The following is a 72,089-nucleotide window of genomic DNA, read 5'->3' as shown; positions in this document are numbered from 1 at the left end:
ATGACAAACGATTGAAACAATCAATGTCAAACGAACTATGGAAAGGTGATCACACTAAAACACTTTTGGTAGAGCTATCAATCCAAGTATCCTTGAAAACAATTTATAATTATGCAAGAAGTCATTAACTTGTTCATACTTTTTGACCCAGTGATCCAAGGAGATAAGAGATACAAGTACTGTTTGCTTTAAAATCTTGGCTCTCAAAAAGATTAGTAGCACTATAGCCTTGACCAGCCTTGGGGGTAGAGTGGGAGGAACTCTCTAAAGACAATTAATTTATCATAGAATGTGAAAGGTACGAGGGACCTTAGAGATCACCCTAGTTCAAATCCTTCATTTTACAGAGGTAGAAATTGAGGCCCAAAGAAATACATTTGATTTTCCCAAGGTGATGAGAGTAGTAAGTAGCAAATCTGGAATTCAAACACAGGTCCAAAACTTTTACTCTACACTATGCTGATTCTCCCATTCCACAGACATTTATTAAGTATCCTCTAGACACAGAACACCCCAGAACCTGGGGTGGCATTTAAAATTAGATATGGCTGTTTTCCTCATAGAGCTCAATTCTAATAGTGGGAGAAGACACATAAATGGGTGAGCATAACCAAAATGTATTGTTTGTCTGAGCCAGCCTTCTGGTGATGAGCCTTTCCAAATGTAGTTAAGCTACTCCTCAGATTATAGACAGAGTAACTGGTCCCAACCTCAAAACCTTTCTAGCTCAGTGGGACTTGCCAGATTGTCCTCCTCAATCTCGTCCATGTTAATTATGCTTTAATGTACACAAAGCACCCTGCTTACAACTCTGAGGCAGGGTTTGCAAGTATTAATATTATTCGTTTATAGGTGAAGACACTGATGCTTAGAGAAGGGAAAAAAAATTTCTTAGGGTCATACAGCTATTAAGTGTTGGAGCCAGGGCCTTCAAGACCCCAGTGTCTCCAGCACACCTTAATGAAAAATCAAAAGGGTGTCAGTGAAAGGAGATGGGTAGATTGATAGCTAGATAATACCATAAGCCATGGTAAGTGCTGCAACTTACGTAGCCAATTGCACATAGTAAGTGTCTAATAAATGTTTATTGAATTAACAAATTACCCTCCCCCTCTTTACTCCAAAGTCCCTTCATACTGAGCCCCAAGCAGCCAACATGGAGGAGCTAGTCTCCGTTGACTGGTACTTTGACAGTCTAGCATCTTGCTCCCAAGAGCCAGGCCTCTAAATGACAAATGCCTTGTTTAAAATGATGATCAAAACATCAAGAAGAATTAGATTAAATGCTTAGAAAAATCCCAGTGGAGGACACACTCCTTAGAAGAATTCCCCATAGAAACCTTGAAACTCTAATTACCGAGTCCTATCTAGCCCCCTCCCTTCCACCCCACTCATTAGGGGCCTGGGGACCCTTCCTTATACAGGGCCCAGGGGGGCATCTACTGCAGGTGCCTCCCCCCAACCCAAACAGCTAGTCTGGTCCCAGGGGCCTGAGAAAGAAGTTTGTATAAACCCCCTCCCCAGCCCCTGCCATCTGGCAAATCCAGCCTAGGGAAGGTACTCCAGGGGAGGGCAGAAGAGAAGCTAGACAATGAGGCACCTCAGCTTGCCAATGGCCTCTAATCACAACTCAGCAGTAACAACAATTCCCATTTCTGTGGAGTATTGTTTTACAGAGTGTCTCCCTTGTGCCAACTCTGACTAGTGAAGAGGGCAAGTATTAATATCTCCATTTGACAGATAAGGGCTACATTGGATAGAGCTCCAGGCCTGGCATCAGGAAGATCTGAGTTCAAATCTGGCTTGAATCATTTGCTAGCTGTGTGACCTTGGACAAATGACTTAACCCCTATTTGCCTCAGCTCCTCATCTGTGTAAAGGGTACACACTGGAGATGGAAATGGCAAACCACTCCAGTATCTTTGCAAAGAAAATCCCATGGAGAGTCAGACAGGACTAAATGACTTGAATAATAACGATGGAGCTAATGATGGAGTTAACGATGATGAAGCTAATGAGTTGACTGAGCCAGGATTTGGACCCAAGTTTCCTGACTTTGTTCTACTGTTCTAAGGTATAGTTGTCTCTCCAACACATTTTTATTCAAAAAAGTAGTGAGGCGACAGTTCCCAAGCCAGCAGTTGGAATGCCAGTATGCATAAGAACTGGTCTTTGTTCTTGTGGACCTCATAGTCAAGGATTGACATAGGATAAATACACAAATAACTGTAGTACCAAATAAGCATGAAATAGCAGATCTATCACAATTTAAGATTTTCAAAGTACTCAGCATCTCCTTTGATCGTCACCACAGTGATGTGAAGCATACACTGTTACCATTATTATGTCTTATCTCTATTGGTGAGAAAACTGTATTAGAGAGATAAAATGATCTGTCCATGGTCATAATACTAGTATTGGAGTGCTACTAGTGGCAGAGGCAATATCTGAACCAAGGTCTTGATGACTCCATGTTCCACTGCGCTACTCTGACCTTAAACCTTATTGAGAGTTTCTGTTTTGTTTTTGGATCAGGTCTGTGATTTCATCTGTGTAGGGAATGCTCAGGGAGAAAAGTCCTTTTACCAATGAAACCAGGCACCTTTCCAGCAATTTGTAGTCTTAAAGAATTCCCTGGGGCACTAAGATGTTAATTGGTCTGTCCAGTGTCACATGGCTGGTATGGGTCAGAGGTGGGACTTGAATCTGGGTCTTCCTGACTCCAAGTCCAGTGCCGTATCACTACACCACGATGCATCTCATGACCCTACATTTCGTCACCCACAAAAAAGGGAAGACAGCAATGCCTGTAATGCTTAGCTCACATGGTTGTTGTGATAGTATGAAATATATGAAAAGTAATTTGTGGGGAAGAGCTAACAACTGGAAGAATAAACAGATAGCAGTGGCTGAGAAAGATATGATTCTTCTTTAATCAAATGAGGTCTGAGACTTAATAAAGGATGCAGGGATTGAAGCCAACATTCACTTCTCACTATATCTACCATGGGGCCTATACCGATATGGGCATGGATACCTATGTTGGGTCACTACAATGATAGAACTCACAAAGAGGTCTTTTCCAGTAGGGACATCCTTGACAATAGTTTGAGATTTTCCCTCCCAAAACCACATCGATAAGACCACAGTCTTTCTTCTTTAAATCTCTCTGGCATTTTTTGTATGTCTGTCATCACTATAGTAAAATTAGGTACTTGGCTAAGGGAATTTCTTCAAGAGCTGTATTTCATTACCCCGCCTTATAGGTTGCTGGCTTTGCAATACATACTAGCTCAAAATATATATGTATATTGTCAAAACAAATACTTCTGCTTTAGCTATATATTTTGGAAAAGGAGTTTTTGCCATGAATTAACGTGCATGCGTGTGTGAAAAGCTCAGTTTGCTTTTTCCAATGAGGCACTTTGTGAATTATCTGCCAAATTAGAGTTATTGAGGGGGAGGTTTCTGGAGGAATAATAGAAAAATAAAATCAATTGAATTCTCCTGTTCATGCTATTTCCCACATTTAGTAGCAATTGCTCTCTAAATGAGTCATTTTGTAATAAGCTAGCTCCCACTTCTGAGAAGAAAAAGTGGCCCTACACGGCACTTTGGTATACCAATGTGGTTTGTTGAAGGATATTTTTTTACAAATAAGAGGGGTCTTGGGTGGGCTGAAGATGGATGTACTTTGGTTCTTCAGGCCTTTGTCTTGAGTTGGATCTTCAAAAGCTATGTGGCTTGCAGGCTCAGATGAGCTCATGGGGAAGGTGTAGTGGTAGCTGCTTAAATGGCTTCTAAGGAGTTATAATAGCATCATGATGGATTGTGGGGCTCACAGCACCCTACATAGAATGTTGACTTACCAGCTTTTAATTTTTACACAGAAAAGGACCCTCCTCTGTTACATGGCAGTGACATTTCAGTTTTCCAGTTCTTAGGGACTCTAGGGCAGTGATTAGCTAGATAGGATGGTAAGTGTAGAATGCTTATCCTTCTTGTCTCTGTTTAGAATGCTGAAATTTGTTTTTGATAGCTCTAGAATGCTAGCAAAAATTACTCTAATTAGGCAAAGAAGAATATTATTGATGAAAATATAATTTTTGTAAATAGGGAGAAATCTCAGAAGTTTATCATTTTAAAGCACAATAGCAAAAAGCAACAGATTATTTAGGTCAAAATAAAGAACTAGTAGGAACGCAAGTATCCCAGGAGTTTGTCTCCAAATAACTTGACCACTGCCAAAGGAAATGGCCTTAAGGAAAATTCTTTGATGAAAAGATAACAGGGTGTTTGCTTCAGGACCCTTCTTTTTTTCTGAACATATTTTCTAGAAGCAATGTCAATTCACTCAGAAAGGAAGGATAATATTGGTGGCATATAAACACTAAAAAAGCAAACTTATTTTCATATACATTGTTAAAAGAAGTTATTGTTCAGTCGTGTCTGACTCTTTGTTATTCCGTGGACCCTAGCACACTAATACTGCCCATGAGGTTTTCTTGGCAAAGGATATTATGGTTTGTCATTTCCTTTTCCAGCTCATTTTGCAGATGAGGAAACTGAGGCAAACAGAAGTTAAGTGACTTGCTCAAGGTCACACAGCTAGTAAGTGTCTGAAACTGGATTTAAATTCAGGTCTTCCTGACTTCAGGCCCAGGGGTCTATCCGTTGAGCCACCTAGCTGCCTCTTAAAAGAAATATAGCAACTACAAATTATATGTATACGTGTGTATATAAATGTAGATATATATAGACATATATATAGATATATGCATCAAGACAGCCCCAATTTAGCTAACTCTAACACATATGCTCTGTATATTTTCTATTACCATTCTGTGAGTTGTTTACTCATGTATCAACCATTAATCTTTATTATCCTTACCATATATTCTCTGCATCAAGGATTTTTCTAGTTTATTGCTCTGAGGATTATCTGCTCAATGAATTATCTACTTTGCATTATCAACGAGAAAGTACATCTTAGAAAGATGTAGGTCCAGTTGAGACCATGTGTAGAGGTCCTTGTCAGCACAGTTTTGTGCTTTTCCCCAGTTCTGTTCTTCAGTATTTGAATAGGAACAGAGCAAAGGAGGTGGTTGGTGGGAGTAATCCAAAGCTAGGGTTTGATGGAGAGTGATCAATGATGTGTGCTTGTCCTTCGTTTTTGAAGAGGACCGTGGCATCAGAGATATGATGACATGACTTGCAGTTGACTTTGATTTGGGTGAGGAAGGGCTGTATTCAATGATATGACAAGGAGGCAAACCACTTGAGGGTAAAGGATGGTGTAGAGTTGTACTCACTCACCAAGGGGTCATGATAGGGAAGTGAGGAAAGTATAGATAGTATAAGGGTGATGATGACCTGGGAAAGAAATAATGATGAAGCCCTTAAAGTGGTCGATCGCGATGAAGATAAAGAACAGAGTTGAGTGTTGTAAGATAGACAGCAAAGATGAAATGATAAAACATTATTATCAGATAAAGGGCTTTTGGAGATCGTGAACATGGAAATTCACTTAACCGCTCTATGCCTCAGTATCCTTATCTGTAAAGTAAGAGGTTTGGGACTCAATAGCCTCTAAGTCTCCTTTCATCACTAAAAATGTGAGATTTTGTGAACTACAATCCAAGAGTCAACAAAGGATGTTAGAGAGAGGAAAGTCCTTAAAAATCATCATTCTTGTCCAGCTTACTCATTTTATAGAGGAAGAAACTGAGGCCCAAAGAAAGAAAATGATTTGTCAAGGGTTATGTAGAAGTCAATGAGTCTTGAATCCATGTTTCCTCACTCCCAGCTCTAGTAAAGTAGTTTTGTTACACTCAAGAAGAGCGACCTTTTGGGGACAGCTAGGTGGCGCAGTGAGTAGAGCACTGGCCCTGGAATCAGGAGGACTTGAATTCAAATCCAGCCTCAGACACTTGACACACTTACTAGCTGTGTGACCTTGGGCAAGCCACTTAACCCCAATTACCCTGCCTTCCCCCCTCAAAAAAAAACTTTAAAAAGAAGAGTGACCTTCAGTCAGTGGTGATTGAAAGCATTCTCTGAGAGCAGAGAGACAAGAAAAAAGGGAAAGGCTAGGTTTCCAAGGCCCTCAAAGTGATATCCAAGTCCTAATGTGGTGGCAATGAAGGCCAAGGATGAGACACTGCATGAGGTTGGGTTTGCGCCTTTAGTACGCTCTCTGTGGAGGGAAACGGTGTAATAGCCAGGTAAATAATCACAGAGCTACCAGGATTGGCAAGAGAAAAGGTAAAGGGAGGAAGGGCAGGAGACAGAAAAACCATTGATTTGGAGTGGTCTATAAGAGCCTGAAGCATTAACAGGACAGAAGAAAGAGTTTTGTTGTTCATCCTTCATTTTCAAAGAGGACCAATGATATCAGAAGGATTGGTTTAGGTGAAGCAGACCTGCTCAAAGTCATCAGCTCACTCTTGAAAAAGCACTCTAGACAGTCAGAAAACCTGGGAACTAGAGCCTTGCCACTGATATGCCATGTGACTGGCCGATTCACTTTCCCTCTCTGGGCCTCAGTTTTCACATCTGAAAAGTGAGAAGGTCCATTCTAGCTCTAAAGTTCTCTAGAATAACTTCACCTTCTAAGGACTCTCCCATCTATAGCATCCTATGTTTTAAGACTTTCTTCAGTTTCATTGTTCTGTATTCTAATCTCCCAAGCTCTGATATTCAAAGAGAAGCTTGAGTCTTTTTCCTCTGCCCCATCTCCAGTACATCCCAGGAGGCCCTGCCACTTCCCCATTAATCTGCATTCTAAATTGCACATTTTTGCCAAGAAGTGAAAATGAACCTAATGTACTTATGTTGAAATAAACCAAGGCCAAAAAAGTTACATTAAGTTCAGGTTTTGTTTGTTTGTCCAGAGTCTTGATTTCATTGCTACGAGGAGCTCCCTGTTCAACAAACTCTATCTACCAGTGCCCCAGGGCAACTATTCTGCACTTCATGGTATTAAAAAGTTGCTTGGGGCCATTAAGAAGCTAAGTGGCTTGCCCCTTGTGGCACAGTGAATGTGAGTTAAGGTGGGATCTGAACTGAAGTCACCCTGAGACCACCTCTATCCACTAGTGACCACTATCTCATTTCACCCCTCACTAAAGACTACTTTTTTAACCTTTCAAACTTTTATTAGTAGTTGTTCCTGAAGAATCCAAATAGTTAGCAAATTACTGCTTTTTTAAGGGCAGAGCATGTTTTACCTATTATCCAGGGAAGCAGCCAGTAACACCAGACATTAAAAGAAAGAACGTGACTCTTCAAAGTACTTAAAAGAAATCTGACACAAAAACGGACAAGTGACCTGAAAATCCCCATGCCTGCCAGAGTTGAGGCAGGCAGCTAAAGGGGTGGGGGGAAGGGATCAAAGTAGCATAAGTACCTGGCATGTCAGTCAAGATGTGATGGTTTTATTTTTTTTTAAGCGAGAGCTCTTTTGTTTTAAGATGAGTGGCCTTGTAATTTGGTGCAGCCGCCTCTCTAAGGGAGGGAAGCATTTTAATATTCCCAGACAAAAAGGATTTGGCTGTTGATAGAGAAGTGGAGAGTTTGCATAATGAGATCTAACTCTGCTGAGCTTCCCTGTTCCCCAATAGGAGTGGGAAAGTGCCCGTCTGACTGATTGATAGAAATATGGTCTGGGCATGCCGAGACAGGTATGTACAATATCTCCTTTGTTGGTAATCAAAGTCGGCTGAATTAGACGATCTTTTCTTTCTTATTCCTATGTAGCAATTTGGAGGGCTCGGATGAAATGTGTTGCACTACAGCAGCACCAATAAGTCACACTATCTATGTTGTGACACACTGAATATTACTAATTGTCAATCACAATACACCAGCCTTGTCAAGATGTTCACTTCTCAACGGGCTGGCTCAGACCTGAAGTGATTTTTAATCAAATGTTAATAACACAGCATCTGTCAGTGGACCGTGGGTATCATACAATAAGAAAAAGTTAACATATGACATGGCAAATTGTAATGTTTTCATTTTTAGTTCTTTCCAATTATCTGTGGAATTTCTGGCAGACTGAGAAGTGAACTGATGTTATTGCAGGCAAACTCTACTGTGGAAAATGAACATGTCTATTAAAGGCATCTTTCTGGCTTGCTCCACCCCCCAAACTCCCTCCTCCCACCCCCACCCCCTCCCCCCGCATGTACTTTTGTAATTCCACCCTCTCCTTGCTGTCCAAAAAGGTCCCCTTCAGTAAGGCGTGATCCTGCTCCCTAATGGTTATTAAAGAAAACCTCCCTATCTGTCCCTGTGGAAATCTTACCCAACCTTTAAAGATCAAAACAAATGCTACCTCTTCCAAGAAGTCTTCTATGGTCTGGCCCCACCTCTCTCCTTGACAATGACCTTCCATCTTTGGCCTCAAATTACATCATTTTGTAACCTTTTTAATTCATTTTCCCATTTGATATTGTATATTGTCACTCTCTCTGTTTGGTGTCTTATGTTCCTAGTGGATCGCTGGACCCATTAGAGTCCAGACTATGTCCTATCTAAACATCATATCTCTTTCAGCACTGAGTATAGTGGTTTATATACAGTAGAGCCTTAATTAGTGCAATGTATTACATCACATCAAAGATAGCTTTTTCTACCCTGTTTTATAATTGTATATGACCTTCCTACCCATAAAGACCTGACAGTGCAATGCAATCCAAAATTATCTATTATGTCTTTATTAAGTGCTTCCTATGTGCTGCAATAGGCACTGGAAATATAAAGACAAAATGCAAAGGTCTCTTTGCCCTGAAGAAGCTTACATTAACCCAAAAAGAAGAGTCCCAGACACTCAGCTCCCTCTTTTCCTTGCTTAGTTCTTGAAGAGCTGTGGTACCCTGTTGGATCTGTGTGGGGGAACTCTGAAGAATATGGAAGATGGGTTTTGAGTATCTCCACCATAACATAGGTATAATGGGAAGAACACTGAATTTGGAGATAGGAAATCTGGGTTAATGTTCCTGTTCTGCTGCTTATTAATTGTGTGATCATAGGCAAATCATTTCACATCTTTCTGATCCTCAGTTTTCTCATTTATTAAAAAAGTAGAATTATGTGTGGTGTGCTTTGAAAGAACCCTAGAACTGGAATTAAAAGACTTGGCTTTGAGTTCTGATTCTGTTATTAGCTAGCTGTGTAGCCTTAGGCAGGTCATATCACCTCTAACTCTTAGTTTCCACCTGTGAAGTGAGGATAATAAGCCATATCATGTCCTGCCTCCATCACAAGACTGTTATGAGGATAAAACAAAATAATATATCTAGAACCCAGTTAGTACTTAAAGGGGAAGTGGGGCATAGTGCTAAGAACACTGGACTAGGAGTTAGGAAATGTGGGTTAAAATCTCAGCTCTGATACTTATTGTGTGACCTTGGGTGTATCATTCTAAAACTTGGGAAATGGACAAGGCAAGCTCAAAAATCACTAATAGATTGAATAGTCTGTGAATAAAATGGCCCTGCCCTCTCTCTGGAATTCACATTCAGAACTGGTGACAGCAACCAGGATCTGCCCATGGTGCTGAACCTTCATATGCCTGGGAGTACCATGTGTCTGTCCTAAGTAGTTTTAAATTTTAGAAAGGTTTTCCTTCCATCTAGCCAAAATTTTCTTCCCAACAACTTTCTCCCATTGCTCCTAATTTTGCATTATGGGTCCTAGCAGGCCAAGCCTCTTCTACATGATGGTCCTTCAAATATATTATTGCAGCTTTTAGGTCTCTCTTAAGTCTTCTCCACTTAATCCAACCAGTCTTCATATGCCATGGTCTCAATTCCCCTCATCATCCTTATTGTCTAGCTCTGGATAAAACCTAGCATATTAATTTCTTTCTTAAAATATGGTACCCAGAACTAAGCACAACACTCCAAATGTAGCTTGAAGAGTATAGAGGAACAACCATACCTTCCTCATTCTATATGGTATCCTCAATCACTCATCACTTCACATTTTTATGGTACTTCACAAAGTGCTTTCCTCACAAAATATCCCCTGAGATACTGTAATTTTATGGACAAGAACATCAAGCCCCAACAATTGACTTGCCCATAATAGGCAGCAGAGAGGATTTGAACCCAATCCACCATTCTTCCCAACATGACACACAATGCAGCCTAGAAGTAATATCTCACAGCTGTGCTGATAATCCATGGGTCCTTGCTGCATATGTCAGTCTTAACCTCACCTTATTGAAGGGCTTTCATTATAGCAGAGTCCCTGGGCCCATAAATGAAAAACTCTACTTCCACCTTTGATTTTTCCCTACAGAGGAGAATTAAAGTGAGGCTTCAGAAATGAAAGCCTCAATTTGACATCTAGGAACAAGTTAGCTTGTGGCTAATTCACTGTATAAGAAGCAGCATGGTATAATTGAAGGAGCACTGTCAGAAGACCTGACTTCAAGTTCCAGTCCTGACACTGCCTACCTGTGTCATCCAGACCAATCACATCCCCACTCTGCAGTTCAGTTCTAGCATCTTTACAGTGGAGAAAATGATACTTCCCCATCAAAATGGAGGTCTCCTCAGAAAAGAAAGGTCTCAACCTGTCATGTCTATCAAAGGTTGTTTCCTGGTTTAATTACCCTTTCCAACAGTGCTGTTAGTGTATAACCTATATAAGGTTTTTAAAAGTAAGCATTCAGCCCATTCAAGGACTAATATGAGGAAAGTACTTTGTAAACTTTAATGTCATATTTTTGTTGTTCAGTCATTTTTCAGTCATGTCTGACTCTTTGGGATCCTATTAGGAGTTTTCTTGGCAAAGACACCGAAGTGGTTTGCCATTTCCTTCTCTAGCTCATTTTACAGATGAGGAAATTGAGGCAAACAGTTGTAAGTGACTTGCCCAAGGTCACACAGCTAGTAAGGATCTAAGGCAAGATTTGAACTCATGAAGGTGTCTTCAGGATTCCAAGCCCAGTGCTCTAACCACTGCACCATCTAGCTACCCTTTAATGTAATATAGAAATGATTTATCATTATTATTATCACTTTTATTACTTTGGTCTCCTTCCCCTGGCAATGAGACCAGAGATGCTTCCTGATAATAGAATCTTATGTCTGAAAGATCCCACAAGAGCTCCCTACTCCACACACCTAAAGTAGGAATTTCTCTTCAATGTCCTTAACAAGTGATTGTGCAACCTCTGCTTGAAAAACTCCAATGATGAGAGATTCGTTCTATGTCCTGGTTGCTCATTTCAGGGTTGGACATTTCTCCCTCATATCAAGGCAAAATCTGCCTCTCTGCAACTCTACCCTTTGTTACTAATTCTGCCTTCTGGGTCCAACCAGAGCGAATCTGATTCTTCTTCCATGTGACAGCCATTCAAATGCCTGAAGACAGATATCATGCCCTGCTAATTCTTCTCTTCTCTAAGCTAAACATCTCTCCTATACATCCTCTTCTCTCCACTCATACAGCTACCACTCTCTACCACTCTAGCTGGGGTGTTTATCTCTTGCTTGGATTATTCCAGTAGCCTTGTAGTGAACTCCCTTGCTTTATGTATCTCCCCCACTTTAATCTATTCTCCACTCAGCTGCCAAGATGAATTTCCTGAAGCACAAGTCTGGCCATTCTCTCTCCCTCTCTCTCTCCCTCTCTCTCCTCACTCTTCTTCTGTTTCTCTCCTCTCGCTTTCTCTTTCTTTCTCTCCTCTCCCCTCTCTTTCTCTCCTTCTTTGTCTGATATCTCTTTCTCATCTCTCTCCTCTCTCTCTCTCCTCTCTCTGTCTCTCTTTCTCCTCCTCTCTCTCTTGTCTTTATCCTCTCTATCTCTCTCCTCACTCTTCTTTTGTTTCTCTCCTTCTCTTTCTCTCCTTCTTTGTCTGTATATCTGATATCTCTCTCTCCTCTCTCTGTCTCTCCTCTCTCTTTCTCTTGTCTTTCTCCTCTCTATCTCTGTCCTCGCTCTTCTGTTTTTCTCCTTCTCTTTCTTTCTTTCTCTTCTCTCTCCTTCTGTCTCTTTCTCTCCTTCTTTGTCTGTCTGTCTGCCTGATATCTCTCTCTCATATCTCTCCTCCTGTCTGTGTCTCTCTACTTCTCTCTCTTCTTCTGTTTCTCTCCTCTCTTTCTTTCTCTCCTCTCTCCTTTTCTCTCTCTCTCCTCTCTCTCCTGTGTCTTTCTCTCTCCTTCTTTGTCTGTCTGTCTGTCTCTCTTACTCTCTCTCTCTCTCTCTCTCTCTCTCTCTCTCTCTCTCTCACACACACACACACACACACACACACACACACACACACACACATACACACACCACACATACACCACTCAACTCCAGTGGCTCCCTATTACCTCCAGGATCAGATACAAAGTCTTTTGTTTAACATTTGAATCTCTTCACAGCCTTGTCCCTTTCCACCTTTCCAATCTTCTTATATTTTTATCTCCTCCATGAACTCTATAATCCAACTATACTGGCCTGCTTGTTGCTTCCCAAACACAACACATAATCTTCCACTTCCAAGATTACTCACTGGGACATCCTTCCTCCTCAACTCTTCTCAGAATCTTTGGCTTCCTTAAAGATTCAGCTCAAACTTCATCTTTGGTAGGGGGACTTTCCCCCAGCTGTGGAGACCTTTCCTACCCTTCTAAGATGATCTTCCATCTACCTTGTATATATTTTGTATTTTGTTGCTATTGTTGTTCAGTTGTTTGTCGGATCTGACTCTTTGTGGGCCCATTTGGGGTTTTCTCGGCAAAGATCCTGAAGTGGTCTGCCATTTCTTTCTCCAGCTCATTTCACAGATGAGGAGACTGTGATAAAAAGGATTAAGTGACTTGCCCAGGGTCTTACAGCTAATAAATATCTGAGGGCAGATTTGAACTCAGAAAGATGAATCTTCCTGATTCTAAGCCCAGTGCTTTATCCACCGTGCCACTTGACTGCCCCCTACATTTTGAAAATACCTAGCTATTTATATGTCGTTTTACTCCTTAGAAGGGCAGTTCCTTGAGGGCAAGAAATCCCCCCCCCCCCGTTTTCTTTGCATTCTTGGTGCTTAGAGCTACATCTGGAACATCATAAGTGCTCGATGAATGCTTGTTACTTGGTGGATTAGTTAATTATCCCTCATATTTTCAATGGTTCCTCATATAGTATCATGCCCAGTTGTTTCAGGACCCTAAGCTTCCTCTGCTGGTCATACTCGAGTCTCAAATGTCCTTTCTAAAATATGGCATCCAGTCCATACAAACAAAAGATATGAGGACCCCTGCATGGAAGGAGAATATGTATTCACAACACCAAGAGAAAGGAGGCTGCTTCCTAAATGAGGTAGAGGTAATTTTGCCTAGGACCATAGTTGTAAAAAATTTTAATTCACAAAATGGATACTCAGTACCCTGAGAAACTTTAGCCGTGCTAAAAGAGGAGCCAGGGTAGATAACTAAATAATAATAATCATTCTGCCTCACATTGGTGATTAGTGATTTGGGGTTCAAGAATGTGCTTCTCTCACAGCAAACCCATGCGGTAGTTAGTGAAGCTGTTATCATCTTTATTTTATAGAAAGGGGAAATGAGGCTCCATGATGCTAGGTGGCTTGCCCAAGCTCTCACAGCCAGTAAGGCCCAGAGCTGAGACTTGAATTCAGGTGTCCTTACTGATAAGTCTTTGAGCTCCTCACCAGGTCTTCGGAGGAGCAGCTGCTTGAGTTGGTCATTAAATTATCAGACTTTTGCTCTATTAACTTGGCCATAGCTATTGAACTGAGGGACATGTGTTTATTCTGCCCAAAGACATGTAACTTTCACATTTTGGACAGTGGTTCTCTGCCTCCACTGATTCTGGAGGGCAGTCAGTGTGTGATAGGCAACAATCTATCCAATGTATTGTCCCAAGGACCCTAACCCCAAACTTGGGACTTTTTTTTTGCTAAAATCTCTAGTTCATTTTGATTCAACAAATATTTCTTCAATGTCTATTACCTGTAAGACATCGGGCTGGGTATGACTGATACAAAGGAAAATATGTGACAGTCTCTGCCCTCAAATATCTTTTCATTCTACTTATTGCGATACAAAATATATGCAAAAATGAAAATGTGGGAGTAATTTAAGAAGGGAGAGAGTGCTAACAACTTGGGAGACATGGGAAGGTTTGAACAGACAGCAATATATAAACCGAGCCATAAATGAATATAACAACAGGGTTTAGGCCATGCAAAGAAATGGGAAACAAGGGGATAATTTGAATTAGGGCAACAGCAAGTAGTCCAGTTTATCTGGAACATAAAATTCAGGCAGCAGAGTACTATCAAGCGATTTGGGACAAGCATATTGGAGCCAGAGTGTGTAAGGGTGGGGGTGGGAGAGGAACTTTAAATTCCAGGTTGAAGATTTGGGTGCTAGAAGCCATAGGGAAGAATTGATGATTTTTGAGTGGGAAAATAGCTTGGCCTCAGAAACACTGTTTTGGCAATAGCATGGAGAATGGATCAGAGAAGGATGGGACTGGAAGAATGGAGACCAATTAAGAAGCTATTGCAATGGTCCACATGAAAGCTGATGAGGGCACAAACTTGTGCGGTGGCCGTGTGAGTGGAGAAAAGGACCAACGCATTAAGGTGTGGATATAGAATTGACAAGAATTGGAAATGGATTGAATATGTGGATTGGGGAGGGGCAGAGAATCAAGGATGGTTGCAAGGTTGCAAAACTAGATGACTAGAAGAACAGTAGTACTTGTAACAGAGAGAAATTAACAGGAGGTGTCAGGTTTGAGGGAAAGATACAAAGTTCTAAATATGTTAAGTTTGAAATATCAACAAATATCTAGGTGGAAATGCCCGGCAGGCAGTTGTGATATGGGACTGGAGTTCAGAACATAAGGTCTGGAAACATAGATCTGGGAATCATTTACATAGAGATAATACTAGAATCCATGAGATCACCAAGGGGGTGAATGTAAAGAGAAGTAAAAAGACCCAAGGCCGAACCTTAGGGGATCCACGTGTTAATGACTGGATCACAAGAGTAGTCACTAATGGGCCAGTATCAATTTGCAAGGAGAAATCTAATGGAGTGCCCCACAAATCTGCCCTTCTGCTTGTATTCAGCATCTTTTCAATGATTTAGATCAAGCCATAGGCATGCTAGTATAATCGAAACATGACACCAAGCTGGGAGGGATAGATAGTAGAGGTGGGATCCAAAAGTATCTTAACCATCTAAAACTATGCTAACCATGACCACATGAAATTTAATGGAGATAAATGTAAATTTTACACTTGAATTTAAAGATTCTACCTTATTCCTTAAAAAAATCAGGGTCATTTTCCCCTCTCCAGTCCAACACACCTTTCCTGTTCTCACTGGTTTTTCAAAGATTTCTGACAGTGGCTCAGCAATCACATTTGCTAGCTCTTGGCATATCTTGGCATATAGTTCACTTGAGCCTGGTGACTTGAACTCATGGGGGGCATTTAGATGCTCTCCTCATTTGTTTTCTATTTCATGTCCCTGTTTACCTTTTTTTGTTTTCTCCTTCCCTGTACAATGGTTATTCTCCTCATAAGACAAAACAGAAACGAAGTAAGAGGTGAGTAGTTCAGTCTTTTCATCATTATCTTTTATCACTAACCCATCTAGCCTGAGAAGTAATCCCATTCCATATGTTGATCCTTCTTGTCTCTGACATGATATAAAAAGATACTTTTGTTGTCTTTAGCATTCATTAATTAAAGTCCCTAATATTATTGTACTGTATTATGCCTCCATGCCAGTTTTGTGATTTCACCTTCTTCTGACCTTAGCTCCTCAACCAATTCCTCCTTTGGTCCAGGTGGTCCATAGTATTCTCCCAAAGCAAAATTGTCTTCATTTCTTCCTCTAATCATTCTCATCTGACAATCTCCATCATATTTCCTCACTTGGATACCTGAATTCCTCCACATGAAAGTATAGGATAAGAGCTTGAGAATGGGAAGGGACCTCAAAGGTCATCTAGTCCAATCCCCTCATAATGAGGAAATCTAGCCTTAAGTAGGTTATGTGACTCGCCCAAAATCATATAGACAGTAAGTGTCAGAACCTGAAACCAGGTCTTCTGACTCTAGTGTTAATACCTCAACTATATCTTCCTAACACACAAAGCCGCTCACCAACCCTATTATCTATTCTCTTTCTTCAGACCTTTTCCAGAACTGTTTCACCAACTCATTGTGTTACCTATGAGGTCAAATTTGCCTTCCTTGTGTTAGGAGACCTAGCTCACCCCTTTTATTACCCATACTTTGTGCATTTCTATATAGACATCTGTTGTGTTTGTCTCTTTTTAATACTACCTGCCATGACTTATTCATCCTCTCTTCTGCTACCTTTCCTCTTATGTTGTGCCTGCTTCTTTCTATGGTGTCAGACATGACAAATCTCTACAGGCAGCTTTGTCCCTCTCTAGCACCACATTCTTTATACTTTAAAGTCCTCCAAATCAGATTTGTGAGACTACAGGCAAATGTGTTTTAACCCCCCTTACCAGGTATATACTATCTCTGACCAAGATCTCATTACTGATATATTTTAAGGTGTGATCCAAAAATCCAAATCTCATTCTCAGAGATCACCTGCTTGGCTAGTCCATAACTCCCTAAAATCAGTCTTGCTTGTCTGAGTCCTCTGCTCCCAAACAGCAAGGGTGATGAAAATATCATGGTTACTTTCGGGTCTTCCAGGAATTTTTTGCCCATGACTTAATAATTCTTAGCAATGCTTTATAGGCTTCTTTAGGGAGTATTATTTGTTCCCACATGAATCAACAGGAGTGAGCAGTGGTCATCAGGATTGACAAGTTTCAGCAAGCTATATTTCAGATCCTGACTACTTGCTATAAGACATCAAGCCTCTCTCTGGTTAATATCAAGTTGATAAACTGGTTCCAAAGTATCCCATAGCAGGAAGTCACCAACCACTACTGCTCACTGCTTCTTACTCTAACCATTACTAGATGGCCTCTCATCTGGTAATACTTGTAGATCATGATTGCTTGGAAAATAAGAAGCCACCTCCTCCTGAGGAGTTAAAGAGTCTTAAATAGTTACTTAAAGAGCCTTGTATTGATCACTTAGTTTCAAATATTCAGTGGTCCTTCTTCCTATCCTCCACATTCCTCTACTCTTTAACTTCCAATAAGATTCCCCTCTGCATCTTTTTTCTTCTTTGTTTCCTCTTTGGAATACCTCTACTCCTTCATGGAACACTAGATTCTCTCTAATAATCTAAAAGAGAAATTAATTCCTCAGAACTTTTGCTTTTTCCTCTAGGACAAAAACAAAGTCATTTTTGTGTATAGATAGGCAGGTAGGTAGCTGTTATTGGTCTCAGCACAGCACTTGAGCAAGGACCAATTTGGCCCTGTCCTACCTTCCTCCCTTTTGGATATCTCTCTCCAAATTTGAATAATCTGACCCAGCTGCCCTGGAAGAAGGTGAAGGAAAGAGAGAAAATCAGTAAGAGAATGAAGCCACTCACTTGAACTCCAAAACCTAGTTGGTAGATGGTGGTGGTGATGGGGGTGCTAACATGAGTAGGAAATGAGCCACTCACATGCTGGGGTAGAGAGGAGAGAAATGGTCCTAAATCACCATAGTTCTATATGGTGTTAAACATAAAGAACTATTTGAACTGTGCAAGAGGAGAGCATTCCCATAGTACCCTGAGAGTCCTTTGGGGTTAGAGGTGAGGGGCTATAGGATCTGAGTGTAAAACTTTGGAATGAATGGACATTCTCTGGCCATGAGGTATATTTTGGAGCTTAAAGCACAGCTGTGTGAGGTAGAGAGTCCAAAGCATTTGCTCCATACTTGGTACCGTGGAGACAAGCACCATGTATGCAAGAGAAACCAAACTTGAGTTGTGTCAGCAAAGGGACTTAGCTAGCAGAGGCAGAGTGAGAGTTCAGTAGTGCTGGAAGCTAAACTCTAGAAGGCAGACCTGCAGTGGTACTGAGAGAAGAGCTGTGGCTCTCCTCTATGGCTAGAGAGCTGGTCCTCTGGGGAAGGCCATGCACATTGTGTCTTAAGTGTGACAGAGTTTGTATCTACATGTCTTAGAATCCATCGCTTCCTTCGAGGATGCACCAGCTTAGGTACAACCTCCTTCAAAAAGCCTTTTCTGATCCCCCCCAGTCATTAGTCCTTCCTATTTCCTAAAATTGCTTTGTCAGACAAACATTTTAAATGTTTATTGACTGACTGACTATGTATTTGCTTTTTATATAATAGCTTGTATTTACTTAACTAGATATGGTCCTATTCCCTCTCCCAATAGAATATACATTACTCAAGGGCAAGGGCTGTTTTGTTTTTACCTTTGTATCCTCACTAGCTAGCACCGTGCTTTTGACATAATAGGAACTTAATAAATGATTGTTAAATTGCCTTAACACCAGCAAAGGCTCTGGCTGAGCTCCAGGAGGTGGAGGACATAGAGTAATGGGGAACAACGAACTCCAGCCTCCCTGCTTGCTGGGATCTCACACAGGGCTATACTGGAAAATGTTCAGGTCTTTATAGAAAGCATTTCCCATTGTGGAGAGTGTGTGGTCTCTTAACTCTCCATGGACTCAGATATGACCTTTTCTCTCTCTCTTAATTAGAAAATAAAATTGCTTTAAATTTGAGCCTTGTAAAACTGAACATTTGTAAAGGAAGCTGTTTCTTACCCTCAGAAGTGCAAGATATGGGCAGTCCCAGGTTCCGTCTCAGTGGAAGCAATAGGCCATAGAAGTGAGAGGACCCCAAAGTGTACCCAGGCCCTTTATTTTACAGGAGAACCTATGATACAAGGCTTATGCTAAGTACTGATAGAAATACAAATATGAGAGACTTTCAAGTCACCTCAAAATTTTCTCAGCCCTTAATATTTCCTTGAAGCCAAATCCCAAGTCTTTTACCTCTTTTTAATAACTCTTTTGACTAACACTTGTGGCAAACTTTGTTTCACCTTTGTTCAATAGGCAAAAAGTTCAATCATAGTTGGGAAGGCAGGGCATAAGGTAGGGGGAGGGGGAAGAAACCCACAGTGAAGTCTATTTTATTCAAGGGAGTGAAGCGTCCTGCCTTTTCTCAACCCTTACCTGAGCAGGAACCCCATTGACACAAGTGGTGATCAAGTTCTTCTTGAATACCTCTAGTGATGAGGAACTCACTATTTGTGAGGCCAACTATTTCAATTTCGAAAAACTCTAATTGCTGAGAAGTTTTTCCTTATATCAATCTAAAATCTACTTCTCTGCAACTTCTAGCATTCCATCATGGCTCCTGTTACTCAATACTTGCTGCTCACCATTCCACAATGTTATAACCCAAACTGTAGTGGAAGCCCTAAGATCCTTCAAAGACTTTCAGCTCATATAGACTGGGATCTAACCCTAGGGCTTGATCCCAAAGGGACAGTTTTCCTTCCTTTTGGACAATGCCCTCACCTGGATGTAGGAGACATTTTACAATCACATAACAACCTGAAAGGTATAGAGAACACAAGACCCCACTGTGCCTTCCTCTTTTAGGACTATACAAAAAAAAATTGATTCCGTAGAGCAAATGGCCACCTTAAAAACTCTCCTCCAACAAAGTGTTGCCTACACATATGTCAAATCATCCAAGATTCCTTGAAAGGGGTAACATGAGAAATACCTTTATTCAATGACCCTTTGATTATTGGTATCATATAAGGCATAAACTAGGGAGATATATGCTCATCAAAGGTGTTTGCCACCATCTTGAAAGACATCCACCAGAAAGTTCAAGTGGAATTCTCCATAGATGCTCAGGTCTTGCATTCATTCTTGTGTGTGAATGGAATTGTGTTGATTACATCAATCCCTGGAACATTGTAGAGCTTCCTAAATAATACACACTTCCTAAATAATACACATACCTTGGATAGACACTATGCATGGACTATAAGCCTGAAATTTAACAAGAGGAATGGAACAGGTTGGATTTTATATAGGAATTTGTTTAGTAATTTTAATGACCCTGAGTATCTCCCTGAAACAGACACTCATCATTTTAACAATATTCTTCCAGTGACTTTCCAGATCAGGGATTCTTAATCTGGGGGTTTGTGAATCTGTTTTTTAAAAAAAATTAATAACTACAATATATTTAAATATAATTAGTTTCCTTTGTAATCATATTCTTTTATGCACTTAAAGCATCATTTGAGAAATCCATAAGTTTTACCAGACTGCCAAAGGGTATAAAAAATAAAGCTATAAAATATATAAAATATGAGGATATAAAAAAGGTGAGGGACTTTTGCTCTCGCCTGAAAGTCATGTAATACTATATAGTCTCTAATGACTTCAAGTTGAGAATTAAACAAAGGACAGTGGAGAGATGTATGGATGTGAGTAGGCTCAAACACTTTATTAACCAGCATTGTACAGAGAAATGGCCTAAAGATGTCACCAGAGAGATGTATGATGGGAAAAGGTAGGTTAGTCACGTGTCAAGAACCAGATATAACTGGTTGACACTTCCTATGTGCCATTTGAAAACCCATGACCTGGCTCATTGCTCTGCTCCTACTTCAAGAGATCACCTGTGGATATATAGAACTGCCTAAAGCATACCTGGCAGGCCACCCTATGTTATACCCTCAAGCACTTCATCATGTGCCTCCAAGAGCAATTAGGGGATCCCTTGCTCACTTTTGACTCAGACCCTGTGGATCTTTGAGGGTGAGAATGGATTCATTACATCTCAAGGCAGTTCTGACATCCTAACCTTAGAGTTGGCCCATCATTACTTATTTACCATATTACTTAAAATATTAAACTCAGTTATTAATTCTGAAATTGGTTTTTATAGACTTTATAGCACTTATGTAAGTTCATGTTACCCCTGAGTTATTATTGGTTTCTGTTCCATAGCCCACCCAATCTGGCCATTCATAGTACAACACCATTGTGTTTCAGAAATGTGTTCTATAGGCTGATAAGACCTAGACTAAAGGGAACCTTTGGATATAAGATATCTGAGTTAAAAGTTTTCTGTGGAACAGAAAAGATGCTACCTTTGGGGAAAATTCAAGAATTCCAAAATGTATTACTAAAAGAATGGTATGTTAGCAACCAGAACTGGGGTGGGGGGTGGGGTGGAAAATAGACACAATGACTATAACAATGGAAATGGAAAGGATAATAACAAACTGCTCCAAATTGAAGGCTGTCATTATAATGACCCAATTAGGACTGAAACAAAAGAGATGAGTATGCACCTTCCTCCTTTTACAGAGATGGGAGGCTGTAGCTATGGAACAGATTTGGTTAGTTTTGCCAAATTACTTTTTCCCTCATTTTTATTTTTTTGTTCCAAGTCAAATTAACAAATCAACATACAATTTATTGAGTGCTTACCATGTTCATTCACTAAATGCTTATGAAGTGCCTACTATGTGACAGCCACAATACTAAGTGCTAAATCGCATATAAAAACTCAAACCTTAGATAGAATTTACACTCAGACAGGGTAGCTAGGTGGCATAGCAGATAGAGTGTCTGGCTGCTGTCAGGTAGACCTGGGTTCAAATCCAACCTTAGACACACTTACTATCTATGTGACCCTGGTCAAGTTTGCCTCAGTTTCCTCATCTGTAGAATGGGGATATAATAGCATCTATCTTCAGGTTTGTTGTGAGGATCAAATGAGATAACTGTAAAGTACTTAGCACACTGCCTGGCACATATTGAGTGCTATATAAATTTTAGCTATTATTGTTAGGTCTTCCTGATTCCAGTCTTAAGGCTCTATCCATTATCTTGTGCTTCTTAAAGTGTGAGTCATGATCCGAAACGGGATCTCCAAAAATTTGGCAACAGAAAAAGGTTCCTGAATGAGCAACAACCAAAAATTAATTAAAAATCAGAGGAGTAATGAATCTGAGGTGTTTCTGGAAGTACTTGCCTGTATCGCTTTGCATTGCACGACTTTGCCATAGCCTTGGTTCCAAACACAAAGTTGCACGCTTTGCACCACGCAAGTCCTCAGGCCATGTAACACCAACCAACACTGATGAAACATGGAAAGGGGTCACAAGAGGAAAAAGTTTAAGAAGCCCTGCACTATACCACATAGCTACCTAGGTCTTAGTGATAGATTAGATATGTGGAGTGAGTAGGAGTGAGGGATGCCACCTAGGTTGGAAGCCTGGGTGACTGGAAGGATGGTTTTGCCTCCATCAGTAAAAGAAAAGGTGAGAAGACGGAAGGTTTTTTGGGGGAAAATATAATAAATTCTATTCTGGGCATGTTGAGTTTAAGATGTCTAAGAGACATCCAGTTTAAGATGTCCAATAGGCAGTTGGTGATGTGAAACTGGAACTCAAGAGAGAGGTTAGGGCTGGATAAAAAGATCTAAGAATCACAGAGATATGATGATTGCATCAATGGGAGTTGAAGGCTCAGGACTAACCCCTGAGGGATGTCCATAGGGGGAAGGATATATTTGGAAATGAAAAAGATATAAAAACAAAATATAAGAGCTAGAGACTGGACCTAGAATTTCACTGATATGGGGAACTCCACAATGAAGAATTTACCTCCACCACTACAGGTCTGCATTTTCCCTACAACTTATAGCAGGGCTGTCCCGCGGCCCATGGGTGGCATGCAGCCTCCTACAAGCATAGAAATTTACATAAATGCTTTGGTAAAAGAAGCCAAGCTATCACAGAGGTCTCACTAAAATGACAAATCAAAATATATTGTCTACTATTTCAACAAAAACCCAAGGTTGGACAGCCCTGACTTATAGTATTGAAGAATTGCCTAGCAAGGGTGGGGAACTTGACTGAATCCAAACTTCACAGAACAAATCTGTTTAAGAAAAGGATTTGTTCTGTAAAACTTGGATTTGGTCTAAAGGCCTCACTCAAGGACCTAGAAGGCCACATGTGGCCTCAAGGCCACAGGTTCCCTTCCCCTGGACCCCAGACCATAAGGAGGTTGAGTGACTTACCCAGGGTCACATAGCCAGTATATGTCAGAGGCGGGACTTTAACTCATGTCCTCCTGGCTCTAAGGCCAGCTTTCTATCCAGTATGTCACACTGCTTCTCAAAAACAGAATAGATCAGGAGCTGAAGCCAAGATGGCCTAGTGAGAGCAGAGACTTCCTTGAGCTCTTCCCTAAACCCCTTCAAAAAGCTGTAAAAAAAGACTCTAAACAAATTCTAGAGGTACAGAACCCCCAAAATGACAGAGTGAAACAAATCTCCATCCCAAGACAACCTGGAAGGCCCAGAGGAAGGGTCTATCACACTGGGCTGGGAGCAGAGCCAAGTTCAGCTTGGGCTGTGCTGGAACAAACTGGACTAGAGCAGGCCTCAGGGGATTGAACCACTGGCAGCTGTGGCAGTTTCCAGACTTCTCAACCCACAATCTCAAAAGACAAAGTAGAAGGTCTGTGGTGAAACTCTGTCAGACCTGGGTGAGAGAAGAGTATGGTCAGGCCCCAGCCCTGGGACAGCAGAAGTGGCGGCAGTGGCAGCAGCAGCAGTGGCTGCTTCTGGAGCTCCAGGCCCCCAGACTGTGGGGGGATTGAGAGGCTGATCAGAGAGTATCTCTTTGCTGGGGCTGAGGTAGGATTCTCTTGCTTTGTCCTGCTTGGATCTGGGTAGTAGTCCTGGGATGGGGAGGAGCACTGGCATGGAAGAGCTTGTGGCAGCTGTGGAGAGGGAATCCTCCTCACAGTTCCAAGGCAGAAAAGAGTGCTTGTGGTCACTCACAGACCAGAGCACAGGCCAGGATCATACCACCTTAGAAGAACTGAAAATTTATAGGTGCCTACAAGTATCTCTGATAACACCTGTGCAAAACCCTTGAAACTTGGAACAGAGCACTCTCCACTCTGGAAATAGAGTCCTACCTTGACAAAGAGCTCAAAAGTCAAGTAATTGGCTAGGAAAATGATCAAACAGCATAAAAAAATCAGACTATAGAATCTTACTTTGGTGACAAGGAAGATTAAAACATACAACCAGAAAAAGACAACAAAGTCAAAGCTCCTACATCCAAAGCCTCCAAGAAAAATACAAACTGATTTCATGCCATGGAAGATCTCAAAAAGGAGTTTGAAGATCAAGTAGGAGAAGTAGAGGAAAATTGGAAGAGAAATGAGAGTGATGCAAGAAAATCATGAAAATGAGTCAACAGCTTGCTAAAGGAGACCCAAAAAAATACTGAAGAAAATAACACCTTAAAAATAGACTAACCCAAATGGCAAAAGTGGTCCAAAAAGCCAATGAGATGAAGAATGCCTTAAAAAGTAGTATTGACCAAATGGAAAAGGAGGTCAAAAAGCTCACTGAAGAAAATAATTCTTTAAAAATTAGAATGGAACAAATGGAAGCTAATGACTTTGTGAGAAATCAAGAAATTACAAAACAGAACCAAAGGAATGAAAAAAATGGAAGACAATGTGAAATATCTCGTTGGAAAAACCACTGATCTGGAGAATAGATCCAGGAGAGATAATTTTAAAAATTGTTGGACTACCTGAAAGCCATGATCAAAAAAGAGCCTAGACATCATCTTTCAGGAAATTATCAAGGAAAAGTGCCCTGATATTTTAGAACCAGAGGGCAAAATAGAAATCGAAAGAATCCACCAATTGCTTCTTGAAAAAGATTATCAAAAGGAAAACCCCTAGGAATATTGTAGCCAAATTCCAGAGTCCTCAGGTCAAGGAGAAAATATTGCAAGCAGCCAGAAACAATTCGAGTATGATGGAAATAAAATCAGGGTAACACAAGATCTAGCAGCTTCTACATTATGGGATTGGAGCGCTTGGAATATGATATGCTGGAAGTCAAAGGAACTAGGATTAAAACCAAGAATAACCTACCCAGCAAAACTGAGTATAATATTTCAGGGGGAAAATTTGACATTCAATAAAATAGAGGACTTTTAAGGGTTCTTGATGAAAAGACCAGAGTTGAACAGAAAATTTGACTTTCACCCTTCTTCTGGTTGTATGTTTTGATCTTCTTTGTCACCAAAGTAAGACATAATAGGATTTCAGCAAAGCATTTGGCAGAATCTCTCAAACTGTCCTTGAGGAGAAGATGGAGAGCCATGAACTGAATGATAGAACACTTAGGTAGATTCAGAACTGATCCAATGACCCAAAGAGAAGTAATTAATGAATCAATGTCAACTCAGATGGAGATTTCTAGAGGAGTGTCCCAGGGGTCTGTCTTTGGTCCTTAATGTCCAATATTTGGGGCTTGAGTCAGAGAACTAGGGCTTCTCAGACACAACCCTGGAGTCGGAGGGGGCAGGGATAGAAAGGAAGGTGGAGTTATAGTGGAAAGAGTGAGAGGATTTGGGCTCTGCCACCACCAGTGTGTCCTCAGACATGTCCCTTAACTTCTTCTGCAGGCCTTGATTTCTTCTCCTGTCAAATAAGAGGTTGGGTTAGCTGGACTCTAATGTCCCTTCCAGTTCTAGGCTAAGGCCTCAGACACTTCCCCTCTTGCCCCACTTGGGGCAGGAAAAGATGACCCATTTGGGACCTCAGACACCCAACTGGAAACCAAAGAGACCAGGGCTTCCACTATCAGGTCTGACACTGGGCAAAGTTCATGCTCTGTGTCTGAGGCATCTTCCCTATTCTGCCATATCTCCCATTATCCTGGAATGTAACCACCACTTGGTATCATGTGTGACTTCAGACAAATTCCTAAGGGCATCATAGCGTAGTTAATAGAGAGCTGGCCTCAGACCTAAGAAGATCTGGATTAAGTCCTACACATACTGACTGTGTGATTCTGGGCAAAGCATTTAACCTCTCCATGCCCCTCAGGTAACTCTCCAAGACAGGGGTATTAATTTTTGCTCTGTGAATTTGTTTTTTTTTAATGCGCTTAATTTTTTATTTTTTTTCTGTACATACTTTATTTAATATTTTAATTTTCAACATTGATTTCCACAAGATTTTGAGTTACAAATTTTCTCCCCATTTCTACCCTCCCCCCCCATTCCAAGATGGCGTATATTCTGATTACCTCATTCCCCAGTCAGCCCTCCCCTCTTTCACCCTATTCCCCCTCCCCATCCCTTTTCCCCTTACTTTCTTGTAGGGCAGGATAGATTTCTATGCCCCATTCCCTATATATCTTGTTTCCCAGTTGCATGCAAAAAAATTTTTTTAAGCATCTGCTTTTAAAACTTTGAGTTCCAAATTCTCTCCCCTCTTCCCTTCCCACCCACCCTCCCTAGGAAGGCAAGCAATTCAACAAAGATCACACATGTATCATTATGCAAAACACTTCCACAATGCTCATGTTGTGAAAGGCTAACTATATTTCCTTCCATCCTATTGTGTCCCCCTTTATTCAGTTTTCTCCCTTGACCCTGTCCTCTTTCAAATGTGTTTGCTTTTGATTACCTGCTCCCCTTTTCTGCCCTCCCTTCTATCAGCTTACCTTTTTTATCCCCTTCCCCTTACTTTCCTGTGGAGTAAGATACCCAACTGAGTGTGTATGTTGTTCCCTCCTCAAGTTGAATCCCATGAAAGATTCACTCATTCCCCCTCACCTGTCCCCTCTTCCCTTCCAACAGAACTGCTTTTTCTTGCCACTTTTATGTGAGATAATTTACACCATTCTATCTCTCCCTTTCTCCCTCTCTCAATATATTCTTCTCTCACCCCTTAAATTTATATCATTTTTTTAGATATCATCCCTTCATATTCAACTCTTCCTGTGCCCTCTGTCTACATTCCCTTCAACTCCCCTAATACTGAGAAAGGTCTCCTGAATTACACACATCATCTTTCCAGATAGGAATGTAAACATAACAGTTCAACTTTAGTAAGTCCTGTATGAATTCTCTTTCTTGTTTACCTTTTCATACTTCTCTTGATTCTTGTATTTGAAAGTCAAATTTTCTATTCAGCTCTGGTCTTTTCACTGAGAAAGATTGAAAGTCCTCTATTTTATTGAAAATCCATATTTTGGAGCATTATACTCAGTTTTACTGGGTAGGTGATTCTTGGTTTTAATCCTAGCTCCTTTGACCTCCAAAATATCATATTCCAAGCCCTTTGATCCCATAATGTAGAAGCTGCTAGATCTTGTGTTATTCTGATTGTGTTTCTGCAATATTCAAATTGTTTCTTTCTGGCTGCTTGCAGCCAGAACTTAAGCTGGAAACTCTGGAATTTGGCAACAATATTCCTAGGAATTTTCTTTTGGGGATCTTTTTCAAGAAGCAATTGGTGCATTCTTTCAATTTCTATTTTACCCTCTGGTTCTAGAATATCAGGACAATTTTCCTTGATAATTTCTTGAAAGATGATGTCTAGGCTCTTTTTTTGATCATGGCTTTCAGGTAGTCCAATAATTTTAAAATTGTCTCTCCTGGATCTATTCTCCAGATCAGTGGTTTTTCCGATGAGATATTTCACATTGTCTTCATTTTTTCATTCCTTTGGTTCTGTTTTATAATATCTTGATTTCTCATAAAGTCACTAGCTTCCACTTGCTCCAATCTAACTTTTAAGGTAGTATTTTCTTCAGTGGTCTTTTGGACCTCCTTTTCCTTTTGACTAATTCTGCCTTTCAAGGCATTCTTCTCCTCATTGGCTTTTTGGAGCTCTTTTGACATTTGGGTTAGTCTATTTTTTAAAGGTGTTATTTTCTTCAGTATTTTTTGGTTCTCCTTTAGCAAGTTGTTGACTTGTTTTTCATGTTTTATTTTGCATCACTCTCATTTTTCTTCCCAATTTTTCCTCTACTTCTCTTACTTGCTTTTCCAAATGCTTTTCGAGCTCTTCCGTGGCCTGAGCCCAATTCATATCTTTCTTGGAGGCTTTTGATGTAGGCTCTTTGACTTTGTTAACTTCTTCTGGCTGTATAATTTGATCTTCCTTGTCACCAAAAAAGGAATCTAGAGTTTGAGTTTGAGTCTGAGTCTGAGTTTGGGTCTGAGTTTATTTTTGCTGTCTGTTCATGTTCCCAGCAAACTACTTGACCCTTGAGCTTTTAGTCAGGATATGACTGCTTGTAGAGTAGAAAGTACTTTGTCCCAAGCTTTAGGGTCCAAGCACTGCTGTTTTCAGAGCTACTTGTACTCCACCATCAACCCAGGCTCTGTCACAGCAGCACTCCTCCTTCCCCAAGGACCGCCAACCAGGACCACAATTCAGATCCAAGCAGGGCACAGCAAGAGAATCTGCCTTTCTGCCCACAAAGCGCTCCTTGCATTCGCATTCTGATCTGCTGCTAGATTCCTCCCACCGTGTGAGCCAGGGACTCGGGGAGCCACTGATGCTGGCACTCTGGAGGTAGCCTCAGGAGCTTCCTGCTGTTGCTACTGCCACCGCTGCATGACCTCCTCCACCCCCAGAGCTGGCAGCCAGACTGCTCTGAACTTGATCCTGCAGTTTCCCCCTAACCTGCTCTTTGGTGTTTGTGAGTTGAGAAGTCTGGTAACTGCCGCAGCTCACTGTTTCATGGCCCCAAGGCCTGTTCCAGCTGGCTGACTCAGGGTCTGGTCTGTCCCGGTGTGGCCCACCCTGGGCTGCCCTCTGTTCTCAGCACTGTGCAATAGGCCCTTCCCAGCCACCATCCAGGCTCTCCTGGGCTAGAGACCTGTTTCTCTCTGCTATTTTGTGGGTTCCGCAGCTCTAGAATTTGTTGAGAGCCATTTTTTACAGGTGTTTTGAGGGATTTGGGTGGGAGCTTAAGCAAGTCCCTGCTTTCCTTCCATCGTCTTGGCTCTGCCCCATGTGAATTTGTTTTTATTGTTTTTAATAACTGTTTTTGAATATAACTGGTTTCCTTTGTAATCCTATTTTACTTTATGCATTTAAAAACATTTTTTTCTGACAAAGGACCCTTAGGCTTCACTAGACTGACAAAGGGGTCTATGATATAAAATTTTTTAAATAATATTTTATTTTGCCCTACATATAAAAACAATTTTTAACATTCATTTTTAAAATTTTGAGTTCCAAATTCTCTTCCTATCTCTTTCCCCTCCCCCTTCCTGATACAGTAAGCAATTTGATATACACACATGACACAAAATTTTAAGAACTCCTGCTCTAAGACTCTAAGTTGCAGAGAAGGTCCCAATCTAGAATATCAATAAGCAGAGACAGTTCCCTTACTAGGAAAGACCTAAACTGATGAAAAGACAGATCAAGTTTAAAAAAAGGCCAGTTTAGGGTCCCTGGGAACCCAGAACTCAGGCCTCGATTCCCTACAGCCACCACCCTCAGTTCCCTGGTGTTTGGAGAGGGCATACCGTGCCAGTACTCCCCTGCATTATCATCCCTTGACCCTGGAAGGTAGAGACAATCCAAATAACCAGCACATATGAGTGTACACAGCCTTCCCAGCCCTAGGAGAGCAGAACTTATTTGCAGATCCCTATTTGAGTATGTGTGGGTACCCTATTTGGGTAACCCTATTTGGAGACTGGAGGGATTTCAGGGCTGATCTTGAGTTGGTGGAACTATTGTTAAGTCAGGATTTACAGATGGGAAATGACCTCACCTTAGCCTAGCCCGTAGGCCCCTGCCTTTGAGTGTTCTGAGGCTCCAGCTGAGTCTAGCAGTAGGAAGAGCTGTTAGCTAAGCTCTAGCCTCCTCCTGCAGATATAGGGAAGGATCTAGCCATGAAAGGTGTTTGGAAGAGCCTGGTTCTGACTGGATTTGGCCACGAAAGCAAGCATAGATCTAAAATATTGGGACTAAAGACCTTGGACACTAACAATGTATAATTTCAAATGAACTACGGTGATCAATTCAAATAGCTAGGCGCTCTTGAAACTATATCTATGCAGGAAATCCCAAGAGTCTATGAAGTATTCCCCGAGAATTCTGAATCCATGAGGGCTCCCCCAGAGATCTTTGAGGGACTCCCTGAACATCCTGCACCTGGGAGAATTGCTCCACTGATCTGTGATTACCCACTGGGGATGCAATGCTTGTGAGCAATACACAGAGGATCTATGAGGAGCATTCCAAAGATCTGTCTGTGAAAGGAAGACCCAGCACCCTCACACAGGCAATATCACTTTCCCCCATCAGGACAAGACCTTATAGGCAGTGAACTCCAGCTTACAACTGGCCAAGTTCTAGCTGAGAAGAAGCATCATACAATAGAAAGGACAGAGTTTAGAGTCAGAAGACCTGGGTTAAAATTTTCCCTCTTTCTTATCAGCTGTATGATCCTTGCTAATCATGTAACCTCCCTGGTCCTCAGTTTCCTCACCTGTAAAATGAAGAAGTGGGACTAGATGGTTTCTAATGTCCTCTTCCAGCTTTAAATCACCCAATCACCAGGGGGCTGCTGGGTCCCAAGAGGAGAAACAAAGAGCTAGAGATAGATGGCGATAGGAAAGCAGAGCCCAAGTTACCGCTGGTCACACAGGGACCCTGGAGCCCTCTCAGGCCAAGACCTAAGAAGGGGAGAGCTGAACACTTCCCAACCCACTCCCTGGCTTCCCTGCTACCTCCCCACCCCTGCCCCTCACCCTAACAACGTTATGAATTTTTCATCCTTGATGAACTTCAAAGTCTTCTAATGACTCTTCATAAAGAAACAGAGGGGCCAAAAGTTGAGCAAAGGGAGATGATTAAAGGACCTTATTAAAAGCAGCCTTGTAGAATTCTCCACATGAAAGAGAGCACCATTATAGGGACTTATCCTTCTAAATGACGCTCTGCTTTTTCGAACACGCTGAAACCTGATTAGAGTGACAGGCACTGAGTGATACTGCAAACCTGTTAATAACATGAAAATTAGAAGAGGCTCATGCAAAGGAGGGAGATTAATTTAGCCCGAGTACATCTCGCACAAATTGCAAACTTGTGAATATGTTCCCAGATAATGAGCCTTCCTAGTCATCAACCCACTTGTCATCTTCTGTAATTAATGTTAAGGAAGACGCCTTCCTGATGGTTCGTATTACTCATATACCAAGAAAATTTCTTCAGAGAAATAATTTACATTTATTATCATCGGTCTGTTTGTGTGGTTTATTTCGGAATGGAGTAATTTATGGCAGACCCGCTCGCCTCGCCTTGATTAGTCGCTCGTCAGGACGGGATGTAATTTTTTTCGCTTGATGGCGACGTCTGAAAATTGACAGTGGTGTAACACTCCTCTGAATCCCGAGATGTGTTTTTTAACTTAAATAAACTTTGGGGCTGAACAAGCAGATCTGTTTCCTTCTTCTTCTACTCTACCCCCACACTCCCCTCTACACACAGGGGAGCCAGCCTATTATACCAACCTTGGTTGGCACTTGCATGGGCACACACACATATCCTCAGGGAAGAAGATGCTGAGGTTTAGCTGCTTATGATCCTTACCGGTATTTGAGACCCAACAATTTCTGTTACCTTCCAGGTCTTGATCAAAATCTAGGAGGCTTCTGCCTTTTCCCTTTGCTCTAGATAACATCTGGGTTGGACTACATGACCTCAGCGGTCATCATCCAATTCTACATGTCTACATGCTACACTTTGACATTCTCAACTCTAAATTCCCTTCCAGTTCTAGTGTTCTGTGTTCTAAGGTCTTTTCTAGCTCTGACATTTTATGTCCTGTGTTCTAAAATTCTATGTTCTAAGGTCCCTTCCAGCTCTAACATTTTACATTTTAAAGTCCTTTCCACTCTTTTTTTTTCCTTTCCACTCTTAACATTGTGTTCTAACACTGCTTCTGGCTCTGATGATTTATGTAGCAAGCTTTCTTCCAGGTCTATCATTTTAGGTTCTAAGGTCCCTTCCAGTTCTAGCATTCTTTGGTTCTGTGATTCCATTCTGTTTTCATACCTCCAGCCACAAACCCTGTTCTTCCCCCCTTCAACTTGGCCTTTTGGCTTTTGGAAAGTCTCTCCTGGTATGTGATGTGAAGCCCACACAATGTATCTTCCTCCCCAAAGCACAGAGGCAGTGCAAGTGAGTTAGTGACCCCTAAGCTGCACTTGAACCAAACATTACTGATTAGGGTTCTTAGGCAGATAATGATTTTTTTTTATTGGATGTCTTCATTCCGTGTGAGTGGTGTGGTGTTGGCTGGAGGCAGGGCACCGCTGGTGCCAGCTAATGATGATCTCTTTTTGTAAAACTATAGTCCATCAAAGTGGGATGAATATTTTAAAAGCCACGGACAAATCAAATTGTCTTTGTCAAACGGGCCTATGCAGTAGTGTGGGATATTTTATTGCAGAGGGTTTCTTCCACTGGCTAGGGAAGGGTCTTTCTAATTTCTGCTCTGAAACAAGAGCCCACTGAGCTGTGGAGACTGACATTAGCACCATCAAATTGCACTTTCTTTGACAAAGTTACAAATAATTCATGAGGCAGATGTATTTGATGTCCTGCCGGGATAGGTCGGTTCATACTTAAAGAAACAAATTGATTCCCTTGGAAGCCTGGGCTGCAGGGGAGGGAAAGAGAAATGCTCAGGGAAGGAAGGATGCATAGGGCTATCTCCACCCCTAGCCCCATTCTCCGATTCTAAGCAGAAGAGCCACAGGCCATACTCTTCTGCCTAAATATGAACAAGAGAGGCCTAGTTCAGGGAATTGCCACTGTCTCCAAGAACCCAGAGCATGGGATCAAAGGTCTTTAGAGCTGCAAGAGGCCAATGATGATGATAATTATGATGATGTTAACATTTATAAAGCACTTAAACATTTGCAAAGCATTTTACGTACAGTATCACCTTTGGCCTTCCAACAACCCTGTGAGATAAAGTGCTATTATTGTCTCCCATTTTACAGATGAAGAAACTGAGTCTCAGAGAAGGTGCATTACTTGCTCATGGTGACACAGTGTTTGAAATAGAATTCAAGTCCATATCTTCAGTTACTAAGTTCTATACTCTATGCCCTCTACCATGATGTCTGGTGAATTAGGGATAATATAATTCAAAGAAGGGAAAGGAAAAAACCAAATTTACGTGATAACTTTATTATATATTTAAAAGGAATAGCAAGTTGTGCATGGTGGATTTGCTATTTCATGTGCAATCATCTTTTTGTTGTACTGTGTTGTGGAAGTGCTTGTTTTGTTCCATGAATTAAGAATAAAATACATTTTTTAAAAATTCAAATAGAAATGGATCCCTGCTGGTGGTATACTGACTTAGAAAAACACAAATTAATATTATCTGTGTTCTATCATGGGCAGTTAGGCAGTACAGTGGATAGAGCTCCAGGCCTGAAGTCAGGAAGACTTCAAATCTGGCCTCAGACACTTACTAGTTGTGTGACCATGGGTAAGTCACAACTCTGTTTGCCTTAGTTTCGTCACCTATAAAATGAGTCAGAGAAGGAAATAGAAACCTGCTCAAGTATCTTTACTGAGAAAACCCCAAAAGGAGTCATGAAGAATCAGACAGAACTGAAAACAACTGAACAATAGAAGTGTTTTACTATATTTTTATTTATTTTGTTAAATATTTTCCAGTTACATTTTAATGTTCTGATCCACTCTGGAGTTTTGCTGACCACCTAGGGTCCTTCTCCCATGAGTCTGACACCTCTATTCATTGTATAAATGGAAAACCTGAGGCTGAATGACTTGACCAAGGTCATACTGCTAGTTGGTGGCAGAACTAGAAATCCTAGGATAATGAAATTTGGAGTTGGAAGAGATCATTTAGTCCAACTTTTATGGGCCTCAGTTTCCATATCTATAAAAATGGGAAAAACAATGCTTTCTTTAGCTTCCACTGTGGGGAAGGTGCTAAATGCTACATAATTCTTCAAGCCGTACACAAATGTGAGTAATACTATGGGGTGTCCCTAAAGTCTGGACACATAGGAAATTTCATTAACATCTCATTAATCATTTCACCCAAGATTCTGTGTTATTCAACGACTTCTTTTTCTGGGGTATGCTAAAGGAGAAGGTGTACTCAATGAAAATCACAGATGCAACACACTTGATCGAATGCATAAAGAGTAAATGTGCTAAAATTGATGGCAATGTGGAGTTATTGCATCGAGTTCACGTGAATCTTGCAAAGCACATCACCCTTTGCATCACAAACGATGGAAATCATATTGAAGATGTTATTTGTTAATATTCCAATTAAATAAAATGTTGAAAATTTCGTTCATTTCATTTCTTGAAAATATGCATTTTTGCCTACGTGTCCAGACTTTAGGAACACCCTGTATTATTATTGGGATCACAGGACCAAAAAAACCCTGGATTTAGAGCTGAAATAGATCTTAGAGACCATCATTTTGTAGATGATAGAATTGAGGCTCAGAGAGATTCCATATATTTCACAGGAGTCACACATTCAAGTCTTCCTTACTCCAAACCCAGCACTATCTCCACATGTACCATGTTGCCTCTCATAGGTTTGAGAGCTGGATGGGACCTTCAAGATTGTCAAGTCCAAATGCTTCACTCCATAGACTGAGGACAAGAGAGGTTATGAGATTGTCCTAAGGTCCTATAGAAGGGAAATAGCAGAGTCCAGATCTAAAGTTGGCTCCTCAATTGTGTTGCATTTGTTCCCTTGGTTCCGCCAACCCCAAAGACCAGCCTAGCCAAGAAGGCCAAGCTCACATTGATCTGACCAAGTTCTTGGAATTTTGACCACTGGTCTGCTTTATCCTGCTCAGAGCACACTTGGCACTGACCCCTTTATTGCCCAGGAGCCTATGAGATGTGACCTGTTGACATCCTAATCATTAGCATAGAATCAAGTGTCAGAGTTAGAAGGGCCCTTGGAGATCATTGGATCAAACCTCTAGAGCTGGACAGGACCTCATAGACCACCTTGTCCAACCTCTTCATCTTAGAGAGAAGAAAACTGAGACCCAGAGGGAGACACACAAGAAAGTAAGCATCAGGACCACAATTCAGGTTCAGAACTAAGTCTCCTGATGCCAAATCCAGCATTCAATCCATGACGTGGCGTTTACACTATGCCATCTTTCTAGTTCACATTTCTACAATGCTTTAAAGTTGATTCCTCATAAATCCCTGACAAAGCAGGTAGTGAACTATTTTATAGCTCGTGAAACTGAGACTCAGCAAGATTAAAGGAGTTACCCTGAGGCACGCAAGTAGTAAGTTTCAGAGTTGAAATTTGACACCAGGTCCCTTTGACTCCCAATCCAAGGCTTTTCCCACTTTACCAGGCTTCTAATACTACCACATTCTCAGGACAGTGTGGGGAGGGGTTAATAGATTGAGAATGACATTTCTTGACTTCATTCAGAATTTGGAGTGGGTTGAGTTAGTTTAAGTTGGCCATTCTTTCATCATCATCATTGTCCCAAATCAAGGACTTTCCCACCTCTGGGAGAAGAAAATTTGGCTACTGACTCCTGTGTAATGTTTCTCTGAAGGCTTTGAAACTGTGCTCTCCAAATCTAGTGTGCATATAAGACTACAAGCAGATTTTCTTTTCTAAAATAAGCTCTAGGAGGAAGTGATTATTTGTCCCACAAGGTTCCATCCCTTCTATTTCAACAACTGGCTCTTCTCTGGTGGTGAGCATCAGGTCCACAATAGAAGTTCCCAAGGCTATTTCCTCTATCCTTTGAAGAATGAAATTATCATTAAGACAAGCCATGAATTTGAAAGCTGTTTTGCTTTTGTCAGAGGAAGAACTCTAGCAGATGCCCAGATAATTGATGTCGTGGAATCACATTTGTAATGTTTCCCAAACACCTCATCTATTTCCTCCATCTGTTAAGGTGGTCTTTAGTATGATCTCCAAACAATATTATTTCTGTTTCTACTCAGTTAATTTTCAGCCAAATACTCTTCACATTCCCTTTCCATATGCTGAGTTCCTGGAATTCTTCAATATCTTCTTAAAATGCAACATTACTCCACCACCCCCTTTTATTTATTTTGTGCCCTTTGAATAAGGAACACCCTTCTAGAGTCATAATTCCAGGCATGAGTACTATCCCACCAAGTTTCAGTGTTAATGCGGGAAGTAATATATTCCTCCTTTTGTTAGGACCTCTAATTCATCCTTTGAACTACCCATACATTGTGCAATTCTTTACGTAGACATCTGAGGCCATGAGTGTCATTGCTGGCACTTTTCTGGGATGTCATGTCCTGTGAATTATTGGTCTTCTCTTCCACTATCATTCTTCCTATGCTATACCTGTTACTTTTTGCATTACTAGACTTTGAAGATTCCTTTTTTGGTTCATTGGTTTGTTTGTTTAAAGCTTTCTTGACTCTATTCTCAGACTTGAAACCTCAGATTTATCTTTGACTATGGTCTCACCCCTTACATACCGTCAGGTGCCAGATGTCATAGATTCTACATCTGCTGCATCTCTCATTTCATTTCCCATCAGTCTATTCCCATTGTCACCACCCTAGGTCAAACCTTCATTATTTCTTGCTTGGAATATTGTAATAGATCCATCAGTGGTCTCCTACCTTTAATCTTAGCCCACTCTGAAACACACCAACTTTATTACCTGTGTAATCATTCACTACACTGGAGTTCAAGCAACTCCCATGCCTCTTATTTGCCCATAAAATAAAAACATGGCATCCAAGGCGCTCCAGCAATTTCGTGTCACTACCTTTCCAGTCTTAGTTCCCATTGATCCCCTCACATATTCTACTTGCTAGTCAAGCTGAAAAATTGTAATTCTTCAAATATACCATATATTTTCCCACCTCCTTGCCTTTGTTTTTTTTTTTGCCTACTGTGCCCTCCCCCACATCTTCATCTACTGAAATCTTTTGAGGTGCAGGCTAAAATGCCACCTCTTCCAGGAAGCCTTCTCTGAGCTCCCTAGCTTGAAGTAATCACTATCTCCTGTGAATATTCAAAGCACTTTGTTAATATTGCCCTTGTGCACTTACAGGAATGTAGAATTTAGAACTTAAAGGGAAATTAGAAAACATCTAGTCTAATACATATTACAAATGAGGAAAGTGAAACCCAGAAAGGGGAAGTAAGCTGCCCAAAGCCACACAGATAGCAAGCATAAGAGCAGGTACTTGAACTCAGTATTTCTGACTTTTACTACACAATGCCGCCTGTTGTTGTTCTGTTGTTTCTGACTCTTCATGATGCCATTTGGGGTTTTCTTGGCAAAGATGTTGGAATGGTTTGCCATTTCCTTCCCCAGCTCATTTTACAGATGAGGAAACTGAGGCAAACAGGGTTAAGTGACTTGCCCACAGTCACATAGCTAGTGAGTGTCTGAGGCCAGATTTGAACTTAGGAAGATAGATTTTCCTGACTCCAGGGCCAGCATTCTACTCACTGCACCACCTAGCTGTCCCATGCTGCCTCTTACTGCTTGTCATATTATATTCTGTTTTATAGTTGTCTTTGAAGGTGTCATATTCCCCTACTATACTACGAACTCTATGAGAACAGGACTATTTGTTATCTAGCCTTGGATGTCTCCCAGTACCAAAGAGAAAATTTAATTCTCTGTATATCTGAGGCAGCTAGTACCCTGGGTCAATAATCCAACACATACTTGAATAAGATGCCTCTGTAATAGCAATTTAGATTTGAAGATCTTTCCCACCCATTAATAGGCCATGTGACCTGCTTGTCACAGGATGCCTAAGTCACATGTGGTGGGAGGGCCTTTCTGACAAGAAAAGGAAGTTATGTCACAGGAAATGCAGAGAGAGAGAAAGAGAGAGAGAGAGAGAGAGAGAGAGAGAGAGAGAGAGAGAGAGAAAGAGAGAGAGAGTGAGAGAGCAGTTATGGTTGCTAATGGCCACTGTCATGATAGTTAGAGCTGAACAGATTGACTTAGCTGTACTGTGAGTTTGTTTTAGGGAAGACCCCAGCAGGGCGTCAGAGAAGTTTTGGGGTGGTGAGGCTCCAAGTTGTGATATAGTATTTTAAGTTCCTTGCTATTATGATAAAGTAGGTTAACTGGCTGTGGGAGCTGAACATTTGGTTATGGGATATGGTTCTCTGGTGTCCAAACAAATGTTATACTTCTTCTACCTTCTTTTTGAAGAGTCTCTCATACTTTGTGCTACAGAACTACATAGGTATATTCGTGATTATTGTTGACATTGTGTTTATTGACTTGCTGATACAGCCTCTCTACAACATACTGACTAACTTTTATAATCTCTGTTTGAAGATTTTAAATTAGGAAGAACCCACTATCTACAGAGGCGATCTACTCCACTTTTGGGTAGCTCTTCTTAGGAAGCTTTCCTTTACATCAATGAGCATAAATGGCAATTGTTTTCTGTTCTGGTCAAAAACTTTGAGGGTCTTCCCCTCTCAGATTTTTGTAATTAGGCCATTTTTATAAATTAGGCCATCTTCTATCTCAATTCTTCCCTAGCCTTCAGTCATTGAGTGGGTGTTGCCTCAGACAAACTGAGGTCTGAGAAGGACCTTAATTTAGAAAGGCCAAGGTCTTCCACTGCCTCCTGGACCATCCTTGATTTTTGTCTTAATGCTGGACTCCAAAGACTCTGGAGAAAAGAGTGAGGCTGACAACTTTGCACAGCTCTGCCTCACTTCAGTCCAATTCATGCACAGGTTAAGACATCACCCTCCTGATGTCATTGGTCCTCTTCGAGAATGAAAGATGAACAACAACAGTCCCAGTTCTGCCTCTGGGGTCCAGCAGAACAAGACAAACCTGTCTTCCATGTGGCACAAGCCATCAAGTGTTTCTCCTTTCTGGATATCTCTTTCTCATCTGTAAAATGAAAATCAGATCTGCTCTAAGGTTTCATGCAGCACTAACACCCTATGTTATATGTTCTAATAGTCTGTTTGAATCTCCTCTAACATTCTATGTTCTATGGTTCATGTTCTACCATGCTATGTCTCCTAGTCCCTCTCAGCTCTCACATTCTATATTTTATGTTTTAACAGTTTATATGCTAAGGTCTCTTCCAATTCTGAGAGCTGATGGTTCTTTTCCTTGTTCTTCCCCATCCTACACTCCTACATTTCTCTTTTTCCTTCCTTCCTGTCATCCCTCTTGCACTCCTACCTCAGTCCCAGCATCTAATGCTCCATCCCTCATCCGGTTGCCTCTGTGCCCCCAGCATCAGTACAGGGCCATGGCTAATAAACAGTTACACGGTTGAGAAATATATGAATAATTCTGTCAGCCGCATTAACGGGGCCCATTGCTTTCTGGCAATTGACACCTTTTTAGCTGAAAGAAATCCTTATTAGTTTCTGTTCTGATGGCTTTTCCTGGAACGGCTATAAATTACGTTTATTCCACATAATTCCTGCTGTCAGAGGTTATAAATAACTGGTTCACATGGCAATGATGATTGTGGTTTGTATCAGTAGGAGCCTTCAACCTGATGGGTTGGTGGGTAATAGATATCAGGGTCTGCATTGATGGGCGCTGGAGTTCATGCAGTCAGTGCAAGAGTGTTTGTCAACAGATGCCTCAGTCCAGGCTTGACTTGTCCTGAGGGGAATATGATAGTTTCCAAGTTTCTCTTCCTAGGATCATAGAACTTTAGGGTGAGAAGGGATCTTAGAACATGGAATAACATTACAACAGAAACTATTAGTGCATTTAATATCAGAACAGGAATGAACTTTGAATGCATTGTTACAGCTGGAAAAGTTCTTATAGGAAAAATAATTTAATCAGTGATTTCATTGGCATAGAGAACTCCTAAGGGCAGGGGCATGGTGGTAAATGTTTAACAATAGACTCTCTGGGTAGAGGGGGTAGGGAATATGTGCCAACAGACTTTTAAGTTTAATCTGCATTAGCATTTTTAAGACCACTTTCTTAAGTCTAGACAAGCTACAAAACAATAAGTCAAGCCATGATTCATTACTTTCAGCATTGATCACACTGAAAATTTAACAACTGGCTCTTTCAGTGTTGCTCACATTGAAAATTTAACAAGTGGCTCTCTTGAGCTGGGAAGGAAGATCAGCAGACCATTGAAATGGTCTCTGCCCAAGGAGATTACATTGTAGTGAGAGAGACTGAAGATAAGGAAGTGACATATCCAGTCTAAACAGACACCACAGATTCAAAGTAAACACCAGATAATTTGGAGTGAAGGTGCTAGAAGCTCTGGAGGGATCAGGACAGATTGCATATAGCTGGTGCCTTTCAGCAGAGCTTTGAAAGCAGTGAAAGGCTGTAACAGGTTCAGATGAGGGGCTGGGGGTGTGTGGTGGTGCATTCCAGGCATGGAGGACAGGCTACAAAGGCACAGAGAGGGTAGAAGAAATGTCATGTGTGAGGAAGGTCATTTTGATAACAAAGGAGTAATGTGTAATAAGCCTATAAAGGTAGTTCAAAGTCATATTGGAAAGGAGGAAATGACAGGGAACTTTGTGTTTTATCCTAAGGGCAAGGGGCCCCTTATTGAGTAGGGCAGTGACACGGTCAGACCGCTACTTTAGGAATCCCCCTTTGGCAGCTGGGTGAAAGATGAATCAGAGAAGGGAGAGACTGGAGGTAGCCAGATCTTGACATCCCACCCAAGTCTGCTGCTCTGAAATTTCTGCCAATTGCTCCTAGTCCTCTATGTCCTTTGGGGCAAACAAAACTAGTCCAATCCTTCTTTCATGTAATTGTCTTTTAAATACTTGCAGATAGCTCTCATGTATCATCATCCTCCTAAGCCTTCTCTGTTCCAGACTGAATGTCCCCAGTTCTTCCAGCTGATCTTCGTGGTGACAATCGCAATCCCCAGTTGTATTCTCCTCTGGGATGTTCCAACATGATGGTTCTATACTGACCACAACACTGTATAGAGTCTGGCCCACACACACTGGACCTGATGCCTCTCTTAACATGAAATCGAGTTGTCATAGCTTTTGTGGCTGACATCACACTACTGATTCATTTGGAACTTTCAGTCCAATAAAAACCCCAATAAACTTGTCTGTTCTCTCCTTCCCCAACATGCACTCACACAGTTGACTTTATAGGACCCAAGCATAAGACTTTACATTTATCCCTATGAATTTCTGTCTTTATTAGAGTTGACTTATCATGCTAACCCAGTCAAATCTTCTTGGATCCTGACCATCACCCAAAGAGGTAGCAATCCCTCCCAGCTTTGTGTCATCTACAAGGGTGATAAGCAATGCTTTCCTCCCTGTCATTGAGTACAGTGTGAGACAGCAAAGGACCTGGACGGGACTCCCTGAGGCATTAGAGACCTCTCATGAGGATGGCATCTTACCTATCAGTGACCACTCTTGGGTACGGGCATTCAGTAAGTACCACCTGCCTGAATTGGCATCTAATCCATATTTCCCCATTTGGTCCCCAAGGATCACATAAAAGACAAATGCTTTACTAAAATCCAGTTATAATAAGTCTTCAGAACTCCATTGATCTACCCGTCTAGGAATCCTGTTCAATAAAAGGAAATGAAATAAATTTAATGTGAACTATTTTTAGTGAAGCCATACTTGCCTTAGGGATCGTGCCTTTCTTCTAGAATTTTTCCAGGAATAAAAGTCAAGCTCTTTCCTGGTCTATTGCAGCTGTTTGGTGGGGGGGCTCTATCTACCCCACCACCTGACTGCCATATGGCTGATGCATTTTTATCAATGGGACAGGTAGGTGTTACAGTGGATAAAGCATTGGGTTTGAAATCAGGAAGACTTGTTTTCCTGAGTTCAAATTTGGCCTCAGACATTTACTAGTTCTGTGACCCTGAGCAGATCACTAAACCTTCTTTACCTCAGTTTCCTCATCTGTAAAATAAACTGGAGAAGGAAATGGCAAACCACTCTAGTATTTGTCAAGAAAACTCCAAACGGGGTTATGAAGAGTCAGATACGACTGAACAAGAACAACATTTTTAACAATATCAAATGCTCATGCTTAGTGCTCCCACGTTTCTTTGAATGGTGCAACGGTGCTTTGTTACACACCTATACCAAGGTATGTTCAGCCTTTCCCCAATCCAAGGGCACCCATTATGCTTCCAATATTTTACTGTCACAAAAAGAAAATGGTGACATTTTGAATATTTTCATATATTTGGGGCTCCTCACATCAGTTACAGCAACTGGGGAAGTTTTGAATGCTGTGGATAAGTTGGTAGTGTATTTTCCAGGGATGTACGCATTGGTAATAAGGTTGATGCATGCATTGCCAGAGCTAGCTCAGTGTTTGGGAGGCTCTGAAGTAAAGGGTGGGAGAGAAAAGGTATTAGACTGACTACCAAACTGAAGGTTTACAGAGCCGTAGTGCTGACCTCATTGTTGTATGCCTGTGAAACCTGGACAGTCTACCAGCACCATGCCAGGAAACTGAATTGCTTCCATCTGAATTGCCTTAGGAAATTCTGAAGATCACCTGGCAGAATAAAGTACCAGACACTGAGGTCCTTACTCGAGCTAAACTGACAAGCATCCACATGCTGCTTCAGAGAGCACAATTCTGATGGGCTGGCCATGTTGTTTGAATGCAGAACGTCCGCTTGCCAAAAAGACTATTTTTATGGAGAACTCACACAGGGCAAGTGTTCACATGGTGATCAGAAGAAGTGATACAAGGACACTCTCAGGGTCTCTCTTAAGAACTTTGGAATTGATTGTGTGACATGGGAGACACTGGCACAGGACCACTCAGCGTGGCATGCCCACATCAGAGGAGGTGCTGTGTTCTATAAGTAAAGCAGCTCAAAGGAAAAGCAGGATGTGCAAATTTAGAGTATCCACCCCAAATGTTCACATGGACTATTTGTGCCTGACCAGTGGTAGAGCATTCCAAATTCGATTGGTTTGATCAGCCTCAGTTAGACACATTGAAGCTTAACTCTAGCATAGTGATGTCATTTTGATCCTCTTTGAGAATGAAGGGCAACAACCAACCAACCTCTACCTCCAGCTTCTCTGGCCTCCTTCAAGTCTCACCAAAAGTGCCAGTTTTTTCCAGAAGCCTTGTCCAGTACCTCATAGTGCTAGTACCTTCCCTCTCAGACTACCTCCAGTGTATCCTATGTATATCTTGTTTGTCCATTCTTGTTTTCATGTTGTTCCCCCACCCCCACCTCCTAATTAGACGAGATCAGGGACTGGTTTCTTTTTGCCTTTCTTGCTATCTCCAGTATCTGGCACAGAGTAAGTGCTTAATAAATGCTGGTTGACTAATGACATGTACACCTTCTTGGAGGTGTATGCACAGTAGTAAGATTGATAGGTCAAAGAGCATTAATACTTGAGTAAATTTTCTTGCATAATTCAAAATTATTTTCTAGAATGGTTGGACCAATTTACAGCTCCACTAACAGTAATTTCTTCCCACCTTCCGCCATTGATTTTTTCCATCTTTTCTCAATAACCTTAGCTGCTTTTCTGAGTGTGAGATAAAAACCTTAGAATTATATTAATTTCCTTCTTATTTGGTTGTGGATCATTTGCATTCCTTCTGCAGAAAATTGTTGATGTTATTTGACCATTGATGTGGGAAACGTGTCGATTCCCTGCAAATCTTAGTTATCAGACCTTTCTAAGAAATATTTGATGCAAAGATTTTTTACATTCTGAAGTAGAGATGGACACATATGGCCTGAGGGCTAAATCCAGTCTGCAGCCTGTTTTTGTAAGAATGGCTTTTACATGTTGAAATACAATAAAACTTTATTGAAAAATGTAAAAATTATCCTAAGCCCCAGGCTCTACAAAAACAGGCCCCCACCTGCAGGCTATACTTTGCTGAATACTTATTCTCTCCTTAATCTAAGTGTACTGATTTTGTTCATGTCAAAGCTTTCTAATATTGTGCAATCAAAATTTTCTATTTTATTTTTTATATTCCTGTCTATCCCGTTTGGCTAAGAAGTTCTCCTAGTCATAATTCTTAAAGGTATCTCTTTCCATTCTCCCCTAAATTTGTTATGATGTCACCTTTCATATTTAGGCCATGGATCCATCTGGGATTTCTTGTGGTATAGGGGGTGAGTGTATACACACGTATGACTTCAGCTAAGTCACTGTGTGTATGCACTTACATATACATATATACACATACATGCATACACACACATACATATATGGTGTCCCAAAAGTCTTAGTGCACTAGGACTTTTGGCACACTCTATATATTGGATCCTACTAACAGGAGGAGTCTAGTCCAATCTCCTCATTTTACATATGTGGAAAATTATTTGCCCATGACAGGATTTGAACACAGATCCTCCTCAGTCGAAGTCCAAGATACTAATCACTATGCTATAATACCTTTATAACTAGGGTAGAGATAACTACTTAACCCCATGGAGAACATCTAGAAGATATTTTCCCTACTTGTAGTGGTCTATTGACTTATTGGCCCCCCATTTTCCCATCCTTTTTCCTTTGTACCAATGTCTACTCCTTTGCCCTCCCTTTGCACCAGTCTCAAGGTCCATTTTCATGACACCTCTCTCCTAAGGATCACCTCCCAATAACACATCACTCCCACCTATCATCTTGCTCCCACTGACCCTTTACCTCCTGCCAATATTCAGGAATTGGAGATGCACTGGACTCTGCAAGGGAAGAGCTGCTCTTCTCCTTGTGCTTCTGTATGCAATCCAAGCAGATTGTTTTCTGTCCCACCACTCTCCCTCCCATGACCTGTCCCCCAACCAATTCACCTGAATTGTTCCTAATATGAGAATTTCTAGTTATGGCTCTGGCTCCAATTTTCTTTTCTGAGTTTTTGTACAACTTAAGTTATCATTGTGGGATCGTCCTGTCATTTTGTAGTCATCTTTTGTTTCCATCTTCTATACATATCTTAAAATAAAGACAAGATGTGGATGAATTTCCTATACATTCACATCATTCTCTTTAGTCAGCTCTCTATTTTCCTCTTCATTCAAGGCACTGGTTGTTGTGTTATTACAATTTCATTGAAAGCTCTAGAGCTCATTTCTCTTGTAAAATTTTAGGCCATTAGGCCTTACATAATTTTGAAGCTCAGTCTCCTCAAATCTGTGGAGCATCTCAGATTATCCACAACTTTTCTTCTCTTTCAAGAATTCTAGGATGGACTAATTAATTCCCCTCAGAGTCCCATCATTCTTCCTTCAGTTACCAATTCTTTCTTAGTGAGTAGAATAAGGTACTGGATACCATTTCTTCTTGTTGCTTCCTCTACCATTTAAAAAATGAAATTATCATGAAGACAGATCAAGACTTTATCAAGTGCTCTGCTTTTAAAACTTCAACCTATGTCCATGTGGTTCAGGTCTAACTTCATTACTGTATTTTGCCTGTGTGCTAGGATTGTGATTTCTTTCCTCTGTATCTCATTTATTTCCTTCTTCTGTTCAAGTGGTCTGTAGCATACTACCATAGCAATATCACTTTTATTTCTCCCTATGCCCTCATACAAATGCCCTTTACCATACTTCCTTCTTCCTCTATTTGCTAGGAAATCCAGATTTCCTAGCACAAGTACACATTCTTAATAGCCCATGTTATTTTATCATTCCTTTTATCTTGCCTGTTCTTTTTGGAATAATACCATTCCATAATCAGATTCCTATCTGGAGTTTTGGTCCACCAAATCTCAGTGATACATAGAAGGTGGAAATTGCCTCTTTGCATTGGGCTATGTCAGGGGTGGGGTACCTGAGGCCTGGAGGTTCCCCACCCCTGGGCTATGTCATCCCTTCTGTTCATTATAAATATTTTGTGCATTTCTCTATGCATGTGCATAAATATATATATATATATATATATACATATACAGAGATATATCTATCTATATACATATGTGGATAGATAACTATTTTAGATGTAGATATAGATGTCTATATAGATATAGATATAGACACAGATATAGATAGAGATATGAGACCACAAGTTTTGTTACTAGATTTGTTGTTTATTTTCTCCTGTGAATTATTTTACGCTCCTACTAATATTCTTCCAGCTGTGCCTGGTGTTTTCTATGTATCTGTCTTGGTGGATATATGTGATTAGTTTTTTTTTCTTTTCATATACATTTCCAATTTAAAACTTTCTTGTTGCCATTCACAAGATTCCAAGCAACTCTATTTTTTTTTACCAGATCTCTATCCCTGGTCAAGAGCATATCATTCCTACAAAGTAAACCATGATTAAAAAAATCAAAATTCCATTCTGAAACAACATCTTCTTAACTATTTACTTCCCATAGCCATTTTTCTTTCCTGACGTCCCTGCCTCAGTCATTAAAATATCATCTTCTGGCCAAAGGCCTTCAGTTTCTTTCCTAGCACTTTTCATGTTCACTTGCCTTGTATTAATGAAAATTTGATAGTGTCATTGGTCTTCACATGAGTCATCCAGGAGGGCTATGGGGTCATAGGGCTTCACAAGTTCCAAGAAGCTCTCTTGAACATCTGGCTGCCTACCAAAGAGAGACAAGAGGCCTCTCTATTGCTAATGCTAGGTCAGCATTCCACTCTATGGATTCTCCTACCACCATTATCAGTCTCTTCTTCTCACCACTCCTGGACAATTTTTCTCCTGATGAAGAGGATTCCTAAGAATTGAAGGCAGCTAGGTGACACAGTAGACAGAGTTTCAGGGCCTAGACTAGAGAGTTCCATTCCATCCTTAGACACTTACTGGCTGTGAGAGCCTTTGCCTATCTTGGTTTCCTCAACTGTAAAATGGGGATAAAAATACCACCTATCCCTCAGGATTGTTGTAGGGATCAGATGAAATCAGATTTGTAAAGTACTCGGCACAGTGCTGGCACGTAGTAGTTACTTGATAAATTCTTATGCCCTTCCCCTCCTTCCTTACAAGGAGCTGCTTCTTACTCAAAGAGTTAGAACTCCTCCCACCCTTTCCTGGAAAAGATACCTATAAACTAGTTCCAAAATATAACTATTAACTCATTCCAAAAGATACCTATTGACTAGTTCCAAAGGATAACTATTTACTAGCTTCCTATGTTCTCTGTGACACTTTCTTCCACCTACCAACAATGTTAAGATTTTCCTGTCTCTTTGGATTATTTTTCTCTTTTTTCTTTTTTTTCCTTTGAGGCACTTCTTCCATTCTTTTCAGGAAATCTTCATTCCCTCTGGTAACCGGGGGAGTAGATGGGTGTTCTTGAAACCCTTTCAAATACTTCTCTTCTAGGAAGACCATCCTGTCTTTTTTTGGCATACATAGCTATCATCTGACACTGCCAAAAACACAGATTGCATGTTTTTCAAAGTTCTCCTTGATCTCCATACATGCTAGAAGTGAGATTGTCAGTTCTCCGTCAGATCTGCTAGAGTTAGAGTGGTGAGTTACCATGTAATTGTACCTCTTTATGGCACTTATTCATTGCACTGGTGGTCCAGTTCCTGGTAGCTCAGAACACAGAATGTTAAAACATAAAATATGGGTTGTCAGAGATGGGAGGCACCATAGAACATGGAATTTTAGAGCTGGCAAATGTCTTTGAGATCGTTTATTATAACCCACTCATTTTATTTTTGATGAGTTTTTATTGGTCTTCTGTTTCTTACGTCATCATAGTAATCCCCACTGTTCTTCCCCCTCTGCATCCCAGAGAGTCATCTCATATGATTTTTAGAGAGAGAAAAATCAGCACAACTGATTCATAGATTGTAAAAAATCTGAAAACGTGTAATGTTGGCTCCCACATCCATGAAGGCATAGGTTGGGGATCCACTCTTTTTTTCATGAAATTGAGTCCCAAAGGAGTTGAGACTTTTCCAAAGTGACTCAGCAAGTTAACAGCAGAGCCTAGATTAGTACCCAGACCTACTAACTCCTATCTAGTACTATTTCTAACTGGCCTCCTCTTCTCCTCGATCTCCTTCCCCCCACCCCAATTGTTCTACCCCTTCCAGCCCAAAAACTTTCAGTGGCTTCCTACCACCCACAGGATAAAGTCCCTTCTGCATAGTCTGGCAATTCAGGCGCTGCATAATCTAAACTCAGCCCACTTATCTGGTTTTATCTCACATTTTCCCTCATACAATCAGTTTGCTTCAGCCAACCTTGTTAATTCACTGATCCCAATGATGCATCCAACCATCCTGCCTCTGTTTCACCTATTCTCCCCAGTCTAGAATGTCTTGCAGGGAGCCACGTGCAGTCATCTTGATCTATATTTTGCCACTGTACCCAGAAGGCTCCAGAGGAGAAAGTGAAACTGGTGACTTCGCACGGCCCTCTCTCACTTAAATCCAATTCACTTGCAAGTCACAGCTTCAGCTTCCTGATGTCATGGTCCTCTTTGAGAACAAAGGACAAAGAACAAGAAGAATGTCTTGCCTCTTCTTGTCTACTTATGTGAATCCTACCCATTATTCCGGGACAGCTCAAATGCTACCTCCTACATGAAGCCTTCCCTGACTACTTTAGTCTGCCATCCTTTCTCCTTCTTTTGTCATATGGCTTTGATGGCCCTTATCACATTATCTTTGTTATTTGCATAAGGGTCTTATCATCATGAATGATTCAGTTATAGAGTATGATGGAAAGAGTATGAGTTTCACACTTGTCTTCAAGGCCTGTGTATGGCTTTGGGGAAGTCTCTTCTCTTCTTTAGGCCAAAGATTCCTCTTCTGTAAAATAAGAAGGTTGAACTATTGGAGTCTTTCTCAGGTCCCGAGAATAGACTCCAAGTTCTCCGAAGAGGAAAAGGAACAAGTATGTATCAGCACCTACTGTGTGCCAGGCATTATACAAAGCATGTTACAGTTCTTATCTCACTTGATCCTCACAACAACCCTAGGAGAGGGGCGCCATTGTTATCCATATTTTACAATTGAGGAAACTGGGGCAGGCAGGGTAAGTGACTTGCCCGGTATCTGAGGTCTGATTTGAACCCGGGTCTTCTGACTCCAGTCCCAGTGCTCTATCTACTATGCCACCTAGCTGCCCCTAAGCAAGAGGAAAGCCTCTCTAAGAACTACCCTGAGTTCAAGTGAACATAGGATTAGATGTCTCAGTCATCCCTATGTTCACATAGGGTCTTGAACATAGCATACAGTAGAAATTGTCAATTGACTGGCCATTCCAAGAACTCAGGAGTTTATTAGGGCCCATCCAAAACAAAATTGGGTTGATCTGAGGTTCCCCAATGGCCCTGAAATACTCAGCTTATGTTCTGCTGAACAAAGAGATTTTCACAAGGGCCGAGGAGAGGTAGACAAACATGGGGTCCTCCTTGAGTTCTATTAGAGAGAAGAAAACAAAAAGCTGTGCTAATCAGATAAATCGGCAGAGCTCTTCCCCAGGCTCTCTCAGAGAGGTGACAAAAGGACAGAAAGATGGTTGGACAGACAGAGAGATGGACAGATAGCAGACAGAAAGCCACTTTTAGGCTCTCTGAGAGGCAGACAAGGCCACAAGGCTGCCAGCTCCAGAAAGCTTTGTTGCCTGAAGCCTCCTACATCCTTGATTGGCCACGGTTGGACGTGGAGAGGGAGGGCACCATGGATGGATGAACTAGACTTCCCTTGCTCCCAAAATGAGCTTTCCTTGCTTTGCAGAAGGGCAATTGTCTTTCCAGCCGTGGAAGAAAATAAAACAGAATAGTGTTATGTAAAGCGAATGAGTGCTAGGTTTAGGGGTCAAGAGACCTGGGTTTAAATCCTGCCTTTGATAGTTACTAGCAGAGTGACTTTAAGAAAGTCACTTACCTTGTCTGATCCTGAATTTATATATATAATAGAGATAATAATATGTGCGCTCATGCGTGTGTACACACACACACACACACACACACACACACACAGACACACAGACACAGACACACAGACACAGACACAGACACACACACACACACACACACACACACACACACACACACACACCCCAAGTCCTAGAACTATCGCATTGAAAGTACTTCTAACCTTTAAAGACTTTAAGAGTGGGAGATCATCATTATTGTTATCTAAGAGGGTAGCTACAGCCACTTCTAGACAGTGTGGAAGGTAAAAGAATCCCACATTCACTTGTACCCAGGACAGTTCTCAGGACTTCCTCCCCCCTACCACATCCCCCAACTCTAGCCTCCAGATCTCTCTTTTGCCTTCCTTGACCTCCAGAAACCTAGCCAGTGGGAACTTCAAATTAAGAGAGAGATTTAATAAATCACTAGATTTGTGTGAGATACACAAACCTTTGAATGGACAGAGGAAGAGGAGGACAGAAGGGAGGGAGAAATGTCATGCTAGAGAATAGAGAAAAAGAGAATCAACGAGGACAGAGAAGGGGTTAAAAACACTAGAGACAGACAGAGAGATGAAGGGAAAAGAGACACAGAGGGCTAGAAGAGAAGAGAGGAGAGGAGAGAAGAAGAAAGGAGAGGAAAAGGGAGGAGAGAAAATGAGAAGGGAGAAGGGGAGGGGGGAAGAGAGAAAAAGGAGGAGAGGAGAGAAGAAAGGAGAAAAAGAGAAGAGAAAAGGAGGAGAGAAGAGAGGAGAGGAAAGATGAAAGGAGGAGAGGAGAGAAGGAAGGAGGGGAGAAGAAGAGAAAGGAGGAGAGGAGTAAAAAGAGAGGAGAGGGGAAGAGGAGTGGAAAGGAAAGGCCAACTGGCTCATGTGCCATCTTCAGGGCCATCTCTCCCACACTTCATTCCACCACCACCCCCGCCCCTGGACCATAGCATATGCAGAGTCTGGCTCTCGGTGGCCACCACCTCACCACATCCCAACACCAGCTGAGACTGTACTCAGTGAATTGTTGTAGTTAAGCAGGCACATGGAACAAAGGCACAAACCCAGCTCTGGCTTCCTTGGGGCCAGGGTCACCTGCCATTTAGTGGGCTCCTTTTGGTGAAGGAGAAATCATTTATGACAAAGGAAGTTGTGCCTTCATGTTGGGGAGATGAAGGTGTAAAACCAGGCAGGGCCTCCCAGAGCTCAGCCCCATAACTCAGGGCAGAGTCATCAGCGGCACATATTTAAATCATAGCTTAGTTTGCTTTGTGTTGGGAAATTTATTAGCCGACTACTTAAATGTTTTATTCATTAGACCATGTAAATAATGCATGCTTGTTTCCATGGCGATTTAACCCCTGCTATCCTGGGCCCCTCTAATTGCCATGATCAAGCCCTGTATGTTCTCTGTCTCAGCTAGCTCCCAGTTCCACTGTCTTCACAGAAGCACAGAAGGATAGAATCTCTACCCTGGAAGGGCTCTTGGCAGCTATCTGACCCCACCTGTGCCTAAATAGGAATCTCTTGGACAGCATCCAGGAGGGTAACCAGAAGGGTAAAGGGCCTTGAGTCCATGCCATATGAGGAGATCATTTGAAGGAACTGAGCACATTTAGGCTGGAGAAGAGAAGACTGGGGAAGTGGGGAGCAGGATAGCTGTCTTTGAGTATTTGAAGGAGGGAGAGACGTATATGGAGGAGAGATTGAACACAGTCTGTTGGCCCAGAAAACAGAACCAGAAGCCATGGGTGGACAAGTAAGAAGGGTAATTTAGGCTGGATATCAGGAAAGTCTTTCTAATAATGAGAGATCCCCTCAAATGGCATGGGATGATTCAAGAGATGGTGGGTTCCTCTTCCTTGGAGATCTTCAAGTGGAGGCTACACAACTGCTTGTATGAGTGTAAAATAGTGGAGATTCTTTTGTGCAGGAGTTGGAATAGACAGCCACTGCGGTCCCTTCCAGCTCTACAACTCTGTGCTCCGATAATTCTGTGATACCTGGCAAGTGACCACCTCCCTGTAGCTCGAAACCCTCTAGTGAGAACCAGCCTGGTATTTACCAAGGCAGTCAATTCTACTTTGAAACAGCTTTGATTATTAGGAAGTTTTTTTTCCTTTAATTGAGTTAAAATCTGCTTCTCTGGAGCTTTCACCCATTGTTCCCAGTTCTGCCTGCTAGGGCCAAGCAAAAGAAGGCTAATCCTTCTTCCAGGAACTCTTCCTATTACTTAAAGACAGCTATCATGTCTCAATTGGGTGGAGGTTGCAGAGAAAGGCTCAATATAAGGAAAAGTTTCTAATGCTCAAATCCTGCCTCAGACACTGTATGACACTGGACAAGCTATTTAACTTCTCTCTGCTTTAGTTTCCTCAACTGTAAAATGTGGATAGTAATAGCATCTGCTTCCCAGGGTTGTTGTAAGGATCGAATGAGATAATATTTATAAAAGTACTTAGTACAGTTCCTGGCACATGAGAGGTATCTAATAAATGCTTGTTTCCCTCCTTTCTTCCTTCTTTCTACCTTCCCTCCCTCCCTTCCCTCGACTCTCTTCCTTCTTTCTATCCTTCCTCTCTTCTGTCCTTACTTCTCTCCTTCCTTCCTTTCTAACATAATGATAAGAGCTATCCAAAAGTAGAAGTATAGCATTTTCCAACAACATCTCTAAGGGGACACTGAATAGCCACTTCTCGAGATGGTTGTAGACAGCAGTTTGGTTAAGGTATGGGTGCTTCTTGAGATTCTTTCCTAACTCTAAGATTCTGTGCCATGTTATCAGAAATATAGTGGAATGATTGCCATTTCCTTCTCCAGCTCATTTTACAGATGAGGGAACTGAGGCAAACAGGGTTAAGTGACTTGCACAGGGTCATGCAGCTAGTCAGTGTCTGAGGCCAGATTTGAACTCATAACGACAAGCATTCTGATTCCAAGTCCAGTGCTCTATCCACTGTGCCACCTTAGATATGTGGAACCATCAATTGTAATACATGGAGGAATACTGAATGCTGTGGATAAGTTCACTTACTTTGGCAGTATATTTTCCGGGGACGTACACACAGATGAAAAGTTGATGCGTGCATTACTAGAGCTAGCTCAGTGTTTGGGAGACTCCAAAGGAAAGTGTGGAAGAGAAGAGGTATTACACTGAAGGCCTACGGAACTATTGTACTGACTTCATTGTTACATGCCACTGAAACCCGGAGAGCATACCAGCACCATTCCAGGAAACTAAATCACATCTATTTGAATTGTCTTAGGAAGATTCTGAAGATTACCTGGCAAGATAAGGTACCAGACACAGGTCTTTTTTCAAACTAAACTGCCAAGCATTCAAACTACTTCAGAGAGTGCAACTCTGACAGGTTGGCCGTGTTTGAATGCCAAAAGTATATATGTTTGCCTAAAAAACTATTTTACAGAGAACCCATACAAGGTAAGTCCTTACATGATTATCTTAAGAAGCAAATAGAAAGACACTCTTAAGGTCTTTCTGCAGAACTTTGATTTGATTGAGTGACATGGGAGATGTTGGCAAAGGACCACCCAACATGGCGTGTCCTCATCAGAGAAAGAGCTGTGCTCTATGAGTGAAGCAAAATTGCAGTAGCTCAAAACAAACATGAGATACATGAATTTAGAGACATCTCCACCCCAAATGTTCACATGGACTATTTGTACCCAACCTGTGGCACAGCCTTCCAAGTTCATATTGGTCTGATCAGCCATAGTCAGACACACTGTACCTTGACTCCAACATAGCGATGTCATTTTGGTCCTCTTCAAGAATGAAGGACAACAACCAATCAACCTATCGGAAATATGCATAGCCCATGACCCAGAACCAAAGCTCTAGGTTTACAATGGATCAGGACCAATTTGGAGAACTTTGCACACAGTCTCTCTTTTTGTCTCACATCTCATCCATGGGAACCCAAACTCATTTCTAAATCCTCACAAAAAAATAAAAGGTCAGCCCTCATGCAGGTACTAAGGCTTATAATAGGGCTAATACAGGACAGAACTTGATTTTTCAAAAATATAAAATGAAAAAGATTCAAATCTAACCCCATAGACAATTGAGACATATCTATGTATGTGCCATAATTACCTCCTATCCAAATTAATTACTTTGTAGGCAAGGATGGTATCATTTAACATCAGGAAGGGGAGGATTTTTTAACTTTGAACTTGACAGGATTGAACTTGACAAGCATCAGAAACATGAACATTTGCAATATAGGAAGCAGAGGTAGAGGACCACAAATCTGTTTTGTGTATTGTTCGGATCTTTTTCAAGCACATGGCAAGGTAAATACTTATTTAAAAGCTTTCTATAGTCCAAAAAAATAAAAAAAACATAAAGACAGAATCTCCTTCTCTTTGGTGAGTCTCATTTCCCCCACAGACCTTTACAGTACTCCACACTTAAAGCACAATCTTATAGTTGAGTTTTCTACATTCTCCACAAGGGGAGTTCACTAAGAATCAAGACTGTTGTTCTCCTCCCAGATATGCACAGTCTGCATAACTCGTAGTACCAGCGAAGGGCAAATCACTGGTTTATTCCTCCACATCAGAGCTTAGTCTCTTGCTGCTCCCTATCTCCAAGGCCAGCTCCCACTTGGTTAGGATTCCCTTTCTAGGTCCAAGAGGTTTATTTTAGAAGCTCCTACACTGTCCTACTAACTCCACTCCACTGCTATCAACCTGTATTTCCAGATTCCAAGTTGGTCCAGGTCTACCCCTGCCTCTGCCCACTGCCATCTCTGGCGCCATGGAAGTCCCCTGGGGTGGCCTTGCTAAGCACATAGGCTTAGGCCCAAGGAAATGAATCCAACCCTTTGTTTAGCCCCTGTCTTTGGAGAACCTTAAAATGGAGGGTGGGACTGAGAGTGAAAACAGAATAGGACAAACCTCATTCTTCTCACCAGCTGGGAAAAGCTATTTTCTGGTTCTCTCCATCTGTCTGTGATCTCCCTTTGCAAGACCAAGTGCAAAGGTGCGTGCACTGGCCATGAATCCAGAAATCATCTTAACATGGTGTTAAAAGGGGTACCTGGGAATAGGCATGTTCACATCTAATCAAAAAGGACAGAAGGCCCCTATCAGGCTCCTCCAGGGCATACCCTCAGCACATGTATCAGAGACAAAGAAAAGAAAATTATTTCAATGGCAACAAAATTGGTTCAGGAACCTTCTGTTGGGGGGTCTAGTGGGACCAAATTCTGCTGTTTCTTAGGCCTGAGGATAATGCTTCGTGCTGGCCTGCAGAAGAAACAGAGCAGGAGAAATCATGCTTTTCTCATCAAATTGCCAAAGCTCCTTTGTGCAACTATCCTGCCTGCTGAATATTTATTCTGGAACTGAGACAATATGACCAAGAGAAGGGGGAGCAACATTTGAGATCTACTCAAGCTGTCCAAGGATGTGTGTCATTCTCTGGCTATGAGGTAGGTGGGTATCTACTAGTGACTCAACAGCTCAAGTTCTAGGATCCTGTCTCCCAGGGCAGCCCATTCCTCTGGGCAGCTCCAGATGTCAGAAAATGTTTCCTCATGTGAACTGAAGTGCCGGAGATGACAAAATATGGGAAGAACTTTGTAGGTACCTTCCAGTTTCCACCCATGGCTCCTAATTCTGTTCTCTGGGACCAAGCAAAACAAGGCCAATATTTTTAAAAATTTTTTTAAAATTTATTTATTTATTTTTAGTTTACAACATTCAGTTCCATAAGCTTTTGAGTTCCAAATTTTCTCCTCCTCTCTCCCCTCCCCCTCTCCAAGATGGCATGCAATCTGATATAGGCTCTACATATACATTCACATTAAACATATTTTCACATTAGTTATGTTGTAAAGAAGAGTTATAACCAATGGAATGAACCACGAGAAAGAAGAAACAAGACAAAGAGAGAGAGAGAGAGAGAGAGAAATGGTATGCTTTGATTTGCGTTCAGATTCTGTGATTCTTTCTCTGGACGTGGATGACATTTTCCATCATGAGTCTTTCGGAGTTGTCTTAGAACCTTGCGTTGATGAGAAGAGCCAAGTCTATCAAAGTTAGTCATCATACAATGTGGCAGTGGCCAATCTTACTTAGAAAGAGATTCAAACACATGAAAATAGTGACTGTATCCCACCTAGCTAAACCTTCTTCCATAACCAGATTAAATAACTCCAGTGTCTTCAAATAGCAGGTTTCCAAGGCCATCGCTATTCATATCACTGTCCTCCAGATGTGCCCTAGAGCTTTGTCCCATCTTCCTCTATTCCCTCTATTCCCCATATTTCCAGTTGGCACAGGACAAACTCATTAAACCATTGTAGTAACCTCTTAATGCTCTGTCCCTCTCCAATATATACTCCATAGGCTGCCAGACTCATCTTCCTTCTGCATGGATCTAATCATGATATTAATATTTCTCCATACTTTTCATTGGCTCCCCATCACTGGTGGAAATAAGGCCAGCCTCCTAATTCTGGCATTCAACATCCCTCACAGTTTGGTTCCAATCCACATTTCCAGCCTTATCTCACAATGTTCCACTTTGTGCTCTGGACACCAGGCAGCAATAGGCCTACCAGCTATCAAACTTCCATGCCCTCTGCCTTTATGCCTTGATACCCTTGCCAAACTATACTTCAGAGGAGTTGGAGAGAGTCTGGGAGGCAGACTGATGGTGATTCAGCTGATTAATAGTCTTCTTCGCCTCATGTTTCTGAGAGAAAGTGTGACGTCATGGGAACAAATCTTTGCCAAGAAAACCCCAAATGGGATCATGAAGAGTCAGACATGACTAATCAACTAAACAACAGTAAGAAACAGGAAGAAGCCAGGAGTTAGAGGTAGAAAATCTGGGATTGAGTCTTGGCTCCAATGCTTCCTGGCAGTACGACTTTGGAAAGGGAATTTTCTGGACTTGGTTTTCTCATCTATAAAATGGGAATAAGAATCCTAAAATCAAGAAGGAGGGAAAAGGAAGGAGGGAATAAATACTTATTAAGCACCTACTACACGCCAGGCACTGAACTAAGTGTTTTTGCAACTATTATCTCATTTGGTTTAGAATACGAACAGAGGCCTGGTCTCAGAGTCAGGATGACTTGAGTTCAAGCTCCACTTCTGCCATATCCTGGTTACTCCAGGCAAATCTCTTAACCTCTGAGTGCCCCCTGCAAGTCTTTAAAACTAGGTTGAAAAACAGTTGTGTATCTGCCTTAGTAGAGGGAGTTTCTTCATGGGGGTGTTCCCTACACCAATGAAATCCCAAGGAAAAAAATCCAGCACTACCTACCTTCCAGAGCTATTATTGAGGGAAATGCTTTATAAACCTTAAAGTGCTATAGAAATGGGAGCTATTTCAATTAACGATTAATAAACTGTAAAGCACTATAGAAATGGGAGTTATTATTATTCAGTGGCTGCTCTCAAATCTGTGACTAACTGATTTGCTTTTTGTGAGCCCACTTCAGTCCCTCCAACCTGAATCAAATCATAATTCTTTCTGCCCCTGCCTCGTTTCTCAGATTGAATTCCTTTTCATCCTATCCCTGCCCCTCATTGTGATCATTAATAATAATAATAATAAAATTGTATAACTGATGGGATTGTCTAAGACTTCACATTTCATGAAGAGCTTTCCATCTATTTCCTCCTTCGACCCTCATAAACACTTTTGTGAGGTAGGTAGTACAAATGCTGACACCTCCATTTTACAGGTAAGGAAACTGAGGCTCAGAGGTCAATGGATTACATCATACACCTAAAAAGTGGCAAAGGCAGGATTTTTACATCCTTATGTCATTAAAGTAGTATTTCAAAAGCCCACCTTTTCTGCTGTAAGAAGGTGGGGGTATGGTATTTTTTTTATTTTAATCAGTCAATCAGCAAATACTTATTAAATGTATGCTAATACAAAGTGTTACTGAGGGTCAAAGGAGATGATGGATATAAAATTCTTTGTAAAATATGAAATCTCAGATAATTTCAGCCATTATAAATTTTTTTATGCTACATACCAGGTGCTGGAATACAAAGAATGGAACAATCCTTACAGGCAAGGAGCATACATTTTAATAAGGGAGCTAATAAGGACATATATAAGTGCAGGGTCTTTGTGGATGCCCATGTAAATTACATGTATGTCCATGTGTGGTTGTCTAAATGTGATTCATAGAGATATCTCTGGAATCTCACCCACCCCTCTCCAAGGGAGACTGGTTCCTGCCTGAAGGGGAGCAGGAGATTGGCCCTACAAAGCTGGCCCTCTCTGCTCTCCTCAGAGAGGGGATAGTATATTATAATGGTATCTATCTGCCCCCTTAAATATTGCTAGTCTAGGGGAAATGATCATTAGGGTCAACCCATTGTTCTGGTCATCCCTTAATGTGAAAGGAGTGTCCATGCTATATCCAAAGGCTTGACTCCCTTTGCACCAAATTCTAGTTACACAAAGACCATCACAAATAATGAATAGGGAATGATTCCATTTATACAAGCAAACAACAAACAAATTAGAATATACTAATAGTATATTATCTCTCCTACTTGGAGTATGATGAAAGAGACAGAGACAGAAATGAGGAAAGGAAGAAAAATAGGGAAAGGAAGAGGAACTAGAGAGATACAGTGCAAGAGAGAAAGACAGAGACAGATACAGAGAGAGACAGAAAGAGAGAGAGAGAGACAGAGAGACAGAGACAGAGAGAGAGACAGACAGACACACAGAGACCGAGACAGAGACAGAGAGATAGAGACAAAGAGAGACAGAGAGAGAGGGAGGCAGAGAGGCAGAGAGAGAGAGAAAGAGAGAGAGAGAGAGAGAGAGAGAGAGAGAGAGAGAGAGAGAGAGAGAGAGAGAGAGGGAGAGAGATCCTGATTTTATCCAAGGGGAAATTCCCCAAATCTGAGGTGTAAAAATCAAGGACATGTCAAGATACTGACTTCTCTAAATGTCAGCTTCCTCTGAAAGTCTTTTCTTTCCTTCTAGGGGCCTCTCCCTGAAGAGAACTTGGAGTCCTGTGTCATCTCTCACAGCCAGAAGCTAGGAAACGATCTCTCCTCTCTCAAATTCTCACTTACTTCATTCCTCTTTCAGGCAACAGAGCATCAGGTAATTCCATGAATGAGGAGAGTCTTATATAAATGCCCAGGTTTGAACCCTGGGTTACATAAGTATATGCAGAGTACAAGGTAATTAAGGAGACTAGGTGGCACAGTGGATAGGGTTCTGGCCTGCAATCAACTAGATCTGAATTCAAATTCTGCCTTAAACGTTTACTAACTGTGTGACCCCGGGCAAGTCATTTGATGTCTGCCTCAGTTTCCTTAACTGTAAAAATAGGACAATAATAGTACCTACCTGTTGTGAGGATTGGATGAGACAATATTTGTAAAGCTACATAAATTATGATTAGTTCTGGAGGGAGGGCACTAGCAGTTGATAGGATCAAGAGAGGCTTCACGTTTCTACGTGTTTGATCTGTGTCTCGAGGCAAGGGAGGGAGTCTATGAGGTTTAGCTGAGGAGAGACTGCATAGGAAAGGGCCAGTATAAAGATGTGGAAATGAGAGATGGAGTGCCATATATGAGAAACAGGAAGAAGGCCTCTCTGGCTGAAGGGGGAATAATATATAATGAAGCTATAAAGATTGAAGGATTTTAAAAACCAAACAGAAATTTATATCTCTACCTAGAGGTGATAGGGAGCCATGGAGTTTATTGAGTAGGAGAATGACACAATCAGATCTATGATTAAGAAGAAAAATCACTTTGTCATCAGTTGTAGGACAGACTAGAGGAGGGAGAAGAGGCAGGGAGTCCAATTTAGGTCTTTGCAATAATCTAAAGGGGTGGTGAGGAGGGCTAGAACTAAGGGGGTATCTATGTGAGTAGAGGGTAGGGTTCATATCTGAAATATGAGACAGATTCATCAGGGTGGGCACTGCTTTCACTGACACATCCACAAATACAATTTAATAGATTTCCTGTGCCCCCAAACCTTCTCCCTCAAATCCGCCCTCTTTTCTCCACCCACACAGGCAGCCCCCTGGTTCAACCTCTTGACTAGACTGTGGTAATCATCTAATTGGTCTCCCTGCACCCAACCTCTCTCCTCTTCAATCCTTCTCCTACATAGCAGCCAAAGTGATATTCATGGTCCTACAGTATCAAAGATATAGCATTGAAAGGGAATTCTGAAGCCATCTAGTATGACCCCTCCCTCCCAAAAATGGAGAGGGGGACCAAATGACTTTCTCCATGTTTCACAGATAGCATCAGAGTCAGGATTTGAACTCAGGTCTTCTGACTGCAGAACCATTGCTTTTTCTTTAACACTGTCCTATACTGTCTTCCCTAAGCATAGATCTTACCATGTCACTCCCCAGATCAAGCAGCTCCTATAGCTCCTTCTTATGTTTGGATGAAACACAAACTTCTCTTTCCAACACTCTATAGTGTAATACAGTCAAACAGTTTGGGAGGGTTTCTTTACCAGCTCAAGAACATAATAAAATCACCCTCAAAGAATTAAGCCTCCCTCTTCTCTACACAGATGGAAACCCCCCCCATTGCCACCCCAACACACACATAAACATGAGCATACATGCATACATACATATACACATACAAACACATGGAGTCTTAGATAAGGCATGAAATATTGGGGAGGGGGCAATCATGAAGCCACCAAATAGACTGTCTGAATAGGTGTTCAGTGTTCACAGGAACCCGAGATATGTGAGTGTGTGTGTATATGCATGTATATGTGGGCAGAGTCTAGTTTTTTGGTTAATACATTGACTTCTGCAAGGATGTTGGTATAGAGCTGGGGGCAGGGGCAGAATGGGAGAAGGGATAAAATCCAGGAGTCAGTAAGATGGTAGAACCCCCAAGGTCATCTCTGGTGTGGATTTAGAGAGGACATGGAACATGGCTTTGGGGCTTTGGAAGTGGGGGAATTCAGCTCCTCCCAGGAAGACTACTACATGTAGCTTTTTTTCCCTCACTATTTTCCCATTTTGTAATTTTTTTTTAGTTTTTATTTACCTTTTTTTATTTTTAGTTTACAACAGCCAGTTCCACAAGTTTTTGATTTCCAAATTTTCCCTCTTTCCCTCTCCTGCCCCCTCCCCCCCAAGACAGCATGTAATCTGACATAGGTTCTACATTTATCTTCGCATTAAACTTATTTGCATAATAGTCAAGTTGTAAAGAAGAATCATAACCAATGGAATGAATCATGAGAAAGAAGAAACAAAGCCAAAAAAGAAGGGAAAAAGAAAAAAAGAGAGAGCAAATAGTTTGCCTCAATCTGCATTCAGACTCCTTAATTCTTTCTCTGGATGTGCCTAGCTTTTTCCATCATGAGTCTTTTGGAGCTGTCTTTGAACCTTGCATTGATGAGAAGAGCCAAGTCTATCAAAGTTAGTCCTTACAGATACTGTGTGTCTGTAATCATATATAATGTTCTCCTGGTTCTGCTCCCCTCACTCAGCATCAGTTCATGTAAGTCTTTCCAGGTTATAATGAAGTCCATCTGCTCCAGTTCTGTATTGATAGAGACCTCTAATGGGCAAAGAAGTAGCCTCACCTATTCCATTCTGTCAGATCACATGTAACAACAATGCTGCTTGCCATGACTATGGCTGTGTAAGGCCAATAACACCAGCATACAGGAAGGCTGTTAGCTGATCTGCTTTTCCAAGGAAAGCGACCTCACTTTAATCAAACATACATATATCATTCACTTAGTTCAGGGGAAAAAGTCAGTACCTTGAACTTCAGAGCAAATGCAAACAGAAATTACAGAGAAAATATAAACAGAGCAAGTAACACAAATCAACAGACAGACATCTAGCTGTCTGACCAAAGCTATACATACATAGTTACCAGAGAGAGAAGCACCAACATCTGAGTTTTCAAAGCCAGGGGCTACCCAGAGTCTCCATACCAACACTCTTCCAACAAGTGAGCCCCAAACAAAATGCTAACCTCAGAGTATATGTACACTTCTTCAGGGTCATAGCACTTCACACTGATTAAGGGCTTCACACCTCTCTCTAATGACCTAATTAGCAAAAGGGTATGGGCCTTTCTACAAAGGCAAGACTCAATCAAAGGTATTCCATTGCCTTACTGCTGAGAAGCAATCCAAAACAAAAGATGACAAAAAGTTCCACTTTGCTTGCCCTTACATCACATCTGGAGAATGTACAGTATTCAATTCTGGGAGACTTTGATAAACTGAACTGGGTCCAGAGGTGGGGCAATGAAGAGGCAATATTGCTAGAGAACACCAATCAATCATTTACTCAAGCAATAAACATTTATTAAGCACCTACTATATACCAGACACTGCGTTAGGCATTGAGGATATGAAGGCAAAAATTAAATAGCCCCCATTCTCAAGAAGCTTCCATTCTCTCAGGAGAATGTACCATGATCCTGTGTCAGATGAAGATGGGCTGAAGGAATTGAAGATACTTATACTGGAGAGGTGGAGGAAGATGTATGATTGCTGCTTTTAATAATAATAATAATAATAATAATAAATGTATCACTTTAAGTTTTACAAAGTACTTTATAAATATTATCTCATTTGATCCTCACAATCTCATTTCATAAATGAGGAAACTGAGGCAAGCAGAGGTTAAATGACTTACCTAGGGTTACCCAGCTGGGAAGTTTCTGAGACAGAATTTGAACTCAGGTTTTCTTGACTTCAGATCACTCTTCTATCCACTCCACCATCTAACTGCCTTGTAGAAGAAAGATCATATTTATTTTGCTTGGTCTAACTTCCACTACAGGTATCTCTTCCATACCATGCATATTAAAGTCACCCTAGCAATCTGGAAAATCTGTGTAAATTTTTTTGGCTCTCCCTTGGTACCAGAGAAGAGGTCTGAATTTTTTCTTTTTCTTTTATGGGGTATTTACAGTACATTATTGTAAAACTTGGGTTAAGCATTTGGTCTTAGTCTCTGTGCTGTCTGCTGATCTTTGTGTATTGTCGCCTGGTCTTTGCAGTGTTCTGCAAAACTCCAAAAAAATCCCATTTAATTTCTTATGCCAACTCATGATATATCAAAACTGTGAAGGGGAAAATCAAGATGTGGAAGGCATAACTGTAGGCAGAAGGGATAATTGTAGATGTAAGGAAAAATATTTCCCAACTGTTACAACTATCTAAACTGGAATAGCCCACCTCAGGAGTAGTGAGTTCCCCCTTGCACTCAAAGCTAAAGGACCACTTGTTTTTGTGTGGAACTTTGTTTGTTTGTTTGTTTGTTTGGGACTGGGCCTCCCTATCTCATCCAACCTGGAAAGTACAGTGGCTACTCATGGGCCCAACTGACTGCTGATCAGTATGGAAGCTTTGACCTACCATGTGCTGGTTCACTCTTCAGTAAGCAACCTGGAGGCCCTCCTCTTCAGAGGTCCACCATATTGGTGCTGAAGTTAATGAAGAAATCAGATCAGCTTAGTCCACCACAGCTTAGAACTATAAGGCTCAAAAGCTCTACAGGCCTTAGCCTCCCCAGTAGCAGGGATTATGGGTACTCACCCCTGCCCAGCTGGAGTACCACTTGTTAGGGATCTTATAGAAGAGATTCTTGCTCAACTATGGGTTAGGCTAGATGGCCTTTCCACTACTGTTTCTGTGATTCTGCCTCTGACTACTAGTCTCTTCAATCTCCGAGATTACTTCACCTAGAGTTCATTACGTACTCTCCTCCTACACCTCCTGTCACTGAAACCATATCTTAATGCCCAATTCCCACTCCTGATTTCTTCTTTTCCGTATTCCCCTTCTTGTTATACACTCAAGACCACACGAATGGAACCTCAAAGTTGGGGTTTTTTAAGTCTTCACTAGGGGACAGAGTAAGTAGTATATAGAGGACTCTGCCTACCCAGATTAAGTAGATTCCAATCTGTTCAGAGCCATTTTCTTTTTTCCTCTCTACTCTTAATGACCCCATTAGGTCCCATTGGTTCAATTAACATCATTGTGCAAATGACTCTCAAATCCATATATACAGGCCCAATCTGTCTCTGGACTCTGGTCTTGAATCATTGACTAAATACTAAATAGTAGCTTTCTCTTTTGGCCAGGAACCCTGAGGGTCTTCCCTCCCAGTTTGATTTTTTTGAGGTTTTGAATAAAGGGTCCAACCCTTGATTAATTTCTTAAAGAGGTCTATTCACTGAATGGGTGTTGCCTCACTCAAAGTGAGAACCTGAACATGCCTTAGCCTAAAAGGGCCAGGGTCTCCCAATGCATCCTGGGCCATCTCTAGTCATTCTGGTGAATATCAGTCCACTGGACCCAGATGGCTCTGGAGGACAAAGTAAGGCTGGTGACTTTGCACAGCCCTGCCTCACTCAAATCAAAGTCAACTGCAAGTCATATCATCATTTCCCTGATGTCATGGTCCTCTTTGAGAATGAAGGACAAACACCACCACCAACAACAACTACCTATTGGGCATTACCAACTGGATGTCCTTTAGACACCTTAGAACTCAATACATCCAAAAATAGAACTCACTATTTTCCCTACTCCTTTCCCAAACTTCCCTCTAGAACACTTTTATCCTTCCAGTCACTAAGGTAACACCTTCAGAGTCAATCTCAACTCTCCACTCTTCCTCATCCAATATCCAATATTCATATCCAATCAGTTGCCAACTCTTCTTGATTCTACCTCCATACTATCTCTCACATCTACTCCCTTCTCTCCACTTACATAGTCACCAACCTAGTTCAGGCCCTCCTCACCTCTTTCCTGGACCATTGCAACAGTTTCCCTAATTAGTCTCCGTAAATATAGCCTACCTATACTCCAACCCACCCTCCTCACAGATGCCAAAGTGGCATTTCTTTTTTTAATTTTTACATTTTATTTTTCCAAACTACATGTAAAAACAAATTTTGACATTTGTTTTTTTTATTTTTGAGCTCCAAATTCTAGCCCTCCTTTCTGCCCCTCTCTCCTACTTGAGAAGGCAAGCATTTTGATATACATTATACATGTGAGGTCATGCAAAACTTTTTTCCACATTAGCCATGTTGTGAAAGAAAACAGACAAAACAACAAGAAAAATAAAGAAAATTGTTTTAAAGTATTCTTTCATCTGCATTCAGACTCCATCAGTTCTTTCTCTGGAAGTGGCTGGCCTTTGGAATAAGTCCTTTGGAATTGTCTTGGATCATTGTATTGCTGAGAATAGCTAAGTCATTCATGGCTTATTGTCATATGATACTGCTGTTACTATGTACAATGTTCTCCCGGTTCTGCTCACTTCACTTTGCTTCAATTCATGGGAGTCTTTCCAGGTTCTTCTGAAACCATCCTGTTCACTATTTCTCATAACACAACAGTATTCCATCACAATCATATGTCACAACTTGCTCAGTCATCCCCCAATTGATGGACATCCCCTTAATTTCCAATTTTTTGCTGCCACAAAAAGAACTGCTATATTTTTATACATATAGGCAAAGTGACATTTTTAAAGCACACATTTGATCATTTCATTCCCCCGCTCCCAAAACAACAGTGCCTATTTATTTGAGAGGCAATCTATTGACTCAAAAAGAAAGCAAATTCTTCTGTATAACATTTAAAGTCCACCACAATCTGGCTCCAGCCTACTTTTCCAGGCTTTTTGCACATTTTTCCCTTCATGAACTCTGCGGTCTAGCCAAATTGGTCTTCTAGTTGTTCCTCATATAGGGTATGTCTCTGTTTGGAGGTTGCAGTGATAGATGCGGTAGGTAGCAAGGAGATGGTCCAGGTTAATTCATAGTGAACCTGAAGACTACTAAAATGCCCTGACATTTTTAGATCAACTATTTCCCAGCAATGCCTATCTCCTCTTGTATTTGTGAAACTGGTTTTTGAGCCAAATGTGAGACTTTGTCTTCATCCCTTTTATAGTTAATCTCATTTGATTCAGATCAATGTTTCAGCTTTGTCAAGTTCTTCTTGCATCCTGACTTTGGCATCCAATGACATCAGTGCCTTCATTCAAGCGTCCTGTTTAAAAAAAAAAGCAAACTCTAAGCAAAATAAGAGGAAACCATCACTAGCCCCTGCCTTGCCTAGTTGGGATGCCCAGGGTTCCTCTCTCTAGTTTTCTTATATCCTGTGTTCATATGAGTTAATGAAACTTCCTCATTCTCTACTGTCATCCTGGTTGATTAGTTTCTTCACTTTTTCTAAGATGTTTGTGAGTTCTGATCAAGAAAGAAATATATTCCCAATGGCCTCCCCCAGGGCTTTGTACTCTTTGCTTATTATTCTAATCACCTCCAATCCAGAGCAAAAGCTCTGGGGCCCAAGCTATATACATTTGGCTGTGTATTTGTGTAGTTACAAGTGTGAGGTTAAAAGTGTATCATTTATTTTTTACTCTGTGAAACTATGTATATTAGTTAGGATATGTTTGTGGGCGAGTGTCTACTTTGCATCTGCCATTCTGCCTGGTTTCAACTTCATAAAATAAGATGCCCCTTCCAGATTAAGCTCATCACTTCTTGCTGCTAACTCAAGCTTTGACCAATACCCCCTCCCTCAGCCTCTCTTCCTCTCTGTTTGGAGGGCTGGAGGGCAGAGTACCTAACTCCTCCCTCTGTCTTCCTTTATGGAGGAGAGCCCAGAGACTGGATTCTCATCTCACTCCTCTTTGCACTTGCTGATCCACCTGGTTTCAACTCCACAAAACAAGATGCCCTTGCACCAAGTACCCCTGGTTTCCCATCCCTCCCCTTACCTGCAACCTCACTTTACCTGCCTCCTTTTGTATGTTGTCTCCCCACTTTATATTGTAAGCTCCTTGAGGGCAGGGACCTTCTTTTCATTTTCACTTAGCACAGTACCTGACACACAGTAGGCACTTAATAAAGGTTTATTGGATTGGATTGGCTATTGAACATGTCTCTCTGTGACTAAAAAGACTTGTTTTGGCTGAACTAAAATAGATGGATTTGCAGAAAGACAGTGGAATAGTCTGCAGAAGATCAGATTTCAGCTCTATGAGACAAAGGAGCTCCTAACAGAGCTGGCTGTTGAAGAGAGAATATGCTTCCTTGGGAGGTAATGAGTTCTTTATCATTGGGGATCTTTAAGTGGAAACTAGAAGGTGATTTGTCAGAGATGCCGTGAAGGGATTATTGCTCAGGTACGGGTTGGACTAGATGCCCATACGTGCAGATGCTCAAATCTAGTGCAATGCCCTCTAAGAGACCCCTTCTGGTGGTAAAGCTCTGAGTGTAAGGTCTAGCTTGTGTATGTGGCTATATGTAATGAGGTGACTGTGTAAGATTTGCTCTGTGTGTGTGTGTATGTGTGTATGTATGCATGTGTGGTTTTATATGTGTATGAGATACTGTATCAATTCATGAAACTCAGAGTATGCATGTATGTATATGTGACTGTGTGTGACTTGTGATATGGTTGTATTTTCGTGACTGGAGAACGTAGATGTCACTGGATGACTCCTTGTGGGGGGGACAGGGGAAGGGAGGGGAAGCTCAGTATGAAAGAAAGAGATGAGACAGAGACCATGTGCATGATTGTATGTGTGTCTTTTCCTGGCATTGTCTGTGTGCCACTGTCTACTGCTGACCCTATGCCAGAGACAAACTCCACTCAGCCAAGTTTCCTGACTTTCCCCAAATGCTAAAATTGTTCTTGGGGCTTCCAGCACTTGGCTTAATAGACCTTCCCTGAAGCATATTCCCAGCTTCACACAGCTCCCCAGTGACTGGGACCTTTTGTCAAGCACATATGAAATTAAGTGAAATAAAAATCATATTAAAAATTATTACCATCGCACAGCCATTAGTCTGCAGCGGCTGTCACCCCATGATGGATTCGTCACTTACTTCAATGAATGTGCTAACGACAGTGATAAAATCACTCAGAAAAAAAGAGAATCAACTGTTAACCCTCTCCCTGGCCACACTTGTTTTTCTTTAAAATAAAATAAAATGTCCTGGTGGAACAGAATGAGCCATGTGTGACTCACTCACAGGACTTGGTTTATGTGTCAGAGGGCAAGATGATGAGGCTCGGATCTAGACTGGACCGAGCTCTGGGCTCTAGGCTGAGCTCTGGGCAGCTTGGGTTCTGGACTAGGCCATTATCTCAAAAGGTTTATTCTTTTGAATTATAGGAAAGAACCCCCAGATCCTTCTCTCTAGCTGTTACCACAACCAGGAAGGCTGGACTGATGAGGGCCTCAAGTACATGTCTTCTTCAAAACTATCTAAAAGCAGAATATAAAAGAGTCAGAATCCGTGAGCTGGAGTTTAGGCTGGGCCATTCAGCTGTTGTGGAAGAACTGATCCTCTTTGGAAGATGGAGTGAGGGAGAAAGAAAGGAAGAATGAATAGAAATAGAAGAAAAAATTGAAGGGGATAGAGGGAGGGGAAGAGAAAAGAAGGAAGAAAAAGAAAGAGGGAAGAGAAGAGATGAAAGAAAGGACAAGATTTAAGTCAAGAGAAGAAAACAGAGGAGAAAGAGAAGAGAGGAAAAGGGAAGACAAGAGGAAAAGGGAAGAGAAGAGATAGAGGGGGCATTGAAGGGGACAGAGAGGAGAAAGGAAAAGAAGAAAGACAGAAAGAAAGAAAGAAAGAAAGAAAGAAAGAAAGAAAGAAAGAAAGAAAGAAAGAAAGAAAGAAAGAAAGAAAGAAAGAAAGAAAAAGTGGAAGGAAGGAAGGAAGGAAGGAAGGAAGGAAGGAAGGAAGGAAGGAAGGAAGGAAGGAAGGAAGGAAGAAAAGAAAGAAGTAGTCCTGGCTGTCATTATGTTTCCCTATGATATATGTATTCACAGGCATGTCTTATTACTAGACTGTGCTGTGAGCTGCTTGATGTCTTTTGGCAACAGGTATCAACAAGGTAAAGGACAATTGCGTAATTGACAACAACACTTTCTTTTTTTATTTAATTTATTTAATATATTTAGTTTTCAGCATTGATTTTCACAAGAGTTTGAATTATGAATTTTCTCCCCATTTCTACCCTCCCGCCCACTCCATGATGGCATATATTCTGGTTGCCCCATTCCCCAGTCAGCCTTCCCTTCTGTCACCCCACTCTCCTCCCATCCCTTTTTCCCTTACTTTCTTGAAGGGCAAGATAAATTTCTATGCCCCGTTGCCTGTGTATCTTATTTCCTAGTTGCATGCAAAAACATTTTTTTTTGTTTTTGAACATCTGTTTTTAAAACTTTGAGTTTCAAACTCTCTCCCTTCTTCCCTCCCCACCCACTCTCCCTAAGAAGGCAAGCAATTCAACATAGGCCACATGAGTATCATTATGTAAAACCCTTCCACAATACTCATGTCGTGAAAGACTAACTATATTTTGCTCCTTTCTAACCTATCCCCATTTATTGAATTTTCTCCCTTGACCCTGTCCCTTTTCAAAAGTGTTTGCTTTTGATTACCTCCTCCCCCTACCAGCTCCCCCTTCTATAATCCCCCCTTTTTATCTTCTTCCTCCTTCTTTCCTGTGGGGTAAGATACCCAATTGAGTGTGTATGTTATTCCTTCCTCAGGTCAAATCCAATGAGAGCAAGATTCACTCATTCCCCCTCACCTGCCCCTCTTCCCTTCCTACAGAACTGCTTTTTCATGACACTTTTATGCAAGATAATTTACCTCATTCTATCTCTCCCTTTCTCCCTCTCTCAATATATTCCTCTCTCATCCCTTTTTTAGATATCATCCCTTCATATTCAACTCACCCTGTGCCCTCTATGTATATATACACATACATACATACATACATACATATATATATATATATATTCCCTTCAACTACCCTAATACGGAGGTCTCATGAATCATACACATCATCTTTCCATGTAGGAATATAAACAAAACAGCTCAACTTTAGTAAACCCCTTATGATTTCTCTTTCTTGTTTACCTTTTCATGCTTCTCTTGATTCTTGTGTTTGAAAGTCAAATTTTCTATTCAGATCTGGTCTTTTCACTGAGAAGGCTTGAAAGTCCTCTATTTTATTGAAAATCCATATTTTGCCTTGGAGCATGATACTCAGTTTTGCCGGGTGGGTGATTCTTGGTTTTAATCCTAGCTCCATTGACCTCCGGAATATCATATTCCAAGCCCTTCGAACCTTAATGTAGAAGCTGCTAGATCTTGTATTACTCTGATTATGTTTCCACAATACTGAAATTGTTTCTTTCTGGATGCTTGCAATATTTTCTCCTTGATCTGGGAGCTCTGGAATTTGGCAACAATATTCCTAGGAGTTTTCTTTTTGGGATCTTTTTGAGTAGGTGATCTGTGGACTCTTTCAATTTGTATTTTACCTTCTGGCTCTAGAATATCAGGGCAGTTCTCCTTGATAATTTCTTGAAAGATGATATCCAGGCTCTTTTTTTGATCATGACTTTCAGGTAGTCCAATCATTTTAAAATTATCTCTCCTAGATCTATTTTCCAGGTCAGTGGTTTTTCCAATGAGATACTTCACATTGTCTTCCACTTTTTCATTCCTTGGGCTCTGTTTTATAATATCTTGATTTCTCATAAAGTCACTAGCTTCCACTTGCTCCAATCTAATTTGTAAGGTAGTATTTTCTTCAGTGGTCTTTTGGACCTTGTTTTCCATTTGGCTAATTCTGCCTTTCAAGGCATTCTTCTCCTCATTGGCTTTTTGGACCTCTTTTGCCATTTGAGTTAGTCTATGTTTTAAGGTTTTGGTTTCTTCAGTATTTTTTTCATTATTTTTTTGGGTCTCCTTTAGCAAGTCATTGACTTGTTTTTCATGGTTTTCTCACATCATTCTCATTTCTCTTCCCAATTTTTCCTCTACTTCTCTAACTTGCTTTTCCAAATCCTTTTTGAGCTCTTCCATGGCCTGAGACCAATTCATGTTTTTCTTGGAGGCTTTTGATGTAGGCTTTTTGACTTTGTTGACTTCTTCTGGCAGTATGTTACGGTCTTCTTTGTCGCCAAAGAAAGATTCTAAATTCTGAGACTGAATCTGAGTGCATTTTCGCTGCCTGGCCATGTTCCCAGCCAGCTACTTGACCTTTGAGTTTTTCGTCAGGGTATGACTGCTTGTAGAGTAAAGAGTACTTTGTTCCAAGTTTGAGGGGATGCACTGTTGTTTTCAGAGCTATTTCTATACAGCCAGCTCTGCCACACCAGTGTTCTTTCTCCCCCAAGAACCACCAACCTGGACTGGACTCAGATCTTAAGCAGGCTCTGCACTCCCGCTCTGATCCACCACTTAATTCCTCCCATCAGGTGGGCCTGGGGCTGGAAGCAACTGCAGCTGTAGTTCTGTATCTGCACCACCTCAGCTTCCCAGGGCAGTGGCAAACTCTGTCTCCTCCCACCCCAGCTTTTCCCACTAACCTTCTCTGTTGTCTTTGGTGTTTGTGGGTTGAGAAGTCTGGTAACTGCCGCAGCTCACTGATTCAGGGTGCTAGGGCCTATTCTGCCTGGTTCCCAGTCTGGTTGGTCCACGTGGCCCACACTGGGCTCTGCTCCACTCCACTCCCAGGTCTGTGCGATAGACCTCACCCAGCGACCATCCAGGCTGTCCTGGGCTGGAGCCTTACTTCCCTCTGCTATTTTGTGGCTTCTGCAGTTCTAGAATTTGTTCAGAGCCATGTTTTATAGGTTTTTGGAGGGACCTGGCGGGGAGCTCACGCAAGTCCCTGCTTTCCAGCTGCCATCTTGGCTCTGCCCCCTTCCCCCAACAACACTTTCTGAGCCTTTCTTCATTCTCTCTGGCACCCTTGGGTCAAAGGTCATTGGACTCTGTCATTACCCTGACCCATGTCAGACCATGACATTAACTAGATAACAGTGATCCAGAACTTACTCAAGCAAAAGTGTTGGTGTTTTGACAGAGGGAAGCATAACAACAACAAAAAATCTTCTCCCATTTAAGTATGTACAATTGAGGAAACTCACAGACATACCAGGATGGAGAGATATACTATATTTTCTCTATACTGAGAAAGAACAGGCTGGCACCCAAAGGAATAGGCAGAAAGAAAGATATGTCCTAGACATATCTCTCTAGAAACATCTTCTCATTTGTCCTAGCATGAATGTAGGACTGGTTGCTATCGGCTGATAGACTCTGGGTTCTATTCTCCTTGCAAATCCCCTGATAACAACAGTAGTCTGTCCTGATCCCGGTGAGCTTGCATCTACTTGAGAAAGATGAGTAATAATTAGTTTAGCATTGCCATACTCTACCATTGGAATGCTTATAGAATTCTCCCTAAGAGCAACCACTTGATCTCCTCTCTTCCAGACTCCTACCAGAATGATCATCTCTCTTTCACAAAACTTTGCACTGACTTTGACCTTGTTCACTTTTTGGTCCCCCTAGCTACATCCTCTGGTGTGTTTACCATCCATACCAGACCTAAAGCC

This window comes from Trichosurus vulpecula, chromosome 3 (genome assembly GCF_011100635.1).
Source record: "Trichosurus vulpecula isolate mTriVul1 chromosome 3, mTriVul1.pri, whole genome shotgun sequence".
In the NCBI taxonomy this organism is placed as follows: Eukaryota; Metazoa; Chordata; class Mammalia; order Diprotodontia; family Phalangeridae; genus Trichosurus; species Trichosurus vulpecula.
The sequence above is the reverse complement of the archived record's forward strand: the minus strand, read 5'-3'. Positions refer to the sequence as shown.